At 61.7% G+C, this 69263-nt stretch overlaps 1 protein-coding gene and 2 long non-coding RNA genes across 3 annotated transcripts; all 3 read right to left on the reverse strand.

The window, feature by feature from the left end:
- Window positions 1-13260: 13260 nt before the first annotated feature.
- FAM174B (family with sequence similarity 174 member B) lies at window positions 13261-35672 on the reverse strand. The gene is made up of 3 exons (XM_070053480.1): window positions 35353-35672; window positions 21623-21754; window positions 13261-14513 (listed from the first exon to the last, which is right to left on the reverse strand). The coding sequence occupies exons 1-3, from the start codon at window positions 35625-35627 to the stop codon at window positions 14510-14512; spliced, it is 411 nt and encodes a 136-aa protein (XP_069909581.1). The 5' UTR covers window positions 35628-35672; the 3' UTR covers window positions 13261-14509.
- Window positions 35673-41547: 5875 nt separating this feature from the next.
- On the reverse strand, window positions 41548-54781 carry LOC127487966 (uncharacterized). The gene is made up of 4 exons (XR_011380524.1): window positions 45731-54781; window positions 45173-45476; window positions 42548-42656; window positions 41548-41763 (listed from the first exon to the last, which is right to left on the reverse strand). It is a non-coding gene; the product is annotated as an uncharacterized lncRNA (long non-coding RNA).
- A 628-nt stretch (window positions 54782-55409) lies between these two features.
- LOC138844515 (uncharacterized) lies at window positions 55410-57585 on the reverse strand. Its single transcript, XR_011380407.1, has 2 exons — window positions 56267-57585; window positions 55410-55639 (listed from the first exon to the last, which is right to left on the reverse strand). It is a non-coding gene; the product is annotated as an uncharacterized lncRNA (long non-coding RNA).
- Between the last annotated feature and the right edge of the window lie 11678 nt (window positions 57586-69263).

A 69263-nucleotide genomic window follows, 5' to 3' on the forward strand; every position in this document is an offset into this window, starting at 1 on the left:
GCCTGTCACCCTTGACAACCTGTCACCCCTGACAACCTGTCATCCTTGACGGCACGTCGCCCTTGACAACCCATCACCCTTGACGGCACGTCACCCTTGACGGCCGTCACCCTTGCCAGCCCGTCACCCCTGACAACCTGTCACCCCTGACAACCCGTCACCCTTGACGGCACGTCGCCCTTGACAACCCATCACCCTTGACGGCCCGTCACCCCTGACAACCCGTCGCCCTTGACAACCCATCACCCCGACAACCCATCGCCCTTGACAACCCATCACCCCTGACAACCCGTCGCCCTTGACAGCCTGTCGCCCTTGACAACCCGCCTTTGCTTGTGGCTGTTTGCCCCAGGGTCTCGGAGCAAGCGGCACCTGTCACTCTCAGACAAGGACGTGAGGTCACATGGTCCAAGCTGTCCTCCCTCCACAAACACTGGCCTCAGCCCCCCCACCAAGGGTCTCCCTGGGCCACTGTGGATTTGGACTCCCAGGAAGAGCGTCCCAAATCCTGGGACCTCTGACAGCTGCCTCGTCCCCCCCACCAAGCTGCGGCATCTCAGGAGCCCGTGAGGCCTTAGGGTCGGAGAAACCCCCCACGCCACCTTCCCGCCTGCTGAGCCCCCAAGGGCAGCCCCTGCTCCTGCCCCGCGGCAGGGCTCACGTGGCCTCTGAGCCGCCTGCGGAACTCCAGGCCGGCTCCGGATCAGCCCTGAGAAGTGCGCCTTCCGGGGGATCCCCCACTGCACTCACGGTGCGCCCACGGATGCCACGAGGGCCGGGCCCACCAACCAGCACTGACGCTGTCACACTGCTCAGCACCCACCTCCCCACGGCGGGGCAGCGGGCGCTCGGCAGGCGGGGAGACCCCGCCGGGCGCCCAGGCAGCCTCTCTTCAGAAAAACGATCAGAATTAAGACATGCTTGTGAGGGGGCGATGGCCCTCCTGTCCTCGGGCGCCGGCAGAGCTGCCAGGGGAGAGGGACAGAGCTGGAGCTACCAGGACGCACCGCTGGCTGCCAGGGCTCACGTTCCCAACGCACTTCCTCTACTTCAACGGCCTCGACCCACGCACGATTCCTGCCACGTTTTAGGTTGGCGGGGGGGAGGGGACCTCATGGCCTCTGGATGTGGGGGGGGGGCAATGGCCACAGGAGAGGCCCGGGAGGGGAGGGGCTTCCGAGGAGACTGTGTGAGCTGGGCAGGGGTTCTCCAGGCCCCTCCGCAGGTGGAGGTCAGCTCCACAGCAGAGCTGAGCTCTGAGCCTCTACCACGCACGCTGTCCTCATCTCATCTCCGTAGAAGACTTTTACCCCGAGGGACAACCAGAGACAGGCTTGCCACTCACCTCCTGAACGGCCACAGCCCACAGGCGGCCAGGCGTCCTCCTGGTCCGGCACACGGAGAGCAGCCCGAGCCCCCGACCCTCTGTCACTCCAGACACAAGACACAGCGGCCACCGCTCTCGAGCCCACCCTTCCCGGCTCAGGGTGCAGAGCCTTGTCCAAAGGGCGAGGGTGGGGTGGCGGCTCCCCCAGCTCCTTGGGAAGCTGCTGCCCCTACACAGGAGACTGGCACCCTAGCCCCGCCCAGGCAGCCCAGGAAGTTCCGGGGGGGGGGGCTTCCACTGGTGCCCATCACACAAGGAGCAGTGCAGCACCTCCCCAGTGCTCCCACGACCACCACTGTCCACAAATGTGGACAGAACGCATGGCGCCCCCTGCTGCAGCCTGAGCCAGCGGCACGGGACGGGCTGGAGGGGCAGCCGCCGTCACCTGCCGGCCTGGCCCACACAGGGGACAGGCAACAAGCCAAGGGAGGCGGGAAGTCCCAGGCAGCACTGGGAGTGGGCGTGGAGCTCACGGGCCAGGCGAGAACAGAGGAGTGCCAGTGACGCCCCCGCCCCGGGCCAGGACTGCTGGGCTGGTATAAGCTCTCAGGGGAGGTCTATGGCGGGGCGGGGGCAGCCAAGCCTTGGGGGGAGATAATCTCCAAGATCTCCCAGATCCTTCCCAGAGTGCGCCAGAGGCTGCAGTTACCAAGGACCCCGTGAGCCCGGCGGCCAGGCAGCTCGGTCCAGAAAACCCAGAGCGGCTCAGAGACCGGGTGTCCCCGAGCTCGGATCCTATCTTCTTCCTGTGCGTCATCATTCCCTGTCTGTTTCCCTCCCCTGACTGACGCCGGGCGGGAAGCCTGGTGCCGCTCTGGGCCATCGTGGCGTAGATGGCCAGAGCTCGCCCCACCCCGGATCCCCAAGTCTCGCTCCCAAGGCGGCCGGGCGCGCGGCTGCGCGGATCTTGTGACTTCTCAGCATTCTTTCTAATGTAAGCAGAGAGGCGCACGCCACGTCCGAGTGTCCTCGCAGCTCTGTCCGAGTCCCCAGAGCTCCGATGGTGACAACGGGACAGCTGTCAGAGCCGCTGGGAGCCAGGTCCCCGAGGAAGTGCACGGAGCTCCGATGGTGACAACGGGACAGCTGTCAGAGCCGCTGGGAGCCAGGTCCCCGAGGAAGTGCACGGAGCTCCGATGGTGACAACGGGACAGCTGTCAGAGCCACTGGGAGCCAGGTCCCCGAGGAAGTGCACGGAGCAGCGCCAGCAAGGTGCAGCACCGGTGCTGGACCACATGTGAGACGGGCACACGCGTGTGTGGTGAGCACTCCTGTGGGGGAGGCTGACTCTGGAGAGGCCTGGAGGGACGTCCTGAGCCTGCCTCGAATTTGAAAACCTGACTTTAAGTTTCAAATCCCTGGCGGTACACAACCCAGCCCCAGGGCGCTGTTGCCTAAGGATCACTGAGGTGGTACAGCAGGAGTGGCTAAAACCCTGTTGCATCACATCACCCCACCCCTTGCCCGCATCCGCTCTGTACCACAGCTATATAAACACCTCCCTTTTACGATAAAGTGAGGTCCTGCTTCGACTGGGCTCCCCAGCGTCTAGTGTCCCCCGGGGTTCGGGGAGGCTGAGTGGCGGGTGGCACACTTCCCCTCCTCGGCCAAGGCAAGCTGCGGGTAGCAATGACAAGGAAGAGTCACCGCACGCTCCGGGTCCATCTGTCCCAGCAGCTCGGCCTCCCATATGACCTCAGACACTAGCTTCCCTCGACTGCCAACTCAGTGGCCAGACGCTCGGAACTCCAGAGAAAGAGAGAATGGGGTGGAAACCTGGAAGATGGGCTACGCATCCAAAAACAGCCGGGGCGTCGGCCCTGCTGGGTACACCTCCCTTCGACCTTGAAGACTGATCTGGAAATAAAACATCCCCAGGAGGAACCCACTCTCATCCAGAGTCTCCCAGGAGACCAACAACCAGGACGGGAACTGGGCACCAACCCAAGGACGCACCCAGCCTCCCGTCCGGTCGGCTGTGGGCTCAGCACCAGCTCGGCGCCGGGCGCACCTCGTCCAGCTCTGACTGCCATCGGCAGCAGAGGCGGCCGCCCAAGCTGGTCCTCACGTGGGGCTCCCTGCTGGGCTCCAGGAAAGCAAATCCAAGACAGCAACCAAACCCACCCTGCCCCCGCCTGCCGCTGCCTCCAGGTTGATGCAGTGCCCCAGAGAGAGAGACAGGGGCCTCTGCGAGGAGCGGAGGCCCTGTCCTCCACCCAGAGAGAAAGTACCGAGGCCGGCACAGCACTGCGCACAGGAAGTGCAGGGGGCCTGGGAAAGACCTCGCCCCCACCAGCCTCGCCCAGGGGTCTCACACCCGCACCCAGCATGTGGCCCCTCCTCCGTTTCTGCTGAAACACCCCCCAAACAGACCCACCCCGAGAGACCCTCGCTTAGGCTCCACCTAAGGGAGGAGGGGAGAAAGCTGCTGGGGGCCCTGGTGACTTTTCTGAGGGCTCGCACAACGCAGACAGGAGAACCCAGGTTATGCAAGCGCACCAGGCACAGCCAGGTGAACAGTCAAGGGCCCAAGGGCACGGCTCCCAACACAGGGACACAGGCCCAAGCTGAGGAGCGGAGCTGCAGGTGACAGGGAAGCCCCCACCCATGACGGCCCCGTGTCCTGCTGGGCAGCCACGGCCCAGTCCCTCTGCAGCTTGAGATGTGTCCAATGGCAGACATGCAAATCGACCAGCCGTCCTATTTCTAATCCCTGGCAGATGCCTGCACCCTGCAGGTGCTGGGCTGGATCGGGTCCTTCCTCACTGGCCGAATCCTCCTGAGGTCAGACGCGTCAACCCCAGCAACACCTCGCCCACCCCGCCCCAACTCAGGCCCTGCCGTTCTGGGCAGGGGCCCTTGGAGCTGCCATCTGGGCTGCTGGTGCGTGGAAAAGCCCTGTGGTGCGTGGCAGCGAGCTCTGGGTTGCTGTGCAGTCTGCCCTGCCCCATGAGCACGGGCTTGAGCTTGGACAGCTGGTGACGGCAGCCAAGGAATGCCCACGCTCCCTGGGCTGTGGGCAAAGACAGGGCCGGGAGTCCTCCTCGCAGCAGGGAGAGCAGAGCCCTAGCCTGATGACCTGGCAGAGGGAGCCATTCCCAAACGCACCCCCGCAAAGGGGAAGGCCACTCGGGCAGAGCCCAGAACAGCACATAGTAGGTGCTCACTGAATACGTGTGAAAGGAGCGAGCAAGCAAATGGAGAGGCATTCTCAGAAACTGGGATGAAGGTGCAGCCCCCAGGACACCGCGGACTCACTTCCAAAGGGCCCCTTCTCCCCCAGGCCACAGAGGGCACAGCGCGGCCCCCACTCAGCCTTCGCAAACCCAGGAGTCTGGTTTTCCTGGGCCTAGAAAGGGACAGAGGTCAAGGTCGAGGTACTCATTAGAAAGAAGAGCAAGGCCTGGGTCCCAGCAAGCAGCGGGCTCCCCACCCGGCCCCAGGGACAGCAGCCTGCCCCCTGCCCTTTCCCCGAAGCTCTGCCGGCCCCCAGACTCGCGGCCCGCACACCCTGAGGCTGGTGAGAAGCCCCCTGCCAAGGCAGGCTGCAGAGACATAGCCAAGACTTCCGCTTCCAGAAGGCCCCCGGAATGAGCCGCCGAGGGTGGTTAGGAAAGACGGATTGAAATAAAATAGAACCTTCTCAGGAGCAGGAAAAACGGAACAAGACGGCAAGGAGTCACGGGGCAGAGGCGGCAGCCGTGGGTCCCGCAAACCTGCCCCAGAAATGAGCTGCGCTCGGGACAGGCCCCTGGGGAAAAGGCTCAGCCCTGCCACCAGGGCCAGACCCCCCCGCCCGCCCCACCTTCACAGGAAGCCTGACGCCTGGCACTCCGAACAAGGTGGCCAGAGGGAACCAGGCCCGCCCTCCACTCTGCCCTGGGCCTGGGCTCAGCCTCACGGCCTCGGGCCGTCCAGGAAACCTTCGGTGGAGAAGCTGGGCACCCTGCCTGGTGGTGCCAGCGGGCACGCATCAGAGCAAAGGTGACACTGTCCCAAGCCTCGAGTTGTGCCAACAAAGAGCCAGCCTAGACGCCCCTCCCCAGCAGGAGCCCCTGGCAGGTCACCCCCACCCCAGCCCCTGATCCCACAGATGTCCATCAGTCCCCACTGTCCACTTCCTGCATGGACTTGATCCAGCTGTGTGTTCTTGAAGCCAGTAATGTCCACTCCGCAGGCTTTCCTGGCTAAGTGAAAGAAATAAATAATCCAAACTTGCACTATCCAAACCCATCCCCCTCTTCCACATTCAAAGAATTGCTTATTTGAAAGGCAGAATGAAGAAACAGAGAGAATCTTCTACCCACTGGTTTACTCCCCAGATGGCTGCAACAGCCAGGTCTGGAACAGGCTGAAGCCACGAGCCGAGAACTCCATCCAGGTCTCCCACGTGCGTGCAGGGACCCAAGCGCCAGGCCATCTGCTGCTGCCTTCCCAGGCCCTTTGGCGGGCAGCTGATCAGGACCAGAACAGCTGGGACTGAAACCACTGCTCCAGCACGGAATGCAGGTGTCGCAGGCTAAAACTCGGCTAAGCCTGCTGTGCCACAACGCCCACCACTTCCAAGTAGACATGGCTCCCCGCCACCGAGCCTGTGGTCCACACCAGACAGGAGGTGACCCCTCCACCATCCGTCAGCACTCTGGGCACGACGACAGGGTTGTGACTTGCTCAACGTCTGTCTCTTGCTTAGCTGAGACCACACCCACACTGCCCACAGGGAGGCCCCAGTCCTAGCACAGCGCCTGGCGCACAGTGGGACTGGCGGGCTATCTCCGAGTGAATGAATGAAGTCACAGTTGTGGGGAAGCCGGGGCAGACTGCGGGCTCCGCTGGACCTCCACCTCCTGCAGGAAAACCAGGAGCCCGTCTCCTTCTCCCACTGGTCTCCCTCCTCCGTAGGAGACTTTTTGGGTGCCTGGAGCAGCTGGCAGTCTCCGAGGACTCTCCCAAAGTCACTGGGGGGGGGGGCAGGTCCCCCTACCACTGTCACTGTCACCATCCAAGGTGCTGCCTGCCCTGCCGCCCACACGAGACCTAACAACCTGCCCAGAGCTGAGCTGCCGCACCGACGGCCGGGCTGGTGGGGGGGGGGGGGGCAGCGACGTCACAGGCGTGCACCCCCCAGAGAATGCTATGTACCTGGAGAGGAGCCGCACGGCCTGGTCAGCGCTCACACAGAAGGGGCAGCCCCACGAGCCTGACGTGGTCAATCTGAGGCTGGGAGAAGGGGGTGAAGTGACGGCATACGTGCACACAGGAGGTCACGGTGTACACAGGGGGCGGGGCAGGAAGGAGCACAAAGTGGGATGCAGACTTAGGGCAAAGGGGCAGTCAGCAGGGGCAGGACGAACATCTAAAGCACGAGTGTTGGCGGTTCCACGTGTGCACATGTGTGCATGTGTGAATGTGTACGCACGTGCATTGCTGTGTGTGCCTGTGTGGGTGTGCATGTGTGTGCACTGCTGTGTGGGTGTGCACATGTGTGCATGTGTGTGAATATGTATGTATGTGCACTGCTGTGTGTGCCTGTGTGGGTGTGCATGTGTGTGCACTGCTGTGTGGGTGTGCATGTGTGTGTGAATATGTATGTGCATTGCTGTGTGTGCATTGCTGTGTGTGAATGTGTATGCATGTGCACTGCTGTGTGTGTGTGCGTGTACCTATGTGCGTGTCCATGTGAGCATGTGTGTGTACATGTGTGTACATCCATGTGCATGTGTGTGTGTCTGCCGTACACAAGGCCCGTTCTCCCAGCACCTGCCCACTTCTCCAGATACTGGCTGAGCCTCAGTTTTGACTGTATCTTACCCCCAGGATGCTGGGGTCAACACAGCAGGTGCACAGAGGCGGGGCAGGAGGCCACGGTGGCCTCCAAGGAGCGCCTGCCAAGGGGATGCAGCTGACCGGGGCCCTGCATCCCCCGAAGCCTGGCTCGTGGACAGGCCCGTGCAGGAGGGAAGGTGCGTGGCTCGCTCAGCTGCAAGTGAGCAGAGGGGCCTCCTGGGCTGAGTGAGAGTTTGGACTTTGAAACTGCTGCCCGCGGGGAGCCACCGGGGGCTCCCAGAAGAAAGGAGCTCCAGGCCCTGGGTGCTGTCTGGGAGGCTGGCTAGGAAGCCCTGCCAGAGGCCAGGCTCAGGACACCGGGCAGGAAGGGCCTGAGGGGCGGGAAGCACTGGGACCAGAGACGTGAGGAGAGCAGGTGGCAGGAAGGAGAGGACAGAGCCGCCCTGAGTCAGGACGATGGAGACGGCGCCGGTGCCTGGGAGGCAGTGGGGGGTGCAGAAGGGGGCAGGGAGCGCCGAGGGAAGCAGGCGGGCGGCGGGGGGGGGGGGGGGGCAGCCAGGAGGCAAGCCTGCTGGGAGCGCTCCCATGGGGGTGGGCGGCTCCACCCTCCACCCTGCTTTGAGCTAGGAGACAAACAGGGTGCCCCACAAGTCCCCACAGCCCCAGCTGCCTGCCCGGACCCGGGGGGCTAGGCCAGGAGGCCCCCACCTGACGTTGCTAGCATGTCCACACACGCCTGTCCACTCAATCTGGCTGCCTTTCTCCCGTACCATGCAGACCCCAAGCCCAGGGCCACGTGTGCAGGGCCCAGGGACACGTGTCTGACACTCCTCACAGCGCCGGAATCTGCCCCCTCCGCAGGTGTTCTCTACCCACTCCAGTTGTTCCCATGACCTTTCACCTCCTGCACCCAGCACATTCTAGACACTGCCCTAGGGGGACCCAGTCTGTCCCTTTCTCTCCCCTGCGTCCTCTTCTCCCTGGCCAGGCTGTGTCATCGTCCAGCGAGCCTCCAAGTTTTCTACACTCACACTTCCAGTGACAGCTGCCTCCCTGGGCCCCGTCTGGACATCACACCCTACCTGCGCCCCACAGCCCTTTCTGCTGGACGGTCCCCCTTGGCCCCGGCCCGTCCATGCTGCCCTGACCCACAGGCCCTGGTCACGGGACCCTGCCTGGCACAGCCTTCCTAGATAAGCCTTCCGTGCACTGGCCTTGCTCCAGGGCTCGGCCCTGAACCACAGATCTCTTCACTGTAGGCAGCTGCACACCATGAATCTTCTCTGCTCCCCCGAAAGGCCAACCAGGTACCTGTGCGGGTGTGCAGCCCCACCGCCCTCCTGGACACCCTGTGCATGCACGGGGCGGCTCCGTCACACACGCCCCTCCCAGGGGCCCGGCCTCAGGTACCTGGGGTGGTCTTTGGAGTCACATGTGTGACCCTCGGGCCAGAGGTCCAAGTCTGGTCCCCGTGACACTCACACAGCAGGTGCAGTGGTCCCTGAGGGTACTTTACTTACTGCAGCCGAGGGAGCCCAGGTGGTTCCAGGGTCAGCCTGAACCTGCAGGGCTGGAAGACCATCAGGGGTTCCCCAAAAGGCAACCTGGAATTCTCACCCTCGAGTGCGGTCCCTGGACCGGCAACACGGCACCCCTGGGAGCCTGTGGGAAATGCAAAAGCCCAACTGAACACGCGCTGACTGGCAGAGCAGGCTCCGAGGGCCAGTCCTCACACGCCTGCACCTGCCACGCGGCCTCGGCCTCACCACGGTCCCCCAGGGGCCTCCCCAGGCCTCTCACACTCACCCCTCACAGGACATCCAACGCTGGGCACGACCCCAGACAGAAACGTGCGAAGCCTCAGCTGGCCTGACTTGGGGCGGGGGGGCGGTCAGCACCCTCAAGAGAACTTCCTGTTTCCCCAGGGTGAAGCCCAAGGCTTTCAGACACGGGGACCCTAGGCCAGAGCTCACGGCACCCCCTTCAAAACACTGCGGAAAATCCAAGGCTTTTGCCTCGACAGGTACAGATCTACCCTCTGCCCACACGGCACACAGCAGCACCCCTCACAGCCTTGACGTGGTGACCCCCAATACCCCCTCCTCGGGCCGGTGAGCGCCGCCAGGCACAGGTGCAGAGGGGAACTGGAGGAAGAGGAAGCCACCGGCGTCCGGCTGAGCCAGCTCAGGGCCGCAGGGCCGCGCAGCCCAGGTGCACAGGGGACTCCCCACCGCGCGGACGACAGCAGAATCCGCACAAACTCCGAGTGCGGAAGGAAGACGCTGTCGCCGTGGCCTCCTCCAGTGGGAACCCCCTACCCAGCAGGCCTCAGACCCGGCTCTGAGTCCGGCCCACAGACAGCTGCTGGGACCTCAGAGAACAGAGGCGAAGCCTGCACGGCACAGTTCCGGCTAGAACGCCGTCTGGCCAGGCGGTGTCTCAGGGTAGCAGGACCGGGACACCTGGTTGGACGCTGGCAGCAAATGAGGCCCAAGGCTCACGGCAGGCAGCCTGGGCGCGGGGCTGGGAGACGCTGCTCCCCAGGTCACCAGGGCACTGAGCGCCACCACACACGCGGTGGGGAGCCCAGGAGTGGGACAGTCTCATCGGGTGATGGTGACGGAGCCAGCGCGGGCCAGCGAGGGAGCACAGGGGTTAGGGCCGCGTGCAGAGATGAGGACGGCTCCCAGCAGGCTGGGCTCGGCGCCCAGGCAGCCTTTGTGCCTGTTGGAGATTGCGGCAGAGATACTGACAGGTGCATGGACAGCAGTGGAAGGAGGGGAGGCCTCTGCCCACTCAGCTTCTGCCAGCGCGGCCAGGGACGTTCTCGGAAAGCTGCGCCAAGGGCTAAGGACGCAGGAGGCTCCCGGGCGGGCCAGGGCTGCCGCCGAGAGCGCCGGCGGGGCAGGGCACACACAGCAAGCCCCAGCACAGCCGGCCCCGCCCTGCCCTGGCGCTTCCCTCCCTGTCTCCCCGGCAGTGAGGGTCCGGTCCTCCCCCAGGTCCTCCTCCAGCCTCGCAGTCAGGACACACCAGGTCCAGGAGGATGTCCAGCGACCTGCGTGCAAACGAGGAGGAAACGGACGGCAGACAGGCCGGGAGCAGCAGCAGCAGCAGCCACGTTCCAGTTTCCCTTGGCGCCCCTCGGCCTGGACTGGCAGTGCTCTGAAGAGCTATAGGAGCCATGCCATCCATCAGGCAAGGGGAGGGCCCTTCAGCAGCCCCTCCCCACCTGCCTCCCCTCCCCCACTCTCCCAAGCCCCAAAGATCTGCCTGAGGGACCCCCCGAATCTCTCCATGAGCCCCTGGAGTCTCCCGGAACCCCTTGGCTGCCAAGGTCTAGACACCTGGCCCCTGCCTGACCTCGGACTTGTCCTGGCAACAGGTGGGAGGTACAGTGCTGGCAGCCCCCCCCCCCCCCGCTCCCAGGCTATAAATAAGGCAATGGCTGCGGGCGAGGGACTGGAGCCAAGGCAAGGACACAGCCTGTGACAACCCAGACACACCAGGCACTGCTGCCGTTAGCATGCACCCAACTCCACACCTGGAAGAGGCGCGCCCTGCCGTGATGCACACGAGGGAGAGGCCAGACGCTGAGCCACCCTGGGACCACAGAAGTGACCATGAGGACCAGGATTCATGTCCAGGGGATCTGGCTTGAGAGTCCAAACATTCTAGAACACGAGGCCTGGAACACACGGAAAGCTCGCTGAGTGGCAGCTGGGCTCTTAGTGGCTGGGCTCTGCGTGCAAACCTATGTCCTGCCCACTCTAGGAGCCCAGATCTGGTCACCACCATGCCAGTGTGTACCAAATGCCATCTCATTTAGGGAGCCCTCTGCCCTCGCCACGGGACAAGCTGGCACCTAGTACCTGGGTGAGAGGTACTTCCTGTCCACCAGCTCAGCACCTGCCAGGCTTTTGGGGGTCACTCAAAGGAAGAGGCCACTCCGTCTCAGCCATTCCTTTGCACACCGTGTCACTGCCTGTTCCAGTGTGTCTCCCACGCACGGCAACACCACCTCAGTGAGGAAGGAGCCCTGAAGAGAACCGGGAAGCGAGCAGGAGCCCAGGCCGGCTGGTGCGGCGGGGGGCGCCACCCCTCACTGGGAGGGACACTTGCAACCTCAGAACAGGGGCAGTCGTGCTGCGCCCTGGACACCACCGACCGACCGGGAGGAGCAGCAGCCGTGGGAAACCCCGAGGACCACGGCCGCCGCGGTGCCATCGCAGGCTCCAAGGTGGCCGGGTCACTGAGATCAGACCTAACCCGGAAGCCAGGGCGCAGCTTTCCCCAGAGCACACCCGAGTCAGGTCCCAGCCCCACCACGCTGCCCCCAGAACCTGCCGGGCAGGGCAGGGCTCCAGGCAGGCCCCGACCTCAGCCCCTTCTCCGGCTCTTGCACCCGCACCCCACTCCATCACGAAGGGCTGAGTGGGTGGACACACGAGGAGGGACGTGGTGCGGGCACTGGGAGCCAGCTCAGGGCACCCGAGTGAAAACCAGCAAGGGAAGGGCATGGCCCCCGGGGACACAGCCCTTGGCCCTTCACCCACTGGGAGGGCCACAGAGAGCCAGCGCACAGCTCATCCCACTGTAGCTCCACTGGCCCCACCCGCCTCTTCCCTCAGCGGGGAGCACGGGCAGGGCAGGGGGCTGGGGCCCCAGGACCTGCCCCTCCCACGCCACGTGACCCGGGACATCCAGGGACCTTCCTAGACCTGTGTCCCCTCTGGGTACAAAACGAAGACTACAGCCAGCCTCCCACGCGGCTGCTCCAGCTCGGGACACTGCCGCGCTCGGCACCAGGAAGCAGCTCTGCGGCATCAGACCGGGCTGTGGGATCGCTCACGGAACGCCCGCCTCCTCTCGAGAGAGAAGACAGCACCCACTTGAGGCCTGCGTGGGCGCCGGGCACGCAGGAGGGGAGCCCAGGAACCCGTGCCACGTTGCACCACACGTGTGCTGCCAGATTCCATGCTTTGCGATCACAGAAGCGAAGGCAGGAGGCTTACTCCCATATCCCAGATGGGAAAAGTGAGGCCCGGAGTGACACGCAGGTGTGTCTGTGTCCTGATTCCCTCCAGACACACACACGCTCCCTCACAACACTCACCTGCTGGCCACAGGACACCCGCTCACAGCTCCCCGGCCGGATCAGCCACTACATATGACTAGAAGCTGACGAGGGGGGACCCACGCTTTGCCAACTCACACGAGCTCCCTGTACCCCCCACACACCAGCTGGGCCCCCAGGGAGGAGGGAGCTTGCTGAGAAACCAAATGATCATCTCACCAAACCCCACAAGGAATGAGTGTCTGTGCCAGCACCACGCGGCAGTGGCTTAAGCCAATGGAAGGCCGGCACCCCATGTGAGCGCCAGTGAAGAGGCCCAGCTGTTCCACTTCTGGCCCAGCTAAACACTGCTGCGCCGGGAAAGCAGAAGAAGGCCCAAGCGCTTGGACCCCTGCACCCATCTGGGAGATCCGGAAGAAGCTCCTGGCTCCTGGATTCAGCCAGGCCCAGCCCCAACCACCGTGGCCATCTGGCCGATGATCCAGCGGATGGAAGATAACTCTGTGTGTGTGTCCCTCTTTGTAACTCTTCCAAGTACATCTCAGAAAAGCAGCAACAGCACACTTCCAGCACCTGTTGAGCTCTCTGCGCACCAAAGACAGGGCAGCAACGCAGGCTGCGGCTCCCGGAATGTTCCCGTCTATCTACCCCAGCTGCCTGCACACGCTGAGCCCCGTGCACTGAGCCCACGTCACGTTGTCTGCATTTCTCTGGTAAACAAAGCCACAAACTCTGGTGAGTGGGGCTGAAGTCGTGGCTGGCTCCCTCCTCGGGGGCGTGGGGCTCTGAGGAGTGAAGGGGAGGAAGTCGCCCGGCCTCGGGCCCCGGCTAGGGTGGCAACCGGCCCTGAGCACCAGCGCCGCCGGCCGGACCCCACTCTCGCCCTCCACGCCGGGCAGGAGGCAGGGATGGACGCGGCCAGGTCCGTGCTCTCTGGACACAGCCTGGGCCCACCTGCCAGGGCTCCGTGCTGCTCCCACGGGAGATCGCTCAAGCCACGCAGGCACGCTTCACGTGTAAAGCTCTTTATTGGTGAGCCCGCGCTGCTGAAGCTCCACCCAGGATCTGGAAGGCACTGGCGGCGGCCGCTCCCTCCAGGCACGGTGCCCGCCCGCTGGGCAGCTGGGGCCGCACCAAAGGCCAGGAACCCGGCGTTTCCGAAGGCCTTGGCTGCCGGCACACGGTGTGAGCCAGTCCCAGCCTGGAGGGGAGGGCGCGCGCTCCCAGCCACAGGGCTCAGTCTGTTTCCAGTTCACTCCTCTGCAGGACAGGGGAGAGGAAGAAAGAGCAGAGGAGGCAGGATGCCGCCAGGGCTTCCCGGGGCTCCCCCTCGGCACGCAGCACCCATGCCCGTGGGGGCCCCCACCACACTGGCAGCCCCTGCTCAGGAAACCCAGGGGCTTGAAAGTGGGGGGAATCAGGCAGGCCGGGGTCCCCTCCCACACAGCGGGAGACAGAGAGGGGTGACACCTTCTCAAAAGCCAAACCCCAGGGTGCACAGGCTCAGCTGCAGCCCAACCCCGGGGCGAGGCTGTGGGAGGGGCTTCCGCCAGGCGGGGGGGGGGGGGGGGGGGGCACCACCAGGCAGCGTTTTTATTCAGCCAAGCCACCACCACTTCACCCACGCGGTGCTTCTGTTCTGGGCAGCTTCTAAGACAAACAGCGGGCCGCCACAGGGCAGAGAGGCGCACGGACAGCACAAGATGCCCAGAACCAGACCCAAGGAGCGCTTTCCCACGGCAGTTACCTAAGCCGCATACACACGTGTACACACACACACGCGTGCACACATGTACACACGTCGTTCCCTGATACTCGAAACCGCCTGCGAACGCGCCGTGCCCATCGTGGGACCCTTTAGGAAGGGAGCGGAGCCGGGCCGTGTTCACCGCTGGCAGGTGGCCCCACTCGGCGGCCGCCCGGCGGGCAGGTCCAGGGGCAGCGCGGGGTGGAGACTCCTGGTCCTCAGGCCCCTGTGCATTCTCCACCTCCCCGCTGGGCCCCTGGGCAAGGCCGAGCCCCCCGGAGGGGAGAGGGTGGTGCCATTTTAAAGGGGCCACCGAGACACGATGGTGACTGCGGCGTGGAGCGCTGGAAACAGGCTTGCCGTGACCTTGAGCGATGGGTGTGCTGGAGTCTCCCAAGTTGTGCTTGCTTTGGTTTTAACCCCTCGGACGCCAGGCGGCTCCAGATCCTTCACAGCCCAGGCTGCAGCTGGCCAAGTTCCCACAGCACGACAGCAGGCTGGCAGACGGGCTCTACCTGAAAGCAAAGGACGCCCGGAGTCAGCGGCTCGGCCAGCGCGCAGCCCGTCCTGACCGCAGCAGCCTCCGGCGCTAGGTGGCGCTCTCCTCCCCGTCCCTGCACGCAGCCCGGCCTCAGGACCTGGCGCATGCGCGTGGAAGGCGCCCCTCCCGCCCGGGAAACGCCTTCCCTTCCCTCAGCCCCTGCACAGACCTCCAGCACACAGCACCTTGCTTTTTCCCCGAAAAGTATTTATTTGAAAGGCACAGTTACAGCAGGAGAGGGAGAGAGACAAAGAGGTCCTCCGTCTGCTGGCTCACTCCCCAGATGGCCGCAGTGGCCGGGGCTGGGCCCAGTTGAAGCCAGGACCCAGGAGCTTCCTCCAGCTCTCCCCAGGACTTAAGCCATTTTCCTCTGCTTTCTCAAGGGCCTTGGCAGGGAGCTGGGCCATACGTGGAGCAGCTGGGACTCGGAACAGCACTCAAATGTGATGCCAGCACTGCGGGCAGCAGCCTAACTCACTGCACCACACCACCAGCCCCACTCCTCACTCCTGCAGCGCCCCCTGGCCCCGCCCCATCCTGGCCCTTCTATGGCTGTCTATGCCAAGGGCGGTACACGGCAGAAGCCAACAGTACAACCTCTGTTGTGATGGAAAAGCAGCCAAGGGGGCGGCGCTATGGCGTAGCAGGTAAAGCCGCCACCTGCAGTGCCGGCCTCCCATATGGGTGCCAGTTTGAATCCCGGTTGCTCCACTTCCGATTCAGCTCTCTCCTATGGCCTGGGGAAGCAAAAGATGGCCCAAGTCCTTGAGCCCCTGCACCCACATGGGAGACCCAGAAGCAGCTCCTGGCTTTGGATCAACGCAGCTCCGGCCATTGGGACCAACTGGAGGTGAACCAGCGGATGGAAGACCTCTCTCTCTGTCTGTTTAACTCTTTCAAATAGGTAGATAAATCCCTCCACGAGAGGGGGAGCGACACCCGACCCTGCGCTGTTCTCCTTGCCCGGCCCTTCCCGGGTTTGCTGCCGTTCCCCCATTCGCGGAGGAACGACTCCGTCCCGGGTTAGCTGCCGGCCCCCGCCTCCGCGGAGGGGCGGCACCCCCGCCGCTTTCCCCGCTTCCGCAGAGGAGCAGCACACCGCCGACCGGCTCTCTCGGGGGCTGCTCAGATGTTCCTCAGGTGTTGCTCCTTTATAGTCCTCTTCCACCAATCCTTGCTCTGCTGCCCACACGCCGAGCACGCTGCTCTCCTCCAATCAGGAGCAGGATCAGCTCCTGCAGCTTATCAAACTGGTGAGGCAGCTGCGTAGAGGTTGTTTGCTGTCTCTCAGCGCCATATTGTGGAGAGCAGATGCATAGAATTGGTCTTAGTTCCAGTAACTTAGTCTAGTCTCAGTTGCTCCCCACAGAAGGGGAGGAGAGGGGAGGGGAGAGGAGGAGAGGGAAGAGAGGAAGGGAGGGAGGGAGGGAGGGAGGGAGGGAGGGAGGGAGGGAGGAAGGAAAGAAGGAAGGAAGGAAGGAAGGAAGGAAGGAAGGAAGGAAGGAAGGAAGGATGGAAGGAAAAGAAAAGCCGGCACAGAAAGCACAGGATGCCTGGAACAGCTGTGCTCCAGTAAAGCCCCGTGGACACTGAACAGGGAACTGTGATTTCTGTCGTTGTTGTTGTGAACTGTGCTGTCACAGGGCTCTGTTTCAACCACTGAAACGTAAACCCAGCCCTAGTGACTGTCCGGGAGCAGGCAGTGGGTCACACGTGGCCCCGGGCTCATGCAACTGTCAGATCAGTGCTGTGTCCTGCCAGGGCCAGGCACTTCCACAGGCAAGACCCCCGTCAGAGCCTGCTCACCTGGCAGCCCCTGGCCCAGGCACCGTCAGAACACAGAGGGGAACGTGTGCAATGAATGCCATCTGCAAACTGAACCTGTGCCCGGGCCCCAGCTCCAGGGACCTGGGAAGGACAGAGCCATCGCCTACCGGCGCCGACCACAGACACCACCTAACCACGCACTGGATAGACATAAAGCAATGAACTTAAAGTTATTTCTGGGGGCAGCATTCTGGAATAAGGGTAAACCACTGCCTGCAACGCTGGCATCCCATACAGGCGCTGATTCAAGTCCTGGCTGCTCCACTTCTGATCTGGCTCCCTGCCAATGCACCTGGGAAGGCAGCGGAGGATGGCCCAGGTGTTGGGTCCCTGAACCCATGCGGGAGACCCAGATGAAGCTCCTGGCTCCTGACTTCAGCCTGGGCCAGCCCTGGTCATTGCAGCCTTTGGGGAGTGAACCAGCGGGAGCAGGAGCTCTCATTCTGACCCCCCCCCCCCGCCCCGCTCTCTCTAATGCTGGCTCCTTGGAGTTCCTCCCAGTCCTCACAGCCTGCAGCCACCCACCTGCCAACACGCCCGGCAGTGCAGCGGCTCATCCTCACCGGAGCGTGGGAAGCCCAGGGTGGGCAGAGGGTCCACAGGGACTCAGAGCCACAGCAGGGAGTGAGCGCGTCCCCCCGTCGGTCTTGTCCCAGCGGAGTTCTGCTCCCCACGCAAGGCACCAGCACCGTGTGAGCGGCACGGTAGGAACCCCATCAGCCGCTCATTCCGCTCCTGCAGGAAGCTCCAGCCGAAGGCAGGGGAGGGGTGGACACAGGCGGGCACCCACGTGGGCCACGCACAGAACTGGGGCAGAGGCCCCTCCTTGTGGAGGCAGGGCTGGCAGGGCTCACACCCCCCACAGGAGGGACAGCGACATCTGCCTCTCCTGGCGGCAGAGCGGAACGAAGTCTCCTTGCTAACCCAGGATTCACAGAGACCCCAAAGGGCCCCACAGCTGCACCTGGGGCCAACCAGGATCAACACATACAGCCAAAACCCGAAGGCCTCCTCCTGGGATCTGGGCCCTCTGGAAGGCGGGGGCTCTGCGTACCCCACTGAGCCAGTGTTTCTGATTCTCTGGTTCAGCTAGACACCCCCCCACACGTGGCCCTGCACGCTGCGGCCTCTTCCCAGGGACTCCTCCAGCCCCAGCGGCACGCAGCGACTGCAAGGGCAGCCAGTCAAGTCCGCGGGCCTGCTCCCCCTCCTCCCTCTGCATTTCCTGCCTGGCCCTGGGCACGAGATGTTATCAGAGGGCTACATGCGTAGCCACAAGAGGCCTCACCCACCCTGCTGGCACCAAAAACACCACTTTCCTCTTCCACTCAATCGTAAAATAGCCCAGAGTCAGGTCTCCACGCACCCGACTTCAAGGCAGTCTGTGTCCTGGAAAGAACCCGCACACCCGGACGAGCTCTGTCCAAATAGGAAAAACCAGACCCTGCGCACAGGCAGCCCGCAGCTCTCCAGAAATGAACCAGACCCACAGGGAGCCTAGAAATCGCATTCTCAGTGCTCCTTGACCTGAAAAGCGGCTCACAAGGGCGAAAATGTCCCGAAACAGCACGTACAGCACAGTCCCATTCCTACACAAACGAACGCCCCAGAGATGTCCCCACGCACGCCAGGGGTTCACGGTGAGGTCCCCACGCAGGCCAAGGGTTCACGGTGAGGTCCCCACGCACGCCAGGGGTTCACGGTGAGGTCCCCTTGCACGCCAGGGGGTCACAGGGAGGCCGCAGGGGATCCAGTTCCCTGCTCTTCCTCTGCAGGTTCTACGATGCAGCTCCAGCTGTTGCGGCCATTTGGGGAGTGAACCTGCGGATGGAAGATTCTCTCTCTCCCTCCCTCCTTCTCTCTCTCTCTCTCTCTCTAACTTTGCTTTTCAAATAAATAATTAAATCTTTTTTTCTTTCTTTCTTTTTTTTTTGACAGGCAGAGTGGATAGTGAGAAAAAGAGACAGAGAGAAAGGTCTTCCTTTTGCCGTTGGTTCACCCTCCAATGGCCTCCACGGCTGGCGCGCTGCGGCCGGCACACCACGCTGATCCAAAGCAAGGAGCCAGGTGCTTCTCCTGGTCTCCCATGGGGTGCAGGGCCCAAGCACTTGGGCCATCCTCCACTGCACTCCCTGGCCACAGCAGAGAGCTGGCCTGGAAGAGGGGCAACCGGGACAGAATCTGGCGCCCCGACTGGGACTAGAACCCGGTGTGCCGGCGCCGCTAGGTGGAGGATTAGCCTATTGAGCCGCGGCGCCGGCCAATAATAAAATCTTTAAAAAGAATTTTTTACAAAAATGAAAAAAAGAATGAGAAGTGAGGGTGGGGCCACAGCTCAGATGCTACAAAGATTTAGACGGCGACGAGAAGCGAATGTGTTGACTTGCAGAGAATACGCTTGAAAACGGAGAAACGGATAAACCTGAGTCGGAGACCAGATGGCCCCACTGACCCCCACAGCCGCGTTCCACCCAACACAGGAAAGAAGCACTCCAGCCGGACACAGCCACCAAAGAGGGGACAAGGAAACACGGCCCAGGGCATTCTGGTTTTGTCTTTGTCTTTGAAAGGCAGACAGAGACAGAGACAGAGACAGACACACAGGCCTGCATCTGCTGGGCCACCCCCCAGCTGACCGCAGCAGCCAGTCCTGGCACAGCCCGAAGTCAGCAGCCCGGGACGCCACCCAGCTCTCCCAGGAGGCAGGGACCCCAGCACCTCAGCCACCACCGTGCTGCCTCCGCGGTGTGCATCGGCAGGAAGCAGGACTCGGGCCAAGCGCGGACTTGAACCCGAGGCTCTCGGACATGGGACGGGGGTCCTCCCCACCAGCCCAGGCTGGTAAAGCTTGTGAGAGCCTGAGGAGCCACCAGAGCCCAGGAGATGACACAGCGGAGCTCGGCCCCTCAGGGAGCCCCGGAGCCCGAGTAACCCTCCGCACACAGTCGGCAGCAACGCCGGGCCCGTGCAGCTCCGCCGGGCCCCGAGCAGCTCCACCAGGCCCCATGCAGCTCCACCGGGCTCCCTCCCCCGTGCAGCTCCCTCCCACGGGCGCTCAGTGACTTCCTCCCAGAGAACCACCACGCTGAAGATGACCTCCATAAAGCCTGGAAAAGCGTCCAATGAAAACCTGCAGCAGCCACCTAGGAACTGGGGGGGGGGGGTGCTGCGAGGGGCTGCGATGAGTCACGGAAACCCCACCAGCAGGGCCGGCGCTGTGGCGCAGCTGGGGAAGCCACCACCTGCCACACCGGCTCCCACACCGGCGTCCCCTTGTGTCTGGGCTGCCCGCTCCCTGCTGATGGGCTGATGGCCTGGAAACAGCTGTGGAGGACGGCCCGTGACCCGCATGGGATCCCCTGCACCCATGTGGGAGACCCAGACGAAGCTCCTGGCTCCTCCTGGTCCAGCCCTGGTCACTGCGGCCACTTGGGAAGTGAACCAGCGGACGAAAGATCAGTCTCTTCCTCTGTAACTCAAATAAATAAATACATGGAGAGAAGAAAAGAGGGAGTAGGGAGACAGGGAAAGCGAGGGAGGGAGAGAGGGAAAGGGGGGAGGGAGGGAGGGAGGAGAGGGAGGAGAGGGAGGGAGGGAGGGAGGCGAGGCCGTGCAGTGGGGCCGGGGTCTGTGGCCCCTCAGAGCAGGTAGGACGTCCTCCACAAGCAGGCCGCCGGCTGCGGCTGGAAAGCTGTCTCTCCACCCACCGGCATCTCCCCACTAACAGCTTCCCTGCTGCGTGTGTGACCTCACGGCCTTAAGCCACACCTCCAGGGTGGGCGCAATCTTCCACCCAGAGCTGGCAGAGGAGGGGCTGAGCCCCTGGGGAGAGTGGGACTGGCTCCAGGAGACCCTGGTTATCTTGTGTGGCCTTGGGGCTTTAAGCCACACCTCCAGGTGGCTGCCATCTCTGACCCAGAGCTGGCAGGGGAGGGGGCTGGGCCCTAAGGACACAGACACCTCCAGGAAATCCCCACGTCCACCCGCTACCTCCATGAGCCCCAAGCCAATCAACATGCGTGCGTGAGACCCCCGTCCAGTGGGCACCCCAGAATGACCCAGTGAGCAGACAGCACGCCTTAGACACCGGGACACCTCCTCGGGGCCAGCGGCCGCTCGGGCTCTCCTCCTGGGCTCCTCCCGGGCCAGACGCTCTCTCTGTCGCCTGCCAATCAAATAAAAGCTTCTTTCCTGTCAAATAAAAGTCTCTGCAAGCTGTTCCCCGGCTTTTTATTTCTATACCGGGCTGAGGAAAAGAACCCAGGAGACGGGCTCCTGCGACTGCCCCCCCAGACCGGTAATAGGCGGGAGGGAGGGTGGGAGGCATGCAGGGGCGGGCAGGGGTGGGGGCATGCAGGGGCGGGCAGGGGTGGGGGGCATGCAAGGGCGGGCAGGGGTGGGGGGCATGCAGGGGCGGGCAGGGGTGGGGGCATGCAGGGGCAGGCCTGCCTGCTAGCCAACACTCCCCTCATGGCCCAGCAACAGAAGCACCCCAGCCGCCATCAGGAGTTGGCCGGGGCCTGAACCCCACTGCCACCCAAGAACAACCCAGAGGCCAAGTACAAGAAGCCTCGACAGAGAGGCTCTCAGCGGCCTCACCGCCGTCCATGCACAGAGAACCCCGAGAGAGGGCGGCCTGCAGTGCCCGGCTCCAAGCCAGCGCCCTGCTGACGCCCACCCTGCAGACGGCGGCCGGCGGCCCAAGTACCGGGCCCCTCCAGCCACGGGGAGAGCCCGGAGCCCCAGGCTCCCGGCTCCGGACTGGCCCGGCCCGGCAGATGCAGGCATTTGGGGAGTGAACAAGAGGATGGAGGACCTCCCTCTCCCCTCCCCCGTCACTCCCCTCCCCCTCCCTCCTCCCCTCCCCTTCCCTCCCTGTCCCTTTCCTGGCAAGGTTGCTGCATAAAAGGAAACACGGTACCCGCCACCCTTGCCTCCCCTCCCCTCCCCCGTCACTCCCCTCCCCCTCCCTCCCTGTCCCTTTCAAATAAAATGAAAAAAAGAAAGCCCAAAGCAGCCACAGTTCTAGTCCTGGAATCAGCAAGAACTTGGCAAGGCTGCCGCCTAAGAGGAAAGGCCACACCCCCCTCGCCTCCCGTCCCCTCGCCTCCCGTCCCCTCCCCTCCCCTCCCCTCCCCTCCCCTCCCCTCCCCTCCCGTCCCCGCCCCTCCCCTCCCCTCCCCTCCCCTCGCCTCCCCTCGCCTCCCCTCCCCTCCCCTCGCCTCCCCTCCCCTCCCCTCCCCGCCCGGACCGCACCTGTACTTGATGTCGAACACTGTGGCGTCCTCGTCGTCGTCGTCCTCCTCGTTCAGCGGCGCCATCTCCACGCGCTCGGCCGGCGTGGTGATGACGTCATACTTGCGTGTCTTCTTGAGCCGCCGGCCAGACCTGCGGGGAGAGGGCGGGCCTCAGGGGCGGCTGAGCGCGGGGCCGCCCGGTGGCCGGAGCCTGGCCTTGCCCAGCCCCCAGGCTGCAGCCCACGCGCCCCGTGTGGACGGAGCCGAGCGGCAGGGCCAGGCTGGGGGCGCAGCCCGGGGCGCCCGGTGTGGACGGAGCCGAGCGGCAGGGCCAGGCTGGGGACGCAGCCCACGCGCCCAGTGTGGACGGAGCCGAGCGGCAGGGCCAGGCTGGGGGCGCAGCCCGGGGCGCCCGGTGTGGACGGAGCCGAGCGGCAGGGCCAGGCTGGGGGCAGCCCACGCGCCCAGTGTGGACGGAGCCGAGCGGCAGGGCCAGGCTGGGGGCAGCCCACGGCGCCCGGTGTGGACGGAGCCGAGCGGCAGGGCCAGGCTGGGGGCAGCCCACGCGCCCAGTGTGGACGGAGCCGAGCGGCAGGGCCAGGCTGGGGGCAGCCCACGGCGCCCGGTGTGGACGGAGCCGAGCGGCAGGGCCAGGCTGGGGGCAGCCCACGGCGCCCGGTATGGACGGAGCCGAGCGGCGTGGCTGGACTGGGGGCAGCCGGGGGCGCCCACCGTTTCCCTCAGAGTCGGGGTGGGAGATGCCTGCAGGCGCCGTTCTCTCCCCCTCCATCGCGGGCAGCGCCCTGGCCCTGTCCTGGTGGCTGTTTCTCCCGTGGGGCGGCCCCACTCGGGAACGTGTGTCTCGTCCTCACCGTGGGCTGACTCCTGCACCTGTCTGCCCACGCCCACATCAGGAGCAGCCCTGGAAGACACGAAGCCGCCTCCGGCAGAGCCGCTCCAAGTCCCCGACAGACGCTGGGCAGGGACGCCTGCTCAGGCTGGGCAGCCCCGGAATCCACTAGGGGACAGGGCGGATCTCCAAGGCGGGAGGCAAGGCCGCCCACCGCTCACTCGGCACAACCAGAGGACCAGACCTGAACGCAGACGGCAAAACCTATGAGACAACAGGACACTCCAGAGCCACGAAGAGAAAAAGATGACAAACTCATCCACGCAGAAACGCTACAAGTCAAGTCCAAGTCGAAGCGGCGTGAGTGGTGACAACTCAGCTCCTTGGTGCGTTCCGAGTCCTACTCGTCGATAAAAAACCAGTAACCTGAGTGACAGGCCCAGGACACGGCACAGGCAGCTCTCTCTCACACACACACACACACACCCCTGGCCCAGGACACTCACACCAGTTCCCACAGGCACACACCTGGCCAGCGGCCTTGCGTTTTAGTGAGAAGCGCCCAGTCTCACACTCAGTGCGGAAGTGAAAATCCAGTCCTCAAAGAGAACCATTTTCCACCTCTAAGTGGAGCGAACATCAGATGCCTGTTGGTAAGGATGCATGAAACTCTCACTACTGCCCACGGGCGTGCAAACCGTCACAGCACGGCCAGGAGCCGGCTGCCACCGAGGCACAGGCCGTGGCCAGCAGTCCCCTTTCTAGGAACTTGTGCTGGGGACCCGCCCTGCCCACGTGCAACAGCTCCTCCTGGGCCACCAACGGGGACGGCGGGGACAGACGCTGACCCTGCAGGATGCATGAACTCCGAGCAGCCAACACGCAGAGGCGGCCTCTCGGAGGTGGTAGGTGATTTTAAACCTGGATATGCCCTAAGGTGGAACAACTCCTTTTTTTTCCGATTTATTTATTTATTTGCAGGCACGGGGCCAGTGCTGTGGTGGAGCAGGTAAAGCCGCTGCCTGCAGTGCCAGCATCCCATATGGGCGCCAGTTCAAGTCCCAGCTGCTCCACTTCCCTTCCAGCTCTCTGCTGTGGCCTGGGAAAGCAGCAGAGATGACCCAAGTCCTTGGGCCCCTGCACCCACGTGGGAGACACAGAAGAAGTTCCTGGCTCCTGGCTTCAGATCAGCACAGCTCCGACCGTTGTGGCCAACTGGGGAGTAAACCAATGGATGGAAGACTTCTCTCTCTCTCTCTCTCTCTCTCTCTCTCTCTCTCTCTCTGCCTTTCCTTCTCTGTGTAACTCTGGCATTCAAATAAATAGATAAAATCTTTTAAAAAATTTTTTGACAGGCAGAGTGATAGGATGGAGAAGAGTGAGGTCTGTTTTTATTTTATATTTATTTATTTATTTATTTGAAAGGCAGAGTTACAGAGAGGCAGAAAGAGAGAGAGAGGTCTTCCATCCACTGGTTCACTCCCCAAATGGCCACAACAGCAGAAAGTCAGGAGCCAGGAGCCAGGAGCTTCCTCCGAGTCTCCCATGCAGGTGTAGGAGCCCAAGGACTCGGGCCATATCCCACCGCTTTCCCAGGCCACAGCAGAGAGCTGGATGGGAAGTGGAGCAGCTGGGACTTGAACCAGCGCCCATATGGGATGCAGGCACTGCAGGCAGCACCTTTGCCTGCTACGCTACAGCCCTGGCCCCGAGCATGCCGTCTTCCATCTGCTGGTTCACTCCCCAAATGACCACCAGTGGCCATGGCTGGGCCGGGCCAAAGCCAGGAGCCTGGAACTCCAGCCGAGTCTCCCACATGAGGGGCGGGGACCCAAGTACCGGGGCCCTCTCCAGCCGTCTTCCCAGCAGCCTTACCAGGAACGTTGGAGAGGAAGCAGGTGGACCCAAACCAGCGCTCCGGTACGGGTGCCGGCACAGCGAGCAGTGGCTGACCCTGCTGTGCCACGACACCTGTCCCAAGAGGCTTTTAAAAAGCAACAGGGCCAGAGCTGTGTCATAGTAGGCTAAGCCTCCACCATCCCATATGGGCTGTGGTTGGTGTCCCAGCTGCTCCTCTCCCTATCCAGCTCTCCGCTCGGCCTGGGAAAGCAGTAGAGAATGACCCAAGTATTTGCGCCCCTGCACCCAGTGGGAGAGCAGGAGGAAGCTCCTGGCTTCAGATCAGCCCAGCTCCAGCCATTGCAGCCATCTGGGGACTGAACCAGTAGACAGAAGAACTCTCTCTCTCTCTCTCTCTCTCTCTCTCTCTCTCTCTCTGTCTTTAATTCTCCCTCTCCAATGAATAAATAATAACACAACCTTTATTTTTAAAAAAAGCAACATGACACAGCATATGTGTAAAAGATAGGCGGGGGCCAGCGCTGTTGCTTAACAGGTAAAACCGCCACCTGCAGTGCCAACATCCCATATGGCCCCCGTTCAAGTCCCGGCTGCTCCACTTCCCATCCAGCTCTCCGCTACGGTCTGGGAAAGCAGAGATGGTCAAGCCCTGCATCCGTGTGGGGGCCCAGAGGAAGCTCCTGGCTCCTGGCTCCAGATCAGCACAGCTCCGGCCACTGTGGCCATCTGGGGAGTGACCCAGCGGATGGAAGACCTCCCTCTCTCTGTCTCTGCCTCTCTGTAACTCTGTCTTTCGTACAAATAAATAAATCTTTTTAGAACAATAATAGAATAAAAGATATGCAGGGCATCTACACACGACAGTACCAAGTCTGACCCCCATTGCACCACATAAAAGAATTAACTCCACCATTCACACAAAATCCCTCAAAATGGAATTTCTATGTAAGTGTATACACACGTAAGACTTCTATGCAGGAGCTACAACTAGAACGCTGCAACCAGAATGCTTTAGTCTCACCCACTAAAGATCAATGGACCACGTCACACCTGCTAAAAACCACATGGACCACATCACATCCACTAAAAACCACAAATACCACGTCGCACCTGCCAAAAACCACGATGCCACACCCACCCACAGCACAGTCACCGCCTGGGAGAGGACGCGGTTGCGGAACCTGCAACCCTCACATTGCAGTGAGATGTGGAATCACACAGCATTCTGGGAAACAGCCGGGCAGCTGAGCTCCCCGGCAGGTGCCTCCGAGCCAGGCGAACGCCTGTCCACATAAACCTGCACACGGGGGTCCAAGCAGTAGCCAGAGGGCAGGGCACCTCCAAGACCCACCCAGGGACCGCCCTGGTGAAAGGCAGCCCTGCCCCTCGGCGGAGCACGGTCTGGCAGGAAAGAGGAACTCGCCCGTGCAGAACGCCAATGAGTGCTGGAGGACACCAAAAAGCAAGCCACTCCCCAGCCCACACGCCGTGCAGCCCCGCTCCCACGTGAAGCCAGCACACGGAAATCCACGGACTCAGTGAAGCGGGGTTGCCTGGAGCCGGGGGCGGGCACGGGCAGGGCACAGGGCGTGCCGGCCAGGGATGCAGGGTTTTGGTGTGGAGAGACGACGCAGTTCTAAAGCTGACGTCACTGAGGGACACACACGCTGAGCACACAGATGACCACTTTATGAACACTAGGGGACACAGATGTGTGTGTGCGTGGTAAACTACAGGATCTCTTCTGCATTTGTAAAATCACTCTGGGAAAACTCCTAAGAAAGTGACAGCTGTCGGTGAGGTAAGCTGGGTGGCTGGGGGGGGTGGGGGGGGTAAGATTTTCCACCATAGACTTTTCTGTTCCTTGTCAACTTTGAGCCACATGAACATATGACCTATTTTTAAAATAAGTAAATAAATAAAATTCAAAACAAGTGTCTTAGTCCATTTTCAGTAGCTGTCACAGAACGCTTGAGGACAGTTTCTTAAATACTTTATTTATTTATTTATTTATTTATTTATTTAAAATTAGAGTTAGAAAGAGAGAAGGAGAGACACAGAGAGAGGTCTTCCACCCGCTGGTTCACTCCCCAGATGGTGGCAATGGCCAGGGCTGAGCCAGGCCTAAGCCAGGAGCCAGGAGCTTCCTCCAGGTCTCCCATGTGGGTGCAGGGGCCCAAGCACTTGGACCATCTGCTGCTGCTTTTCCCAGGCCACCAGCAGGGAGCTGGATGGGAAGTGGAGCAGCCAAGACACACACCGGCAGCCATATAGGATGCTGGCACCGCAGGTGGTGGCTTTACCTGCTGTGGCACGATGCTGGACCTTTTTAAATTCATTTACTTGTGAGACAGTGCAACTGAGACAGAGACAGAGAGCTCCTATCCTCTGGTTCACTCCCCAGATACCTGCAACAGCCAGGGCTGGGAACTCCGTCCAGGTCTCCCATGTGGGCGGCAGGAGCCCACGTAGCTCAGCCATTCCCCTGCTGCCTCCAGGGGCGCACTGGCAGAAGGTGGAGTCAGGAGTCAGACTGGGGAGGGGCCCAGGTTCTCCTACACGGGACGTGGGGTCTCCCCCAACAGGTGACTGCCTGCCCTGGTGGTTTTCTGTGCTGTTTCAGAGGGGTTTGTTCTAGAGGCTGAAGCCCAGGACCAGCGGCTGCACCTGCTCAGGCTCTGGCAAAAGCTGTGCTGCCCTGTGGATGGCAAAGCGCATGAAGGGCGAGGGGCGGAGAGGGGACCGGACACCCTACAGCATCCACTGACCGGATAACTAACCCACTCTCAAGAGAGCCACGTTAATCCCTCCAGGAGGGCAGAGCGCCGGCCTCTCTGTTACACAGCAACTGACCAGCCTGGTCCAGTGCAAATCGGTAACTGCTAAGCTGGTCCAGGCTGCCCCTCCGGCGGGAGGCCCTTCGCAAGGCCACCTGGAGACCACCCACCAGCCCAGCTCCTCTGCGGGCTCTGCCCTGCTCTCCTGGCACCGGGAAGCAGGTGAAACGTGAGAAACCGGGAAGGAAACCCGAGACTCAGGACTGAAGAAGGAAGCCCTGCAGGACAGTGGAAGAGTTTGTTTACCAGGGCAACTTCCACGTGGATTCCAGAGCCGAGATGAGCCCAAATGCCGCAGCCGGCGCCGCACGGGCGCAGATGTCACTCACGGACAAGTCAGCAGGGAGCAGAGGCAGAAGTGACTTCCCTGTACCGTGCTGCCGAGCTGGCCTCCGGTGTCTCCATCCTTACCAGAAAGACAGGGCTGGTGCTGTGGCACAGTGGGTTAGGCTGCCGCCTGCGTTGCCGGCATCTCGTATGAGCAATGGTTTGAGTCCCGGCTGCTCCACTTCTGATCCAGCTCCCTGCCAGTGTGCCTGGGAAGGCAGCCCAAGTCCTTGGAGCCCTGACCCGGACGGATGGAGTTCCAGGCTCCTGGCTTCGACCTGGCCAAGTCCCAGCTGTTGCAGCCACTTGGGGAATAAACCAGCAGATGGCAGATTGTGTGCGTGTGTGTGTGTGTGTGTGCGTGCAGCGAGGGCTTGCAGAGTGGACGCAGCCGGGCGCGTGGGCTCAGCCCCACCCCTGGCCTGGGGCTGCCCCTCCCTGCACACTGCAGCTCCTGTGTCCCAACACCCAGCCAAGCGCAGTGACTGGAGTTCCAGGTCAGTAACCCCATTGTCCCAGGAAACCACGACACAGGAACCAGCGCAGCCGGCCTGTGTGACGTAAACACGGCGCACACGTGATGACACAGTGTCCGTGCTCATCCGGAGCCAGGGATACAGAGCAGCGCCATGCCCAGCCCAGGTGGGGACGCCTCCCCAGCCCCTGACCGTCCGACCCGTGGACAGGGGCCTGGCACCTCCAGCTGTCCCATCTGCCCGGGGGAGCAGGAGAGGAGACTCACGTGAAGACCCCAGATTTTAGGTGTTCTCAACCACCTCAGCTGCTAAAAACAGCACGCAGTTCAGACACCACAACACGCGTGGGGGCCAGACACCACATCACGTGTGGGGGGCAGACATCACATCACGCGTGGGGGCAGACACCACATCATGCGTGGGGCCAGACACCACATCACGCGTGGGGGCCAGGCACCACATCACGCATGGGGGCCAGGCACCACATCATGTGTGAGGACCAGACACCACATCACTTGTGGGGGCAGACACCACATCACGCGTGGGGACCAGACACCACATCATGTGTGAGGACCAGACACCACATCACGCGTGGGGGCCAGACACCACATCATGTGTGAGGACCAGACACCACATCACGCGTGGGGGCCAGGCACCACATCATGTGTGAGGACCAGACACCACATCACTCATGGGGGCAGACACCACATCACACATGGGGGCAGACACCACATCACGCATGGGGGCAGACACCACATCACGCGTGGGGGCAGATACCACATCACGCGTGGGGGCCAGACACCACATCATGTGTGAGGACCAGACACCACATCACATGTAGGGGCCAGGCACCACATCACTCGTGGGGGCCAGACACCACATCACTCGTGGGGGCCAGGCTTGGGCAGCCTCTGCCCTTGCTCCTGGCCGTGCTGACCTGGTCCTGGCTGCACAGCACAGGCGATGGACCGGTGCACGCGCTGGCCCCAGCATGCACCACGGCTCAGGGGTCCCGGCTGCTGCTTGTGTACCCCAGCTGCTTCCTCTTGCGCCCCCTCAGGACTGACCAAGCAGCACCACGGTGACCCCAACGCTGGCCGCCGGCACGTGGCTCAGCCTGCCCTGCAGGATCCTGCCACGGAGCCCGGGCACGGGTGACTCCGTGGGTTTCACCTGCTCTGTGCCCGGCCCCTGGGGGGCAGGCCCAGCCCTCACTGTCCGCACCAGAATCAGCCCACCCCCACCCGTGTGACCTGTGCCCAGCCACAGCAGTGCCCAGGGCCTGGTGCTGCCGCGTTTGCAAAGGGCTGGGTCTGCTTTACTTTGCAGGCGGTGCCAGGTGGGGGGTGGGGCTCACGCGGGGAGCCAGCAGCACGGGGACAGGAGGGGCTTTCCGGGGCCTGACCACTGCCGGGAGGCCCCAGCGCTCCTCCTGGCGGCCACCTGTCCCTGCCACGTGGGGGGAGGCCTGGCAGGTCAGCCCTCTGCACCCCTACTCCAGAGGCCACTCCTCCTGGCAAACGCTCCCAACCCCTCCACTCTGAGCCCAGGCGCCCTGCTGCAGGGCCGGCCTTTGTGTGATGGAGCTTCACCTGTGCCCGGCTGCAGCCACGCATCACCACGGGCTCACTCGGCAGACGCAACGCTGATCGCAACGCTGACCTCGCAACGCTGACCTCGCAACGCTGACCTCGCCACGCTGACCTCGTCCCGGCCGCTCCCGCATGCACCTGCTCCACTCGCTCCCCCCTCCTACTATAGATCCCAGTCCTCCAGCGGGCGCTGCTGTCTCCCTAAACCCACCGTGACGGCCAGTCAGCCAGACCACCCTCAGGGCCTTGGTCTGCCCACCCAGCTGCACCTCTGGTTGGAGGAAATGTGAAATCCTCAGCACACAGCCCGGCACACAGGAAGGGATCAATAATTATAATTAAATATAATAATAATAATTAACAACGACTGGTCACCGTGGTTCTGATCAACATCCTGATTTCCAAGTGACTGCAAAACCCACCCACAGCAAAACCTGCTCCTGCGCCTGGCCCGGGGGGACCCCACTTCCCTTCCCCCACCCCGGCCTGGCCCGGGAGGACCCCACTTCCCTTCCCCCGACCCTGGCCTGGCCCAGGAGGACCCCACTTCCCTCCCCCACCCCAGCCTGGCCCGGGAGGACCCCTCTTACCCCCATGCTGGCTAGCCCGCTCCTCTGTCCCCAGGGCCAGCCTTCCTCACCTGACCAAGCGGCTCCCCTTGGAACTGGGGCTCCTGACCCACCGGGCAGAAACCGTCAGGGCTCTGCCCTCCCTGCCAGAGGTAAGCAATGTCCCTGGGCCTCCAGCGAGCGCCCGGCCACCTCAGCACCCTCTGTTCCCCAGGCGCTCGTCAGACACCCCAGGAGAATGCTCTGTCCGTTCAGCCGTGTCTTCCGGTGCTGGACAGACCCAGCCGGACACAGAACCCCCACAGGGGGCGTCCGTCCTGCCCTTCCCACAAACTCACCGGGTGCCCCCCGCAGCCCTCCACTCTGCCCTGGGGTGGAGGAAGGGAGGTGAGAGGGGCTCCGAATGCAGAGACCCCCACAGCGCAGCCTCCGGGTCGGGAAGGGCCCCGCCCACGCTCCTGCCCGACACCAGGGGAGTCACCCGCAACGCAGACTCCCGGCAGGGCGCCTTGGAACTGCACAGATGTCTCCAAGTGGAATCCTAACAGCATGATCCTAAATCCACGGTCCCAGCCAGGCCCGAAACATCAGCCATAAACATGGTCCCCGAGAGGACACGAGACACCCAGCCTCCCTGTGGAACTCCCGAGTGGGGGTCCTCCCCGCCCCCACCCAGCCCTCCACGTGCCTGCTGTCCTGGAGTGCGCCAGAGGGCGGGAGCCTGGGTTAAAGAGGATTTCGCTCCAGAAGGAACCGGGGCTCACGGCCTGGGAACGGGGCCAGTCACAGGGCACCCCTGTCACAGGGCACGTGAACGGTAAACCCACGACTTCCTCTGTAGGGGCTCTGCGGCAGATGAACCTGTCACTGCACACCTGTCCAGGTGTGCTGGCCGCCGTCTGGGCAGAAGCAGGAGCAGCAGGCCGGGTGTGAAACACACCTGTCTGCGGAGTGTTTTAAAAACAAGAGGACACACAGGCTGGCGCCGCGGCTCACTAGGCTAATCCTCCGCCTGCGGCGCCGGCACACCGGGTTCTAGTCCCGGTCGGGGCGCCAGATTCTGTCCCGGTTGCCCCTCTTCCAGGCCATCCCTCTGCTGTGGCCCGGGAGTGCAGTGGAGGATGGCCCAAGTGCTTGGGCCCTGCACCCCATGGGAGACCAGGAGAAGCACCTGGCTCCTGCCTTCGGATCAGCACAGCACACCAGCCACAGTGGCCATTGGGGGGGTGAACCAACGGAAAAGGAAGACCTTTCTTTCTGTCTTTCTCTCTCACTGTCCACTCTGCCTGTCAAAAAATAAATAAATAAATACAAGAGGACACTCAGGGCATAAAGCCAAGCCAGGACCTGGGCTCATACAATCTCCCTCTGCGCAGCACTAATTAACAATGGGAAACAGACGCCGGTTAACCTGCTCACGTCGGAGCCCCAGCCGCCCCAGGGCACCCGCTGAAGGGGGCTGTCCCGAGCACTTGGGTGCTGAGCAGCCTTGGGGGCCCTGCTCACGAGAGGCCAGCAGCAAGGTCCCCGGCCCCACCCGAAGCTCTCCGGACACAACCGACGACTCTGCCCCGGTGAAGACCACCCAGGGGCCGGCTCCTGTCCTCATGGAGACAGGCATCAAACCCAACTCAGAGAGGGAAAAACCTGACCCTCTGCTGTGTCCAATGTGTCCAACACTTCCCCGTTCTCACACAAACTGAGTGTGGGAGGTGAGTATTCGTCACTTCTACAGCTGCCCTCAGGTCTCAGCGTGAGCGAAAGGATGGCTGTCCTGCTGGGTGCCAGGGCGACACCCCCGAAACACGGAAGGAGCAGAGGGCACCCGCGGGACGTCACGCACACGCGTAGATGGGCCAACAATGACTCCAAAACACAGCACGGAGCAGAGGGCACCTGCGGGATGTCATGCACACGCGTGGCTGGGCCAGGAGATGCCCCCAAAATATAGCACAGAGCAGAAGGCACCCGCAGGACATCACGCACACGCGTGGCTGGGCCAGGAGATGCCCCCAGAATACAGCACAGAGCAGAAGGCACCCGCGGGACGTCACGCACACGCGTGGCTGGGCATAAAGCATTCAGGCAGCAGGGAAACGGGTCATGAATAACAGACTACAAAGACAGTCACCCTCCCACACGCACACACGATCTCTGCACACCCACTAGTTATAATTTAGGGTTACTTTCAGTGACTTCGAAGAACACACGCTGCTTTGTAGCAGGAGAAGGGGCTGCGTGGAAAATGGAGTGGAAAGACACGTGTGTTTCCATACAAGAGCACTTCGAACCTGTGCACACGAGTGTCCTTCAGAAAGTTCACGGATCACGCCTATCATGAAAAGCACGCGTGGACTTAACGGCAGTTTCGCACCCAAAGCGACCTCACCTTCAACTCCGTTTCCCCACAGCTCTTAAAGGCCCCTTGTTCCACCCGGCGTCAGCACCGTTCTCCACGGGTTTCCTTCTAATCCCCGACTGTTTCACCAACGCCCAACTGCTGGGTGTTTGAGCCAAGGCCCGACTGTGGGCACTGGGCCGTGTGGGTCATTCAACCTTTTTCACAACAGAGCGGTTTCTCCAAGAACCAACGCGCAGGCACCGGCCTTTCTCTGATCCACTCCGGAGGCACTGCCGTGAAACACACACGCCGGGGATCGGGACCGCTGTGCGAGGGGACACGCGTGCAGTTAACAGAATCCGTACCCTGCTTCTGATTTCAAGTGTCCTGAGACCCACGACCTCCCACAGTCTGGCTAGGTTTCCGGGCAAACAGACAGGAAGGCCACCAAGGGGCTAGGATGCACGCGACACTGTCCCCCTGTCTACACGCGTGCAAAGGAGAGCCCCCCACCAAGCATAACCCAGCCCCACGGGGTCCGGCCAGAGCCGCGCGCCCCGTCACAGAGAGAGAGAGAGCAAACGCTTGGGAGAGCAGCATTCTTTGGCTAAAAATATCCACAAAACACCGCTGTGCCAGGAGCCACACTGGGTGTCAGAGATGCCCGGGGCAAGGCCCAGCCCTGCTCCAGAGCCGCCAGCCTGGAGAGACGGGGACGCGCCCTGAGCCACAGCAGGGGAGAGGGTCAGAGCAGGACGAGGCAGCCCCACCACGCAGCGCCCCTGCAGAAGCCCTGGAGGTCCAGCGGGCAGAGGGCCGTGGAGAGCCAGCCCTGCCCCTGCACCGGGGCTGGACGGGAGGTGAGGGGGTGGGCGGGAGACCAGCACCCCAGAGAGGCCGGACCCCAGAAGGACGGGTGCCACTGTGAGGCTCAGGGCGGGCAGGCAGCAGCGGCAGGAGCTTCCCTGGGGGAAGGCGGTGTGGGCAGGGGTGAGACCGGCCCGGGGGATGCGGAGGGGACAGCGGGACTCGGTGCCTGCGTACAAAGGCGGTGGAGAGCAGATGGCTAAGAGGACCCCAGCCAACAGCGCAGGCATCTGGCAAGCCTGATGGAGGGACCCGCAGAGGCTGTAGTGGGGGGAGCGACCACGGAGCAGCAGCCGGAGGTGCCAGCCCTGCGGGGGCCACACCAACTTGCAGAGTGTGCTGGCATCTCCACTTCCTCTGCTCTCTGGGATTCAACTCTCTCACCTGCAGAGGAGGGAGCGGGTCTGTGCAGGCCCCGGGTCCTTCCTGCTGTCCAACCCTGCAGGAGCCAGGGAGCAGCAGGGGGACCCGCCGGGCAAGAGCGCCTTCCGGGAAGAGGAGGCGGGTCCTGCCCCGCGCTGGCATCCCCCCTGCCATCGCCCAGGCCTGAGTGCCGCTCCCTCGCTCAGACACAGGCCGGGCCGCACATCTGGCCGCCTGCTGCCTCCTCTCCACCCCCACCCACTCCTGGGTGATAACAGGGGACAGGAAAAGTAGTTCAAACACTTCTTAAAGAGAACTCAGCCTCGAGGGCGCTGCCTGTTTTGAGCTGAATGTTTCCAACCTGCAGGCTCGGAGCTGCTCTGGGCTCGCGGTCAGCCCAAGGCAATCAGGACCGGTTAATGAAAACAGTGGCGTCTCCACTGAGTGCCAGGCCCGCCTCCAGCCGGATACCCCTGCCCTAAGGGGGCACTGTGCCCCGTGTAGGAGCTGAGCCCAACAGAGCGCAGGAGGGCTGGCAGCCGGCTGCAGTAGGCTGGGCCCAGCTGGGGCCCCACAGGCGCCCCTGAAGTTGGGGGGGAGAGGGGTGAGGCCGCGGGAAACACCCAGCCTCCAAGTGGCTGAGCCCAGGGCAGACCTCAGCAGGCAGCCCCTCCCCCTGCCTCCACGGGGCCTGGCTCCTGCCCCTGCATGGAAAACACTGCCCGCCTGCTGGGGAGGGGAGGGTGAGCTGGGCCCCAGCCTGCGACAGCTGATCAAACACTGGAGCACCCCTGCACCTGCAAGTGGCGGGGTTGGCCCTGCAGCGACCCCCCCACACACACACACACCCAGAGCTCCGGGCCAAGGCACGCGGGGCTCATTTCCTGCAAAAACAGGATTTCCCAGGCACTCAGAGGGCCGTCGGCCTGCATTCTCTGGGTCCCAGCCACCTGGCCGCTCCAGGGACCCGGGTCATCGGGCCCAAGTCCCCGGACACTTTCTCTGCAAACTTGAGCAACCTCCAAGGGCACCCCAGGTTGTTCCTGGGGCAGCCTGGTCAGGCAGGGGAACCATTAGCCCTCTCCCCTCAACACCAGCCCCACACCCACCCACCTTGCAACAGAAAGCCACGGGGGCCACCGAGGACCACCAGGCAACCGGCTCCAACCCCAGGCTCAAAGCGCCCCCCAACGGGCTCTTGGGGACCTACCCCGGCCCTTGCATTAGAAACTGTAGGGAAAGAAATGCGGCAGGTGGGGAGGGGGAGGGGCAGCCGATGCAAGAACGGAACAGGGAGCGCAGGACCAGGTCAGACCGACCTGGTGCAGACTGGGATAAGCCCTCGTGCCTCTGGGAAATGGGTGCAAGGCTAAACCTCGCGGCCAGCGTCGGCGCGGCGTTCACAGATGGAACCCAGGACTTGCGCTCCGCGTGGTTAAAGAAAAGCGAAGAGACGCCCGACGACGCGCCCGGGAGACCCAGGCAGCCCCGGAGGCGTCCACCCGGAGACCCTGCCAGCCCCGGAGGCGTCCACAGGGAGACCCTGCCAGCCCCGGAGGCGTCCACCGGGAGACCCTGCCAGCCCCGGAGGCGTCCACCGGGAGACCCTGCCAGCCCCGGGACCCGGCGGGGCGGCGCGCGACGGGAGGGGAGCGCGCGAGACCCACCTGAGGACGCGCAGGAGCAGGCAGGCGACGAGCAGCGCCGAGAGGGCGCACGCCACGATCACGGCCGCCTTCAGGGCGGGCAGGTCGCGGAGCAGCGTGGACACGCGGGTCATCAGGGCGTCGCCGGTGCCGTTGAAGCCGCCGGCGCGGGTGTCGTTGCCCGGCCGCGGGGCGGGCGGCGGCGCAGACTCGGCCGTGCGGGCGCCGGCGGCGGGCGCGGCCAGCAGCGCGAGCAGCAGCAGCGGCAGCAGCGGCAGCAGCGGCGCGGGGCGCATGGTGCGGGCGAGCGCGCGTGCGGCGGCTGAGCCGTGCGCGCCGGCGCCGAGGCTGCGCGATGCTGGGCAGGAAGCGGCGGCTCCCGGAAGAGCCCGCGCCGTCGCCGCCGCCACCGACACGTCGCGCGGAGCCATTCGGCCGGCGGCGGCCCCGGGGGGCGGGGAGAGCCCGACGCGGCTCGCGGCCCCTCTGTGCCCGCTCATCCTCCGGGACAGGTGCCCCCCTGCCCTCGTCCGCGGCGCGGCGGGAGCGCCCAGCAGGATGCAGGTGCCCGCGGCTTCCCTGGTGCCCGCTTGCTCTCGGGGTCTCCCACCCGGGACCTCAGTTTTCCACGCGTGCTGCGCCCCGCTGGGGGCCGGGCTGGGGGGTTGACGCCCCCTCCCAGGCCGAATTTCAGACGCGGGGCATCACTGCTGTGGGAGTGGCGAGGGCACCTCCGGGGCCAGGACTGCCCTACGCCAGAGCCTGGCGCTGGTGGGAGCCAGCCATTGCTGCAGGAATTACCCGGAAACATGGTAGCTGCAGACGGCACGCGCGGGGCTCTGCCCGGGGCTGTCCAAGGCTGCGGTCAAGTGTCCCGCACGCTGAATGCGGGAAGGGTCTGCTTCAGGCTCACCACACACCTGCTGGCCAGGTCCGGCCTCTTGCAGACCCGAGCCTCGGTCCCTGGGCGCTGTTGGCCACAGGCCACGCTCAGTCCCTCACCACGTGGGCCGTCTCACAGAGCAGCTCGCCCCACCCTGGTGCGCAGGCCACGTGGGCAGTAGCGAGAGTCGGCCCAGCGCCAGGAGAGCCCCTGTCCTGGAGACCCGAGCGTGCCCTGAGGAGGAAGTCCCAGGCCCGGTCCTGCCGTAGATTCCTGCTGATGTACACGTCCGCCGGCAGCAGGTGACGCCTGAGCCGGTGGGTCCCGGTCACCTCCGGGGGAGGCCTGGGTTGAGCTCCTCTCCCCAGCGCCAGCTGTTGTCGGCGTTTGGGTAGAGAACCAACAGAGAGGAGCTCCCTGCGTTTCTACCACAGCGCCACCCACACACACACATCAGCGTCCCAAATAAAACACAACTAAAAGGTCGCATTCGCAGGGTCAGAGATGACAGACGGGAGAGAATTCCCTGGAGAGCCGCTCTCCATGTCAGCACTTCGGGCACCGCAGCCTCCTGCCTTCCTGAGCTGGGATCCACGCAGTCTGGATAAGAGGTCTGCCCACGGAGTGACCTAACCGCTGAATGCCAGTTTGAACACGTAATCTAGGGCGCCAGGGCCGGCACAGCGGGCCAAGCCGCCACCTCAGACACTGGAATCCCATATGGGTGCCACTTCCAGTCCCGGCTGCTCCACCTCCAAGCCAGCTCCGTGCTAATGCACCTGGGAAAGCTGCAAAAGATGACGCAATCCTGGGGCCCTACCACTCGTGTTAGAGACCCAGATAAAACTCCTGGCTTCAGGCTTTGGCCGGGCCCGGCTGCAGCCGTTGTGGCCGTTTGGGGTGGGAACCAACAGGTGGAAGATCTCTCTTCCCCCCTCTATGTAACTCCGCCCTTCAAATAAATAAATAAATCTAAAAAATAAATAAGGACAATGTCAGCCACCTCGGCAAGGTCGTGGGTTTGATCGCTTAACACCGTCTGCACACCAGGCTGTGGGAGGCGTTGGTCCTCCTGACCATCGCTTGCTTAGCGCTTGCCCTACACCTCAGTGCCTTCAGCATTCTGACTCACATAACCATGAACGACGGCACTGGTAGCCTGGAACACTGGTCACGGGCGGCAAAAGCCCACTGTGGTTGCTTTCAGGAGGAGGAAGTCCCGGAGTCAACCTGTGCCGGCCTGCGGCACAATGAACTGGGTCTTCCTGAAACAGAGAGTGGGAATGCGGGGACAAGGACGCAAAGAATGGAGCCAAGACAAGTCCTGATCAAGGCTCTTTTATTGAATAAATCCAGTAGTATTTAAACATGACCAGTTGTTTACAAGAAGGAGCACAAAAGATTTACATATCAAAACGGCTCTTAAGGTTACAATAAAAACACTTAGGTGATAAATGAAGGTTACAGGTGTGACTGATTATTTGTATCATCTCTTGTGAAAGGTTTAGGTTCCTCCTGCCTCTTCCCGGAATCTCCCCTAGCCTAATTGTCTGTGCCGGGAAGTCTCCATTCATATGTTTAAGTGTAAACAAAGGGAGTGACTACCTGTGGCTGCCCACATCAACCAGAAGCCACAGCCGGCGTTGGTCACGTGTGGCCTGGGCACCCCTGGGGTCCCTGGGACCCCAGGGCATCTTTGGAGCAAGCGCCAGCCCCGTAATGATCCCAAGACACGGCTCACCCCGACCACCACGTGGACATCCACACTCGTGGTGCCGATGCACAGAGAAAATCCGAAGGTGCCTGAGCTGGGACCCAGGCAGAGCCCAGTCCCGGTGATGGACGTCTTCACACCTGAGCGCTGCTTATAAAGAAGCAAAAGGGCCTGGCGCTGTGGCGTAGCAGGTGAGGCCGCCGCCTGCAGTGCCAGCATCCCATGTGGGTGCCGGTTCGGTCCTGGCTGCTCCACTTCCAATCCAGCTCTCTGCTAGGGCCTGGGAAAGCAGTAAAAGATGGCCCAGGTGCTTGGGCCCCTGAACCCACGTGGAAGACCCTGGGGAAGCTCCTGGCTTTGGATTGGCACAGCTCCGACCATTGTGGCCATTTAGGGAGTGAGCCAGCGGGTGGAAGACTTTCTCTCTCTCTCAACTCTGCCTTTCAAATAATAAATAAATCTTTTAAAAAGCAGAAGAGCCAGTTCTACTTTAGACTGCACTTGACTGAGGAAAACACGAAATGATTAAATCTCACTAAAGCGCCCTGAGCCTGAGGACCGGCTCTAGGGGAGCCCACGTGCAGCTCCGAGAGTGGCCAGCTGAGCAGCCACTTCCTCCTGGAGCACTTTTAACCCCAAGAGTGGCGCTTGGCATCAGGAGCGGCTGAGGCTTCAAGGATCCCAACCGGCAGCGTTGGAGCCAGAGATGAAATGCGAGCCTTCGAGCAAAAATCGAAGTTTTTAGAAAACGTGGCCGTTCAGGTGCTTTCTGCCCTGAGTTTGACAGCTGCCAATCTTCAGAACTGTTCTGATGCCTGGGGGTGAGTTTAGTGTTTTTTACACACTGTAACAAGACACACTAAGATGGGTAGGATCTGGCTAAGTCTGCCAGCAAGTGTCTCCAAGCGCACAGTGCGCAGTTGCAGAGAGCATCCCAGGGACTGGCCGGGAAGTAACAAAGCACAAGACGTTGTGCTACAGTTGCGTGTTTCACAATGAGGCTAGTCAGGGGCAGGCGTTGTGACACAGCAGGTTCAAACGGCCGCTGGGAACAACTGCGTCCCATATCTGAGAGCCTGTTTGAGTCCTAGCTCCTCCATTTCTGATCCAGCTTCCACTAACGTGCACCCTGAGAGGCAGCAGGTGACCGCTCAAGGACTCAGGTCCCTGGAGACCCAGATGGAGTTGCTGGCTCCCGGCCCTGGCTTGGCTAAGGCACTGAAGTCTTGAAGCAGTGGATGGAAGATCTCTGTCTGTCCCTCCATCCCTTTCAATAGGTAAGTTAAATTTTAAATTTTTGAAGAACTCTTCATTGCACGTCTTGGTGTAGCATCAGAGGAGTGCCCACCCCCTACAGCACTTACTGGGGCAAGGCTGGATTTGCTTCCTTCTTCAACCAAAGCAACCACGTGCGACAGACGGACTGCAAAGGCAGGTCCAAGAATCCGCCTCTTATCCAGTAAGCCAGTATTAAAGACATTTGAAAAAAAAAAAAAAAAAAAACTGGAACAAAGCCATAATTCTCTCTGATGTTTTTGTTTTGGAAATTATTTTTCATAAAGATGTCATTCATGCTAATGGGTTTGTTTTGCATGAATTAATATTCTGAGGACTTCTCCATCTTAATTTCTCACACGGTGAATATCACCTGACAAAACCTCTCTGGGGTCCTCGGTGTTTCCTAAGAGTGGAAAGGAGTCCTGATCCAGAAAGTTGTTTGAGAAATGCTGAGCTCAGAGAGCCAAGCTTCGGGGAAACCAATTAGGAGTGGTCCTGCTGTAGAGACAGAACACTCACCCTGAGCTGACTTAAAGGCATCTGTTCTGTTGTGCAAAGAGGTGCCTGGCTGGGCAGCTCCGGGGCTGGCTGGCTCTGCACTCGGTAGCTGCCTAGGGGAGCGCTCAGGGCTGGCTGGCTCAGCAGGTCATGGGGAGCACTCAGCAGGTCACGGGGAGCACTCAGCAGGTGCACAGGTAAGCACTCAGCAGGTCACGGGGAGCACTTAGCAGGTGCACAGGTGAGCACTCAGCAGGTGCAGGGGGAGCACTCAGCAGGTCACAGGGAGCACTCAGCAGGTCACAGGGAGCACTCAGCAGGTCACGGGGAGCACTCAGCAGGTGCACAGGTAAGCACTCAGCAGGTCACGGGGAGCACTTAGCAGGTGCACAGGTGAGCACTCAGCAGGTGCAGGGGGAGCACTCAGCAGGTCACAGGGAGCACTCAGCAGGTCACAGGGAGCACTCAGCAGGTCACGGGGAGCACTCAGCAGGTGCACAGGTGAGCACTCAGCAGGTCACGGGGAGCACTCAGCAGGTGCACAGGTGAGCACTCAGCAGGTGCAGGGGGAGCACTCAGCAGGTCACAGGGAGCACTCAGCAGGTCACGGGGAGCACTCAGCAGGTCACGGGGAGCACTCAGCAGGTCACGGGGAGCACTTAGCAGGTGCACAGGTGAGCACTCAGCAGGTCACGGGGAGCACTCAGCAGGTGCACAGGTGAGCACTCAGCAGGTCACGGGGAGCACTCAGCAGGTGCACAGGTGAGCACTCAGCAGGTCACAGGGAGCACTCAGCAGGTCACGGGGAGCACTCAGCAGGTGCACAGGTGAGCACCCAGCAGGTCACGGGGAGCACTCAGCAGGTGCACAGGTGAGCACTCAGCAGGTCGCGGGGAGCACTCAGCAGGTGCACAGGTGAGCACTCAGCAGGTCACGGGGAGCACTCAGCAGGTGCACAGGTGAGCACTCAGCAGGTGCAGGGGGAGCACTCAGCAGGTCACAGGGAGCACTCAGCAGGTCACGGGGAGCACTCAGCAGGTGCATGGAGTGAACACCCTGGGTCTTCCCATCACTCTGCTCTGCTGCCCACAGCATTGGCGTCAACCTTAGAAGGGCGGCCTCTTGGCCACCAGGGTGGCTTGACTTCTGCTCATACCTGAGGGGTCTTACGAAAGCTCACGGGAACCGTGTGTGCTGGAAAGCTCTGCGTGGATCCCCACGTTGTTTTTGCATCAAGATAAGCACATTCCATCCATTTTGTTCCATTTTGGCACAAACTCTGTGACGTGCCCTTGTAGAGGTGCTGAGAGAGGAAAGTGCTCTCCGCGTGTGGAATCCACACGGTGGTGAGTCTCCTCTCTGCAGGTTGGTCCCCCGAGTGATGCCGTGCCCTGCCTTGGCCTTGGAGCTGGGGCCAGAGGAGAGTGAGGAGGAGGAGGGCATGGGTGCAGCACGGGCTACGGCTGCCTTCCGACAGGCAGGGGACAGGGAGCTGGGGCTGGCGGGCCAGAGCCACAATCAGGCCTCAGGAAGAATCCGGTCAAGACACAGCACTGCCCCAGGGGTTCCGGCCTCCACCACCCTCTGCCTCCTCTGCCACTGGACTGGGGGTGCTGCCCCCACCACCGTCCAGTGACTTGGAACCGCCTCGCTCCACGGTGGGCTGACCTAAGCCCCGTGTCATCGACCTGCCTGTGCCAGGAGGGCGGTGGGCCGATCCCACCCTCTTGGTCTCCACGTGGGAGACAGGGTCCTCCTGCACCAAGGCTACACCATTGCAAGGACCCTCAGAATGAGAAGGGCACAGGGCTGTGGGGGCAGTAAACGGCAGACGGAGATTCTGTTTTTGGTTTTTTGTTTTTTTTTTTTAGTTAATATTTATTTATTTGAGAGGCAGAGAGAGAGAGAGAGAGAGCGAGGTCGTCCATCTGCTGGTTCACTCCCCAAATGGCTGCAGTGGCCAGAGTTGTGCCGATCCAAAGCCAGGAGCCAGGAGCTTCTTCTGGGTCTCCCACGCGGGTGCAGGGACCTAAGCACTTGGGATATCTTCCACCATCTCCTAGGCCATAGCAGAGAGCTGGATCAGAATTGGAGCAGCCTGGACTCGAACCGATGCCCATATGGGATGCCGGCACTGCAGGCGGCGGCTTTACCTGCTATGCTACAGGGCCGGCCCCAGATGGAGAGTCTTCAGAAATTATCCAGATCAATCCAAGACAGGTAGGAAGATAGACATAGATGGATGATAGAGGAATAGAGGATAGAATTAGACATAGGACAGATAGGACAGATGACAGAAATGGTGGAGACAGAGAGATGATAGGGTAATGGAGATATAATTAGAGATACGTAGGACAGACGGAATTAATAAATAGAAGATACAGGTGGATGACAGATATGATGGCAGAGACGTGAGATAAATGAGAGAAGCAGAGACGGCTAGGTGATGGGGAGAGAGAAATACACTCATTGACACACATTTTACACACGCGTGCACGGACTACACAAGCACGGGAAATACAAGTGATGCAACCAGTAGACCATTCACTAACTGTGTGACCCCCACACCTAAATTTCCTCAAAAGTAAAATCAGAGGTCCCAGCAGGCGAGAGTCTCTCAGGGACGCAAGGAGTTTAATTCTTGCAGCACGCTCAGTGCAGTATCTAAGAAACGGTTACCAGTTCGGCAAATGTTAATTATTAATCCGATGTTAGCACGGTGGAGCCGGAGCGCCGAGGTGGCAGGAATTAGCTGCCTGTACCCAGGGAGCAGCGTCCTGCCTGGGACACTTGTGGGAGGTGAGAGCTGACCTGGTTGTCCCAGGTCACGTGGTCTGGCTCACCTTCCAGCTCGGAGCAGGTGCAGCCACGGGACGCCTGGTTCCACATCCGTCAGCGCGAGCACGGGCCTCAGGCAGGAAGACGCTCTACATTCTTTGGGACTAAAGTTGGCTTACAGTGAAGGACCCCAGAGAAAAAAGATGGAAAGGAAATACAGCGACGCGTTAACAGCGGTTGCCCCAGCTGTGCTTCCCAGGGTGCTGGTGTTTTCCTCAACAGAATTTTCTAGTCTCCATAATAAATACATATTAATTTTGCAATTTTTACAGGCATGATATTTTTTAACATTATTTTGTTGCTTAAAACTAACAGTGGCCAGCGCCGCGGCTTACTAGGCTAATCCTCCACCTAGCGGCGCCGGCACACCGGGTTCTAGTCCCGGTCGGGATGCCGGATTCTGTCCCGGTTGCCCTTCTTCCAGGCCAGCTCTCTGCTGTGGCCCAGGAGTGCAGTAGAGGATGGCCCAAGTGCTTGGGCCCTGCACCCCATGGGAGACCAGGAGAAGTACCTGGCTCCTGGCTTCGGATTGGCGCAACTCAGGCCATGGTGGCCATTGGAGGGTGAAGCAACGGCAAAGGAAGACCTTTCTCTCTGTCTCTCTCACTGTCCACTCTGCCTGTCAAAAAAAAAAAAAAAAAAAAAAAAACTAATAGTGACAGACTCACCTTTTTTCTAAGGTTTTTGTGAGGCAGAGTTACAGAGAGAGAGAAACAAAGAGAAAGGTCTTCCATCCACTGGTTCACTCCCAGATGGCCACAACCACCATGGCCGGAGCTGGGTCAATCTGAAGCCAGGAGCTTCTTCCTGGTCTCCCACGTGGGTGCAGGGGCCCAAGGACTTGGGCCAACTTCCACTGTTTCCCAGGCCATAGCAGAGAGCTGCCTTTCATATCGGGGTGCCTGGGGTCAAGTCCTGCCTCTGCTTCTGATCCCGCTCCCTGCTAATGGGAGGCAGAGGCGAGGGCTCAAGTCCTCGGGTCCCTGCCACCCACATGGGAGACTCAGATGGAGTTCCTGGCTCCGGGCTTCAGATCGGCCCAGCTCCGGCCATGGTGGTTGTGGCAGTCTGGATACTGCAGGCTCTCTTCTCCCTCCCACCCTCCCTCTCTGCCCCCACCCAACTCTGCCTTTCAAAGGAATAAGAACTGGGGGGAGAGGGGCAGCCTGAGCCCATCAGCAGTTCTCAGGTGGGCACCTGTGCTTGGCTGTGGGGGAAAGGTGTGGCCCGGTGCAGGCTCCCCTGGGGGACTTGGGGAGTGGCCAACAGCCCAGAACCACAAGGTAGGAAGCGTGGCGTGGGGAGCGCAGAGCGGGCCTGGGCAGGGGTGGGGGCTTCCTCCCCTGGGCAGCAGGTGCTTCCCATGCTGGGCGCCACAGGAAGGGAACAGACGGGTGACTTGTGGCCTCTGGCCTCGAGGGAGGCCACTGCGATTTGCAGCCCACACGGTCCAAAAGGCATCCAGCCCGAGAGGCAGGATCCAGACGCCAGGCTCCATCCCTGGGCGGTGACCCCCGCCCACGTGTGTGCCACCCAGCAGGAGTCCTCAGCTGCCGGGGCCCCAGGCAGGCAGGAAGTACCCTCGGGCTGCGGCCCCCTGGGAGGAGAGGAAGAGGGGCCCAGGCGAGCCGAGCCTCTGAGGATGCAGGACTGTCTGTGTTCAAACCAGCCAGGAAGAGCCGGGGGACAGCCGGGGACAGCCCTCAGGTGCCAGTGGTCCCAGCCCCCCACGGGCACACGGAGTGACAGCTGCCACTCACACACCACCTGGGGCCGGACCTCTGACACGGGGCCAAGGGGGAAGTGGTGGCCCCTGCTGCAGACTCTGAGCCTGAAAGAGGGTGAAGCATCTCCAGACCGCACGTGAAGTGTGCACAGGGAAGGAAAGGAGGGGGAGAAGAGGGCTGAGTGACAGGCGGGGGGGGCGGCTTCCTGCCCCCCCAAGTCTGGGAGAACCTGCTGCCTCTCAGAGATCAGCCCCTGCCCAGGATGCACAGCTGCAAGGGGGAGGGGCACTTTGGAAGGTGAGGAGGAGGGGGGGGGGCTGGGGCAGGAGAGTGAGGGTGGGGTGGGGTGGGGGTGAGGGGAAGGGCCAGCCCCTCCCCCGGCCCACCAGCTGTAGCCCGTTTTGCCTCCTCTGAAATGAGAGCATTATCATATGATATTCATGCCTGTCTTCATAAATAATTCATCTTTTCTGCACAAAAGTAAAATAGCCTGAAGCTAGAATATTTGAAAGAAGCGTCAATGCCTCATTCATAAAATAATAATGTACCGCCTCGCAGAGAGCTGGAGAACCACGTCCCCAAGCTGAAACGTATCATCCAGCCTGGAAAAGGCAGGTCCGCTTCCCCCCGCGGGCTCCCCCTCAGCAGCACCTGCACCTGCGCGTGCAAGTAACGGGAGACCCTTGGGAAATCCAAGCCCCCAGGGCACAGATGCCTGCTGTTACCAACCCAGAGATAAACAAAAGCACATGGAGCCGTGGCCGCTACAGCAGAGGGCAGCCAGACACTGAGTGGAGCGATCACTGACCGTGGGAACTGGAAACCACAGCTGGAGGGGGCCCGCAGTATCTCCCCAACACGCAGCCCTGGTTCTCTCTCACGGGGAAGGAAGACCTCTGTTACCTGTGATGAGTCTTTGAAATGCTGAGATGTTTCTGGAAACATCTTCAGAAAGAAGCTCACAGTGCTGTTGGACTGAGGAGGCCCCAGGCCAAGACTCCCACGGCTACATCAGAACCTTCTGGGCAAACCAGGAGCAGCGGTCACAGGCCTTGGGGGCCTGGGGAAGGGCTGGGAGCAAAGGGAGCCGTGGGGCCGGTGCCGTGGTGCAGCAGGCTAAGCTGCCGTCCGCAGCGCCAGCATGCCATATGGGTGCCGGTTCAAGTCCTGGTTGCTCCACTTCTGATCCAGCTCCCTGCTGATGTGCCTGGGAAAGCAGCAGAAGATGGCCAAGTGCTTGGGCCCCTGCACCCATGTGGGAGACCCAGATGGCTTCAGCCTGGCCCAGCCCAGGCCGTGTGGCCATTTTGGGAGTGAACCAGCATACGGAAGTTCTCTCTCTCTCTTTCTCCCTCCTTCCCTCCCTCCCTCCCTCCCTTCCTCCTTCCCTCCCTCCCTCCCTCCTTCTGTCCCTCCCTCCCTACCTCCCCCTGTTAGGCAGGAAGTTAGGTATGAGCTTACGTGTGTGTGACAGGCCTAAAGAGAAGACATCTACGGTCCAGCATCTGCATCTGCATCTCAAAGTCATCCTGACAATGTTTCAGGGGCAGCCCTGTATTCGATCCTGCCCTGCCCCTTCTACCTGATAACCTGCCAGGTGGGGGTCCCGCCCCTTCTGCCTGACAAATCTTCCACAATCTCCCAGGTGCAGCCCAGTATCTGCATTTCAAACACCCTGCTCTGGATCCCCATTCTCCAGGGGGTCCTGCTCACCCTTCCTCTGAACCAGGATGGCACCAGCGAGACTTCCTCCTGTCTGATACCTTCAAGGAAAAACTCAGATAGGAGCTTCTTAGTATTTGCAGCCATAAAATCCTTTGTTTCAGGAGGAGATGTGTGAAGACAGAGACCCATCTCCTTAACTCCCCCGCTCAACCAGGCGGCGCTCAGCCCTCTGCCTCTCTGCTGAGCCACTGCCCGCTCAGCCCTCTGCCTCTCTGCTGAGCCGCCCGCCTGGTCTGGCCAGGTGTACTCTCTGCACTCTCTCTCAGGTCCTGTCTGGAGAAGTGCCCATCCGTTCTTGCAGATGTCCCTGCCCTAATAAACTTTGCTACTTCTGCTTTCCACTACTCTGTCTCACGCCTGAATTCTTTCTTGTGCGAAGACAAGAACCCTGCTGTTTCTCCGGTAACACCCTGCTGTTTCTCCGGTAACACCTCCTCCTCCTCCTCTTCCTCCTCCTCCTCTCTTTCAAATAAATATACAAATATTTTTTTAAAAACATGGAGCCACGCCCTGCATGCCTCAGGCATACTGGTCCAGCGAGTATGTCACCCCCCCCCCAGAAAACAGGTCTTAATGTCCTGCCAACAGCAGGTGGAGGAAGAGGAGCGACTTCAGAAAGCTCACGCAAAACGGAATTAAACGATGATTTCAGCGCAAGAAAACGGAAATCCAGGCAGAGCTGTTTCACATTCCACATTTTCTGTGACATTCTTAAAGACCCTCACGCACTGGGGACTCAGCAGGGTGCGCCATCCCGAGGGGCGCGGTGGGGCAGCCCGGGAGCCAAGGGCGCCCACCTGAGTGGCTCCTGTTGCCCGCTGTGCCCCTCAGGCCTCTTCCCGGGAGGCGGCAGAGCAGAGCCGAGGGCGGGGAGGGCCATTCACCAGCCCCGGGCTGCCTGGACAGTCAGAACTGACCGTGGGGCCGGACCCGGCCTGAGACACGCACCAGCTGTCGTCCCGGCTCAGGAATGTCCCTCCAGCCGTCCCTGCTGGCTGCTGCCACAGGCGGCAAAGGCCAGGCTCCGGCCTCACCGGAGCAAGGATGTGTGCTTTCACTCCCAGGCAGGGCTCGGGCCTTGGAGGGGAGCGGACGGGAAAGACCAGCTTTGAGACGACCCCAGGAGGAGCCGTGCTTGTCCCATTCCCCACAGCGCGGTCCCAAGTCTCCCGGCTCTGTCCCTGCGTCCTGGGCCCACTCCCAGCCTTCCTGTCTGTCCCACAAGCGACTTTGTCTTCCACCTCCCCGGAGTGCCGCTCCACCTCCGGCCCCTCCCTCCGTGAGCCCCCCACTCTCAGCCCAGCCCCTGCTGCTGGGTGCTACCCCCCACTCTCAGCCCAGCCCCTGCTGCTGGGTGCTATGAAGCGCTGGGTCGCGGCTCCGATCCTGGCCCTCACCCTGAGCCTGGGCGCGTTAGCGCTTGGGTTGATGCATCCGCTTGCTCGTGGCTGGATGCTGCAGGCACTGTCTGGGGTCGCTGAGCCGCTTCCTCTCTGTGAAGCGAGATAACAAGACCCATTTCCTAGGGATGCTGTGAAGCCTGAATGTGTGGAACGTGGCCCACAGGACGCCAGGAATGCAACAGGTTCCCAATACACGCGCACTGGGTTTCTGTTCATTACAGTCAGCATACAGTTCCTTACGGTCAGCTCCCTTCCCCCAGCTAATGATTAACACAGGCACCAAGGAGGCTTCCCCAGGGCAGTGGGGAAGCCTGCGTTACACACTCAGACCCCAGGGGGACTTGTTCAAACACCTGCAGCCAGCCCCTGGCCCCTGAATCCACATCTCCCTGGCCAGGCCACCCATCAGCCCCAATCCAAGCCGGCTGGGCTGGGACCTCGGCCTGCAGGGCGGGGCTGGCTGCTCCCGCCTCCTCACTGCAGGCGGTTATCTGGGCCAGCTGCACCTGCTTCCTTCCCTCTGTGCCCTTCAGGACAAGAACTGGAGAACTCCCAGCTGGCCTGAGGGAGCAGGTGGCCTCCATGCAGCCACTCCTGGCCTGGCCCCAAGGCCCTCCCAGCCTTCAGACCAGCCCCTGGCTGCTCCCGGTGGGGTCTTCACAGCTGGAGTTCTCAGAGGATTTTGGAAAAATGAGAGGGAGGCCACTTGGCCCGTGTCTTCCTTCAGGGGACAGATGCGCTCCCTCCCACCAGTGCCGTGAACCCCGCCTGGGGCAGTGTTTGGTGCCGGCAGTTTCAATTCACCGTGAATCTGAAACACGCTAGGGCGATCGCAGGCCTGCCGGAGGATCACGGCCATGACTCGTGGGGGCTTGGACGCAGGTGTAGGGGGCCTAGAAGGACCCCGGGGGAAGTGAGCGCTCCGCTGGCACGAGGCAGTAGAAGCAAAAGAGACTCCGAGGTGCAGCAGGTGCACCGTGGTCCCATATGGATGAAAGGTCCTCAGACGAGCCCACCGCCAGCTGGCTTCACTCCCACGCCGAGGGCACGGCCGCCCCGCTCAGCCCAGACCTCCCTGCAGGGCTGTGGACCTGGCACCCCCCGCCCTCCCTCCGAGGCATCGCTGGGCTGGCCCCGAGCTTCGCCTGCTCAGTGTGCACAGGTCGGCACTTATGACCTCACGGCCCTAAGCTGCCTCCACCTCCGCTTCCAGCACTGCCGTGGTCTCAACAGGCCTGGCGCAGACTGGAGCGGCAGCTGATGGACTGCGTGAATGCCAACGGTGACGGCACATGGACGGGGCCCTGTGAGTGGCCAGGGCGTGTCCTCGCAGAGAGAGCACTTCCTGTCTCCCTGCTTCTGCACACGGCCCTGCAGACGAAAGGGGACACTGATCTTGGACCGCGAGCCTCGGCAGCTGTAACGGAAATCAACCGCTTCCCTACAAGTAGCTCCTCTTGGGATTTTAGTTAAAGTAGCCGAAGGCTAAGCAGTGCCCCCAGCACCGCCACGGCCCCCACTTGGAGAACGGCGCCATCCCAGGTTGACCTGGGACCCCCCCTCCCTGCGTCCTCTCTTCCACACTCAGCCCGCAGGGGGTGCTGGCGTCTTTGCTCCCCGAGACCCCCCCGGTTGGCCCCTGCCTCTGCCCCCCAAGCTGCCCTCTCTCTCCCTGGATTGCAGCCACGGCCTCCACACCGGCCAGTTCAGGTCTGCTCTGTTCTCGCCAACAAACGTGGTTGTGTCACCACCACTGGAAATGCCTCCCTCTCGGCCCCGTTTAAAGCCAGCACTGTGGCGTAGCAGGTAAATCCACCACCTGCAGTGCCAGCATCTCATAGGAGCACCAGTTCAAGTCCCAGCTGCTCCACTTCTGATCCAGCGCTCTGCTGTGGCCTGGGAAAACAGAAGATGGCCCAAGTGCTTGGGCCCCTGCACCCACACGGGAGACCAGAAGAAGCACCTGGCAGCTGGCCCCTGGCTTTGGATGGGCCCAGCTCTGGCCATTGCAGTCATTGGGGGGTGACCAGTGGATGGAAGACCTCTCTCTCTCCCTCTCTCTCTTTTTCCCTCTCCCTCTCCCGCCCATCTCTGTCTCTGCCTCTCTGTAACTGCCTTTCAAATAAATAAATAAACCTTAAAATAAGTAATCAAGCCCTCCCAGGACTTCTCCTTCCTCTCAGGACAGAAACAAACCTACAGCAACCCCAGCAAGCCCGGGGTGGGGCTCGGCCGCGCTCTGCAGTGTTGGCTCCACTGCTCCACGTCCTGTGCTTGGGCCACGAGGCTGCTTCCCAGCCACGGCGTGGCCCTGGGCGTGGGCCTCTGGCACAGAGCAAGGAGCCCTGGCACAGGGGAACCGAGGCGGTGGGGCAGAGGAGTCACCCCCACGACAGTTCCGGTTGAAGCAGGTGCAGACTGAGAGCCGCCTACCACAGCGCCTGGTGGACGTGCAAAGGAAACCTCCGCGTGGAGACAGCACACACAGCCCAGGCTCTGAGGAGGCCCCGCGGCTCCGGAGCACGGGCCCATGGGGAGAGAGGGGCAGCGGCACTGGGGGGCACTGGTGCTGCCCCCCCTGCAGACCCAGGCCCAGGACCACGGGGCACGGGCAGCCTGCACTCCACTGCACGCAAACCGTGCCTGTCCCAGCTGTGGAAAGCAAACGAATCCGTCGGCTTTCTTCCCGACAGCTCCCGGCGCACCGCACGCCCTTACCAGGCGTTCACTTCCCTCCGTCCCTTCCACTGGGCCCCTTCTCCCGGCCCCGCTGGAGGACAAGGGAGGGCTGCCGAGTGAGTTCCCTGTCGGGCCCGCTGGCTCTGAGCGAGGACGGCCCCACCAAGGCTTGGTCTCCCGTGTGCTGGCGTTGAAAGGTGGTGGACCTGGGAGAGGCGGGGCGGGGCTGGGCTGGGCGCTGAGGCGCAGTGGGGGTTAAGCCGCCTGGGGGTCCACATCCCCTGTCGGCGTCCTGCCTCTGCTGGCCATGCAGCTTCCTGACGAAGCACACCCTGGAAGGCAGCACGCGATGGCCCAAGTACTGGGGCTCTGCCACCTCTGTGGGAGACCCAGAGGGCGTTCCCGGCTCCTGGCTTCTGCCTGACTCAGCCCCAGCTATTGTGAGCATTTGGGGAGTGAACCAGAGGGTGGGAGATACATGATGGAGATAGATAAATATATGCACACACACACACACACACACACACACACACCTCCCCCTCTCTCATCACTCGAATAAGTAGATAAGCAGATCTTTGCAGCAGAAAGAGGCGGGGCCCAGTGGGGTGCTGGGGCTGTGACAGAGGGTGGGAGATACATGATGGAGATAGATAAATATATGCACACACACTATACACACACACACACACACACGCACACCTCCCCCTCTCTCATCACTCGAATAAGTAGATAAGCAAATCTTTGCAGCAGAAAGAGGCGGGGCCCAGTGGGGTGCTGGGGCTGTGACAGAGGGTGGGAGATACATGATGGAGATAGATAAATAAATGTACACACACACTATACACACACACACACACCTCCCCCTCCCTCATCACTCGAATAAGTAGATAAGCAAATCTTTGCAGAAGAAAGAGGCAGGGCCCAGTGGGGTGCTGGGGCTGTGACTGCCCGGGTCTCATGGAGGGGCCAGGCCCCACGAGAACGGGCACTGCAGAAGAAGGAGCCGCCCCCTTCTCTCGGGCGTCCGCGCTCCCTCCCCGTGTTCCCTCCGCACACACATCTCCCACCACATGGGACGCACCTGGGGCTCCTCGCCAGCCGCCAGCCTCGCGCTCGGACCTTCCAGCCCCAGGACCGGGAGCTGGGTAAGCCTCCCCTCTGCATCAGGGATCTTCCAGCCACCGAGAACGGACTGAGTCAGGTACCGAGCACCCACGGCAAGCCCGCCCCGCCCCCGTCTCCCCGGCAGAGGCTCCAGGAGGCAGAACTTCAGGAACAGCCTCTGACACGCAGAACCCCGGCACCCCTCACCCGCGGAAATTCCCGTCTCCCTGGAGCCACGGCCTGAGCCCACAGCCCGCGGTGTCTGTTACAAGGGTAGCTTCTGGGTAGGGGGGGCTTAGATCTGCCGCCAGCCCGTTGCTCTGCAGGGTGGCACTTGGGCCTGTGTCTGCCTCTCCCCTTCTCAATCTAACATTTCAACCCCGCCAAGGGCACCAGCCGCTGGCTCCACCCACCAGGCACAACAGGAGCCCGCGTTGCAGCCGGATCGGCGAGGAGCATCACGGGTCTCCAGTAAGCGGAAGGCTGCCAGCTCACGAGCCCCGCCCCACGCCGAGCTCCCCTGCCTCTTCCCCCATGACCTCCTGCCAAGCGACATGTGAACTTCTGGTTCGACAAGCACACTTCAGGGGACTGGCCAGCGGCCGGAATCATTCATGGCTGCCCACGGCTCACCCAATAATTCTGGGGCCAGCAGCTGGCTGGAAGCCAGTGGCAGCTGGCAGCTGTTCTGTGCCAAAGAGGAAACACAGCAGCTTCCGTGGGGCGTGGCGATGGGCTCCTGGTCCCTGGAGCGAAAAGCTGTCAATGAGCAGCGTGGCCGGCTGCCCCGGGGCCCAGCAGCTCCGAGGAAGACCGGCTGCAAGCAATGGCAAGGACCTTGCACCTGTGCGTCACGGCCGGTCAACCACGGCACACGTCTGTAGGTGGCACGTCCTGCATGCCCCCCGCCATGCGGAGGACGCCCAGAGAGCTATCCCAGCCGCCCTGCTCCCAAAACGTGAATGCGCAGCAGTGCAAGGGCTGCAGCTAAGCCATGGTGTCTGCCACATGTCCACCTTTCTGGGCAGGCGTGGACTGGACACGTGCCCTCCGAGGTGGCGGCCTGGGCCCCCCACACTCACCGGCACCTCCTGCCCTCACACTCCAGGAGAGGACGCGGCCCTCCATGCAGCCCCTCCCCCCGTAGATGACTTCCAAGGTCACCCACACTGGGCAAGAGCATATTGAATTCCGGGTTCTCTGCGGCGGACGCTCCTGTGTGCGTGATCCAAGTGACCAGGAGCAGCGACCAACAGGGTCCCCTGGGAACACAGGCAGGAAGCTCCTCCTTGTGTCCCAGACGCAGACGACACTCAGAGTCAGGTGCTGGATCCCGCGGCCCCTGTATCGTTGGGAACGAGGTCAGAACCGCGTGGCTGAGGCCTCACGCGTGTCACCATCTGTCCCTGAACTCCCTCCTCTCTGCCCTCACCCCGAGCCGTGAGGACTGCGTCCTCTCACTGAGCAGAGCCGGGGTGGCTAGAAGCAAGCACAGGAAAAGATGAAAACTTGAACCGCACAGAGGCCATGGCCGATCCGTCTGCGAAAGCCATGGGCAGGTGTCACGAGAACCGACCTCAGAGTTTGTCATGCATCAGGTGCTCCGTGCTGGCTCAGGGCTTAGCACGCTGTCTGGGGCGCTGCCTGCATACATGGGGACCCCGCCGGAATCGGGGCCACCTGAGCAGGTGCAGACGCAGACCACGGCACGGCATCTGCATGGCACAATAAAAGACAACAATTCCACGATGACGTCTTCACTTAGGACCACGGCATCATCGGGGTGTGCAGGCCAAGCACCCACACCTGCCTCTCCGGAGCAGGTGGGGAACCTGCAGGCAACAGGGCTCACGGGACGGACGTGGACCTGCGTGTCAGCCCGACAAAGTCGGGACCAGGGTACCTGCAGGGGCCTCGCTCCTCACGCCCCATCCGTGGCCCCTGGCACTGCCCCCCATCACCTCCTGCACTCTGAGTCCGGCTCAGCATCTGCTTCTGAGGATTGCTGTTGCCACGTTCAAGGTGAGAGAGGCGTTGTTCTGTGCCGTGGAATGTGTGTGAAAGACTGGGCAGACAGGTGCAGCGGAAGAGAGGAACGGGCGAGGCAGGACGCCATCCTGGCCTCATTCCAGCCAGCATCCCGGACGCGGGGGTCCCGGACGTTCAGCTGGGGCAGATGGGAGACACCTCACTCCCCTGAGCCACCCGCCCTGCACGGGCAGAACCACTGCTTCTCCCCGCCCCCCGTGGCAAAATGCACAGATTCAGCGCCTGGCGCCGTGGCTCTCTTGGCTAATCCTCCGCCTGCTGCGCCAGCATCCCATATGGGCACCGGGTTCTAGTGCCCCTCTTCCAGGCCAGCTCTCTGCTGTGGCCCTGGAGGGCAGTGGAGGATGGCCCAAGTGCTTGGGCCCCTGCACCCTATGGGAGACCAGGAGGAAGCACCTGGCTCCTGGCTTCGGACCAGCACAGCGCTGGCCGTGGCGGCCATTTTGGGGGTGAACCAACGGAAGGAAGACCTTTCTGTCTGTCTCTCTCTCTCTGTAACTCTACCTGTCAAATAAATAAATAAATAATCTTTTTTAAAAAATGCACAGATTCAGTGGTATTAAGTCCCTCCACCATGTGGCCCCAGCCATCCATCTCCAACTGTCCCCAGGCCCCTCCCCCAGCCGCAGGCCAGTGCCGTGTGCAGTCTCTGAGCCTGGCAGCCCGGGGACAGCGCCAGGCAGATGTTCGTGTCTGTGACCAGCCTGGCTCCCCCAGCTTAAAGTCTCCGGGGTTCACCCACCCTGTGGCGTGAGGCAGTGCCCCTCCCTTCTCCAGGGGGACCAACGTTCTCCCGTGTGCGCCTGCGACCCGCCTCATTTATGGAAACATCACGTCACTTGTCCTTGCAGCCCTCGATGGCACTCGGGTGGCTTCTGCCGCTGAGCCACCGTGACTCCCACTGCCATGAGCTCCAGGTAGCAGGACCAGAGCTTCTCCCCTCTCCAAACACAAGTCCACCAAGCACTGCCGGCAGCAAGCCCCGGAGTGCTCTTTAGAAAGTTCCGTCGCTGGCTTAGGACACAGCACGGCCGGCTGTGTGTCCTGACCTCCCCTGCCCCCAGTGGGGGGACCCAGGGGACTCCAGGAGATAAATGAAGGCTGGTCCCCACTTGCAGCCTGCCGGGCACAGGGCATCTAGTTCCCACAAGTGCCACAGCCCAGTGTGGTGCCCCAGGCAAACCCGGAGAAAACACAGACCTTGGGGCAGAGTCTGTGTTGAGCGCTGCCGGCCAGAATGGGGACGAAAGCGCGTGCACAGTCTTCAACCCCACGGAAGAAAGGAGACGAGTCGCAGGGAGGGAGGGGCCATCCGATGCCTCAGCCACTGCCCGGCCCGGCCCCAGGGCCCGAGCTCTGCTCGCTGCCACTGCCCGGCCACCTCTCTTGGCGTGGGGCGCGCTCCCAGCTGCAGACACACAGAGATCCACACCCCCAGCTCCCAACTCCACACGGACAAGTCAGGGTACAGACACCTCCCATCTGAGATGATTCGCCACAGAAGCAGCTCCAGTGGCCACGGCAGGAGCCGGCCTCACACCTCCTGCCTGGCCACCTGCTCCCCACCCCATTCCCATTGCCCCCATTCCCATTGCCCCCATTCTCACTGCCCCCATTCCCACTGCCCCCATTCCCACTGCCCCCATTCCCACTGCCCCCATTCTCATTGCCCCCAGCCCCCTCCAGCAGGTCTCGGCACCAGTATGGGGAGGGGAGAAACAGGTGCAATCTGGCACCTGTGGATCTGCCCAGGAATTTATCAGTACCCCAGCCCTCGCAGTGCAGGCAGGGGAAAACCCTGCTCCCCACAGTGGGTGCCGCATCCCTGCTAACCCCTGGCCAGCACAGGAGGGTGCCAGAAACCTCACCCCCCCACCCCACCCCCAGCAGCCCTGGTAACTGCTGCTGCCCTCCCAGCAGGGACACTGGCTGCTTTGTGGCTTCCAGGGAACAAAAGCCCCGCTTGCTAATGAGGTCTCCTATTTAGGGCAGAGGGAAGCTCTGGGTTATTATTAGGCCAGCTAACCTGCCCTGCTTCATAGGAGTAACCTCCAATTTGCAAATTAAAGAGAAATTTGCAAGTGTGAGCAGCCCCTGGGGACCCCCCAGCCTGGTGGCCAACTGGTAAACCCGCGGCCTTACCAGGAGCCCAGAGGTTTTGTCCGGCGCTGACCATCGGATTTGTTTGTTTGTTTAAGATTTATTTATTTATTTGAGAGGCAGAGTTACAGAGAGAGAGAGGTAGAAACAGAGAGAGATCTTCCATCTGCTGGTTAACTCCCCAAATGGCCACAATGGCCAAAGCCAGGCCGATCTGAAGCCAGGAGCTTCTTCCAGGTATCCCGTGCAGGTGCAGGGGCCCAAGCATGTGGGCCATCTTCCAATGCTTTCCCAGACCATTAGCAGGGAGCTGGATCGGAAGAGGAACAGCCAGGACTTGAACCGGCGCCCATATGGGATGGCAGCACCACAGGCAGAGGCCTAATCTGCTATACCACAGCGCCAGCTCTAACCATCGGGGGTTTTTTGTTTGTTGGCCACCCAAGCAGAGGTCCCTTAAGGATACAAGTTGAGGATCTCGCATCCAAAACGCATGGGACTCCAAGTGGTTCCAGCGTGAGATTTTCTGGATTCTGGAGTGCACACAATAGGTAACAGGAAACCCACCCATGTTTCCTGTCCGCACAGGTGCAGCCCGAGGGCAGCTTCAGCCTGCAGGGTGACGTCACCCCAGGTCTGGTGCGCGTTCCCAGAAGCTCAGATGGCAGAGCTCGGCGACTCTGAGACTTCCAGACCCACGCCCCGATCCTGTCCTCGTGAACCTGGAGCCCCCAGCACCACCACCTCAGGCTCCTCCTGCCCACTGGGGACCCGGGCAGCAGCGCAGTCTGTCCTTGGAGGAGGCAGAGCAGCCTTCCCTGTGCAGCCACACGGCACGGTCGGAGGCCGCCTTCCGGCTGAGCTCACCACGCACATCCCCAAGGAGCAAGTGCCCGGCCCCGGACCCACGCTCCTAACCGAGGACAGGCACACTCACCCCTGCGCGAGGGCTCTTCCGGGAGGGGTGGCAGAGCCTGCAGGAGTGTGGGGGTCAGCAGCTCCCTGCGTGGGACCCGGAGGTGCGGCCCAGCCCAGGCTGAACACAGAGCGGGGCTGGTTGTGTTTGGTTTGCAGCCAGTTCTGCAGCCCGGGTGCTGGCTCGTCCTGCTGTCGTGTTTGCTCTGGGCAGGGTGGGACTGGGTCACGGCCAGGCTGGGCCTCGGGTGCTGCAGTGGGGGGGGGGTCACCACAGAGGCCCACGGGTGCCCTCTGTGGCTCTTTTTGTCGCCCTCACTCTTCTTGCTACTTGATTTCAACCCCAAGCTACCTGGCACTGCCCACCCCTATGCTTGCTGCTTGAGCCCAGGCCCTGGGGGCACTGGCAGAGGCCACTGCGGGCCCAGCTGGGAACCAGGCACTGCGAGGGACTCCCTGCTCTCAGGGGCTCTGGGGCAGCCCTCGGCACCCACTCTGTCTTCCCTGTATCTTCCAAGCCAGGACAGAACCCTGGAAATCAGCTTCGACGTCACCCAGCCTCCAGTCCTGAGGCTCTGCGTCCATCATCTTTTGTGTGCTCCATGAGGCCTGGGGGGTGGTGAGGATGGGCAGTGTGTGACTCTGGGGGTCCTGCGGGCCCATGGCCCACAAGAGCGCCCCCTAGAGCCGTGCCACGGAGAACAGCACGTCCTACCCCCGTCTCCGCTCTCTCCTCCACCACGGCCCTGGACAGCCTTCCTGGTTTGCAGAAAGCCAATCCCGGCACCACCTCCAATCCTGCCCCAACCATCCAGGCCCCACAGTCAAAAAGCCGCGCCAGGCTGGGCCTGCGGTGCGGAGGGAAGTCACTCCCCGGGACGCCCGCGGCCCATCTCAGACGGCCTGCGTCCAGCGCCGGCCCTGCTTCCAATCCCAGCTTCCTGAGAAGGAACTGGTGTTGGCCCAAGTACTTGGGCCCCTGCCACCCACGCGGGAGACCTAGGCGGGTGGATCCCGGCTTTGGCCTGGCCCAGCCCCAGCTGTTGCAAGCATGTGGGGTGTGAACCAACAGATGGAAGAGTGCTCTCTCTCTCTCTCTCTGCCTTTCAAATGGAATTAAATTCTCTTAAGTCATTGCCTACGACGTCCACCCAGTGCTCTAAACCCGCCCACCCGAAACAAAGCTCAGACTTCCCAGCAAAGTGTACAAGACATCAAGGCCCAGCACCAGCCCTGCATCCCTCTGCAGCTCAGCCCCCCGCAGCCCCGTCCTGCGGCTGCACACACGCGGAGACTCCGACTCTCCCTCCCCACTGCTCCCCTGTGGGCCTGTGCCTGCCTCCCCCCACCCAGCTCTGCCCCTGGATTCAAGGCCCAGCTAAGTAAGTCCCATGAGCCCCTAGAATGCCACGCCCGCACCACCTCCTCCGGGCTGTACTCCGTCACCAACCAGGCCGGCTGCTGCAGCACCGGACACACGCGGACAAGGAGCAGGTGTGGTTCACGGGCTCAGGAGCCAGCAGCCGCACCCCACGCCTCGGCCCCTGCATGGCTGAGGCAGCTCTGCTGAGACTCTCTGCCCCCAGGAAGAGTGCCTGGGCGGCACCCCGTGCCCGGGACCTCCCGCCGGCTCAGCCCTGGCACCACCTCCTCCCGGGCAGCCTTTCCCTCCGCCCACCAGCCTGGCCCTCCCCAGCCCCGGCCTCCAGGGCGGGACCGCTCCAGCTGCTCTCCAAGCCCGCCGTGTGACCCCATCGCCTGGCAGAGACCCAGACCGGCTCATCCCACAAAGCTGCCCGCAGCTGCTGGTGTGCAGGCCGGCCTCCCTCCCTCCTCCCACGCTCCCTGGCTCCTCGGTGAACTTACTGCACCCATTTCAAAAATACTTCTTGCTCTGTTGAAATCGCCATGAGCAAACACGCGTGATGAAGTCAGAGACGGCCCCTTCCCGACCAGCGTCCTGCATGTGCCCAGCCCTACAAAGCCAGCCTCTCTGAGGTCCACTGGCCCCCGCTCCTGGAGTCCACCGACCCCTCGTGCCTGGGGCGGGGCCTCGCAGAGGGGGCTGCCTTTGGGGTGGGAGCCCTGGCAGAGGAGTTTCCCCTTGCAGCAGGGAATGCACTCCTAGGCTCCGACTGAGGCTGGGTGACCCTGACAGGTGCCCAGGACATGCAGTGGGTCCTGGACTTCTGGGTCCTGAGAGGGACCCATGAAAACCCTTAGCACAGGGCTCAGGCTAAAGGCGCCTCCTGCGGGGTCAGGGTGTTGGTGGGGGCGGGGATGTTGAGGAAGCGGGAGAAGGCCTCTCAGCCGAAGCACCCCCCTGGCTGAGTGTTGTAGCGCTGCCCTTGTCTGCACGGTCACCAGGCTTGAGTACCAACTGTGTGCCCAGAACCGGACGGAGAGCTCTGCCCGGAGTCTCACGCCTTCCCCCCCCAGCCCAACGGAGAGGGTTACTGGGACCCCACAGAGACGTGGGGCCCAAGGCGGCTGGCTCCCCAGTGCCTGCCTGTCACACACACGCCCCAGCTCCGAGCCACCAGGCCAAGCTGCACAGCTCTTATCTACAGAGAGAGTGAATGTGGGGGGGCGGGGGTGACCACCCAAACCAGCACAAGATACCACTTCACATCCTCGGGCTGCTGTTAGCAAACAAATTAAAAATAACAGGGGCTGGCGCTGTGGCGCAGCCAGTTAAGCAGCCGTCTGCAGCACCCGCATCCCATGTGGGCGCCAGTTCTAGTCCCAGGTGCTCCACTTCCAATCCAGCTCCCTGCTAATGCACCTGGGAAAGCAGCAGAGGATGGACCAAGTGCTTGGGCCCTGCACCCGCGTGGGAGACCTGGAGGAAGCTCCTGGCTCCTGTTGCAGCCAGTGGGGAGTGAACCAGCGGATGGAAGACATCTCTCTCTTGCTCCCTCCCTCCCTCCCTCTCTGTAATTCTGACTTTCAAGCAAGTAAACACATAAATTTTTTTTTAATAAAAATGTAAACTGGAAAATGACAAGCATTGGGCACGGTTTGGAAAACTGCACGGAGCTTCCTCAGAACAGAACAGAATCACCGGCCGGCACTGCAGCTCACTAGGCTAATCCTCCGCCTTGCAGCACCGGCACACCGGGTTCTAGTCCCGGTCAGAGCACCGGATTCTGTCCCGGTTGCCCCTCTTCCAGGCCAGCTCTCTGCTGTGGCCAGGGAGTGCAGTGGAGGATGGCCCAAGTGCTTGGGCCCTGCACCCCATGGGAGACCAGGAGAAGCACCTGGCTCCTGCCATCAGATCAGCGCAGTGCGCCGGCCGTGGCGGCCATTGGAGGGTGAACCAACGGAAAAGGAAGACCTTTCTCTCTGTCTCTCTCCCTGTCCACTCTGCCTGTCAAAAAAAAAAAAAAAAAGAAAAGAAAGAGAAAAAAACCAGAATCACCGCACAATCTGGGGGCTCCACTGAGCGCCCCAAGGCGCTGAAAGCTGGGCGCCCAGGCTCACAGCAGCCAGAGTGGAGGGGCCCCACTGCCTCGGGGACGAGCGGCCGGGGACCCCGGCGGCGCCGGAGGAGGAAGGAGCCCTGACCCGGGTACTGAGGCCCGGGGGGGGGGGGGGGGGGGACCGACGCTCGCCACCAGGCCACACAGGGACATATGCGGTCTGATGTCACCTGGGGGTTCCGGAGCCCCCAGAGCCATAGAGACGGAGGGAGGAGGTGAGGATTAGTGCTCCAAGGTGGCCTGGGGGCGTCCTCGCCGAGGGCGGAGGCCAGGAGCCCACTCGGTGGGAACGTGCTCGCCGCTCAGCCCCGGGGGCACAGGGGCGCCTCCTCCCCTGCTCGGCCGAGCCCCGGGCCGCGGCCACGCGGGCCTTCGGAGAGAGGGCACCGCCCGACCGCACCGCGCGGCCCGGGCGCTCCTCGGCTCTCTGGCGCCCTCGTGCGTCCCTGTCCACCCGCGCGGGCTGTGCCTTTGGGCGCTCGTGTCCAGCAGCCGCACCCACGCCCAGGCGCGCGTTCCTGCGTCGCCGGTAGCACCTCTAACGGTCGGAAGAGTTTCCAATGCTTTGTTGCAGGAGGTGTTCTCTTCCCTACAAGCAAATGAAGTAGGCCCGGTGTTCTAGGACCGACGGGGCCAGGCTGCCTGACCACCCAGGACGGCTGCCAAGGTGCCCTCGCCTGAGAGACAAGCAGAAACGCAGGTGGCGGCGTTGACGAGGTCCTCGGGGCCACACAGGCAGCAGGACAGCTGCATGACTGTCAGCCCTGTCCACACACAGTGACACACCTGGAACCGTCACGAGTGGAACAGCCCCGCCAGTACAAAGGCAAGGCGCCCCGTGACCGAACCCTGCACCTGCAAGCGACGCACCAACGGTTCTGCTGTGAAGCCGTAACTGGCACCGCGGGGCGGGGGGGCCGGTGATCCGGTGACTGCGACCGGTGAAGCCAGTGAGTCCGAGACCCCGAATCCAGAGCTGAAGCTTCTCGGGTTCTGGACGGGCAGGCAGAGGACACACCTGGTGCTCCCGGCAAGTCAGAGAGGAAGGGGAAAGAGCCGCTTCAGCGCCACAATCCCGCCTCGGGCTGCGGGTGCCCCTCCAAGGACAGGCCTGACCCTGGGGCCTGGGAGCCCCACGTCCGCCACGCCTCCCCCTCGGGGGCTGGCCAGGAGCTGCAGCTGCAGGGGAGAAGCACCCACGCCTCCCCAGTGGGCGGGAACGCCGACGAGGCCTCCGTGCTGGCGTGTGCCCACCTGCGCGCGGACTCCACACGGACGCCCGCGGCACCTGCCTCAGAACCTGGGAAAACACACTGAGGTCTCCAGACAGAGCGAGACCCTGCAGTTAAGCCTCATGAGTGGAGAGGTCAACAAGGACTCATGGAGACTCAGGGAAGGAGGGTCACCCCAGACTCGCGTCCGTGCGCTGCCAACTCTGGGAGCACTAGAAGGCTGGCGCAGGTTAGGGATCCTGACAGAGCCAAAGGCACCAGGTTTTCGTCGGGCTGGCCATGCTGAAATAACCCAGACACCAGATTCACCAGCGGTCCGTCACATCCACAGCACTGGGGCCAGGAGGCCAGCACGGTGAAGGAGGAGACCTGGGGAGGAAGAGAAGTCGCCGAGATAAATCCACCAGCTTCCGGTGTGGCTGGGAACCGCCCCGCAGGACCAGGGTGCAGCTGAGCCAAAGAGAGAGCCCGTGACTCCCTTGGCATCGGCCTGTCCCGCGGTGGGTGTGCACCCGGGGGACGTCACTGCCTGGGACCCCAGCATCCCATGCCCAAGGTTCCACTTCCAATCCGGATCCCCGCTAATGCACACTTGGGAGACAGCAGATGGCAGCCCCAACCATTACAGCCACTTGGGGAGTGAAACAGCCAATGGAAGGTCTCCTCCTCTGCCTCTCCCTCTCAGTCACTCTGCCTTTCAAATAAATACAACTTAAAAGTAAAGGCATCTGGGCCGGCGCCGCGGCTCACTAGGCTAATCCTCCGCCTAGCGGCGCCGGCACACCGGGTTCTAGTCCCGGTCGGGGCGCCGGATTCTGTCCCGGTTGCCCCTCTTCCAGGCCAGCTTTCTGCTGTGGCCCGGGAGTGCAGTGGAGGATGGCCCAGGTGCTTGGGCCCTGCACCCCATGGGAGACCAGGAAAAGCACCCGGCTCCTGGCTCCTGCCATCGGATCAGCGCGGTGCGCCGGCCGCAGCGCGCCAGCCGCGGCGGCCATTGGAGGGTGAACCAACGGCAAAAAGGAAGACCTTTCTCTCTGTCTCTCTCTCTCACTGTCCACTCTGACTGCCAAAAATAAAAAAAAATAAATAAATAAAAAATAAAAAAAATAAAAAAAAAAGTAAAGGCATCTGTTGACATCTACGCTTTTAGAGGGAGAGAAGAGAAAGCCGAAATACGGCTTTGTTCACACGTGGAAGTAGCTATGGCAACAACTTCTTATCTGGAAGTGCTCGGTACCCGGCTGAGCCCCTCGGTGTGCGTCCAGGGATGCTGGGAGCGTTCTGGCCCCACCCGGCTCTGTGCACATCCAGGGACCGCACAGCCGCACCTTCCAGAAAAGTCTCAGAGGAAAGGCAGCACTCAGAAACGAGCATTTGGCAACTCCTAATAAAATAGTTGACTTTGGAACCGTCATGCTTCCGTGGCTAAGGAAAAGGCGGCTGGGCAACGCTACACGAGGAGCGGCAGGAAGCCGAGATTCTCGCCTCACCGAGAGCGTGGGGCCCGGTGCTGGGAGTCCCAGGGGATGCAGTGGAAGCATCTCCGTTCAAAAGTCGACCCTCAGTCTACCCAGGTTCTCAGCCCAACACCTGAAATCCAGGAACTGCCGGGGGAGGCGAAGCCAATGAGACAACTCCCAGAAGGCGGAACTTCAGCACCGTCAGCTGGAATTCATCCACGGGTCCCCGGCACAGGAAACACGGGCAGGGAGCCTCCCGGGACTCAAGAAATGCTGGGGGCCGGCGCCTCAGCTCAATAAGCTAATCCTCCGCCTGCGGCGCCGGCACTCCGGGTTCTAGTCCCAGTCGGGGCGCCGGATTCTGTCCTGCCACTCCTCTTCCAGGCCAGCTCTCTGCTGTGGCCCAGGAGTGCAGTGGAGGATGGCCCAAGTGCTTGGGCTCTGCACCCCATGGGAGACCAGGAGAAGCACCTGGCTCCTGGCTTCGGATCAGCACAGTGCGCCAGCCACAGTGCACTGGCTGCAGCGGCCATTGGAGGGTGAACCAACGGAAAAAGGAAGACCTTCCTCTCTGTCTCTCCCTCTCACTGTCCACTCTGCCTGTCAAAAAAATAAATAAATAAAAATAAACTAATTTAAAAAATGCTGGGGCCGACGCCTACAGGTGCTGGGTCAAGTCCTAGCTGCTCTACTTCCCATCCAGCTCCCTGCTAATGCACCTGGGAAAGCAGTGGAAGATGGCCCAAGTCCTTGGGTCCCTGCACCCGTGTGGGAGACCCAGAAGAAGCTCCTAGCTCCTGGCTTCAGATCAGCTCAGCTCTGGGCATTGTGGCCATTTGGGGAGTGAACCAGTGGATGGAAGACCTCTCTCTCTCTCTCTCTCTCTCTCTCTCTGTAACTCTGTCAAATAAATAAATCTTTAAAAAAAAAAAGAAAAACAGAGAAATTCATAATGAAACCGAGTGGGCTGTGGATTAAACTTGTGTTGGTGCGAGCTGGCCCCCGGGCGACATGTCTGCTCTCCTTGCGCTGCTTGGCCCGTGTTCTCCAATGCACTTGCAAGTTCCTGCAGCCTCGTCTCAAAGCAAACAGGCTGCTGCTCCGTGGGCTGCTCCGCCAGAGCTCTCCTCCCATTAAAGTCGTCGTCATCTGTGGGGCGCACGCACAGCCTCTCGGCGACAGCAGCAAGCCCAGCGCCGGAACAAACCCAGCACGTCCCCCCCAGCCTCTGCCCCGGAACCGCCGTTGCCTCCAGATCTCAGACGGGGAGACGGAGGCGGGGGATGTGCACCTCGGCCAGGCTGTGGGGGGCAGGGCTTCGAGCCCAGGCCGCTGACCCCAGGAGGTGCACACTTGACCGCCCCCTCTCATTGGCTGTCAAAGGCGATGATTTGGTCATCAGAAAAAGGTGTTGCTGTAGAAACTCGTGCCCCGCCCCTAAGTTTCCTGCAGGTGGAACGTCGTCGGAGCAGACCGTCGTTGGATGACAGCAGAGGCAGAGCGGGCGCCATCGCTCGGCACGCTCCGGGCAGCTGAAAACAGACGTCGGTGCCTGGCAGTCGGCCTGCGGCGGGCCTTGTTAATATGAAAATCCCATTTGCAGAGGCTTCGCCTGGCCGCCGCATCAGCCCGGCGAGGTGATCTTGTTAGAGACAGAGCTGGCTGGAGGGCCCGGAGGGGCTGGCCTCCCACCCACGGCTGGCGAGCGCCCCCTTAGGGGCAGGTTTCTGTGTCAGCTGAGCAGGTCAGGACTCGCCTCTCCCTTAACCCGCCTCAGCCACCCAGAGAGGAAGAACGAGGAGACGAGCAAGCCGGAACCCCAGCTCCACCTGCCAGCCGAGGGGCGCAGAGGCCCAGCCTGGAAATTCTCCCTCCGTGAGTCTCTGATGTTTGCCTGTTCCTGGCGCTTCAGAGGCCTGCGTCCAGGAGGTTTTCTCGCCTCTTACATTGTAATCCTCTGGGGCCCACATCTTTCTACACTGTGTGTCCACCACAGTGCTTTATGCTAAGAGTTTTGCATAAACGTTGGTTGCATAAGTGAGTGTGCTAAAGTGCACTTTGCTTTAAGAGCATTTTGGGGGCTGGTGCTGTGGTGTAGTGGGTAAAGCCTGCAGTGCCGGCATCCCATAAGGGTGCTGGTTTGAATCCCGGCTGCTCCACCTCCAATCCAGCTCCCTGCTGTGGCCTGGGAAAGCAGTAGAAGATGGCCAAGTCCTTGGGCCCCTGCACCCGTGTGGGAGACCCGGAAGAAGCTCCTGGCTTCTGGCTTCAGATGAGCTCAGCTCCAGCCACTGCGGCCATTTGGGGAGTGAGCCAGCGGATGGAAGACCTCTCTCTCTCTGCTTCTATCTCTCTGTAGTTCTGCCTTTCAAATAAATAAATCTTTAAAAAAAAATGAAGAAGGCCCAGTTTATGAAATGGTGCTAGTGATACCAACTCAGTCACTAAGTCCTTGATGTCAAAAATCTAGAATTTTCTGCTTTTCTGGCTTGTCTTTAGAATCGGGTGGTTTTGTGACACTTTTGGGTAACATGATGTAACTTCATCAGAGCACAGCTGGTAAAACCAGAACGCTGGTAAGAGATGGGTGAGATGACCACGCTTACCCTGGGCGTGGCGGGTTAAGCTGCTGCCTGTGACGCCGGCATCCCAGGTGGGCGCAGCTTGACTCACCCGTGGGGGTGGCAGGAACTCAAGCACTTGAGCTGTAACCGCTGTTCCCCAGGTGCATCGGCAGTGAGCTGGACGAGAAGCAGAGGCCAGAGGCAAGAAACGCTCCAGCCAGGGCCAGTGAGCCCAGCGCCACCCCTGCCCGGGGTCTCCCTCCATTTCCTGATCTGACCCGCCCCCTCCCTGCTTCTGTGTTTCCTTTGGTTCCTTCCGGCTTTCTCCTGACACACCCCTCATCTACAGATGTGATGGGCAGGCGTGGCTTTGAAAATGGGGGGACATGGACTTTATTAGGAAAGGGGTGAGGATGTGGAAATGCAGAGGTGGGGGCCACTGAGCGTCTGGCCAGTGAGGGTGAGCGAGACTGTGCTGAGGACGAGGCCCGCAGGGCTTAGCTTAGCTTAGATGGGGCCCCGGCAGCACGTGGGGCCAGTCCTGTGCTTGACCTGCATGGAACAACCCAGACGTCTCAGCCGTAGGCGTGGACTGTCCATCTCTGACACGATACCCCAGGTCTCAGCCGTAGGCGTGGACTGTCCATCTCCGGCACGACACCCCAGGTCCCACAGCTCGGGGGCTGAGTCAGGGGTTCAGGGAGGACTCCGGCAGCTGCTCTGCCCATGGAGCCATAGCTGGGGTCATTTCCAGCAGCATTCGGGCCATGCCTGGAGTGGGACTCCCAGGAAGCGTCGCTGGCATCTGTGTGGCTCTCCCAGCCACCTCTCCTCACCAGCTAGCTTGGGCTTCCTTACAGCATGGCGGTCTCACTTCCGAAGGGCAGCTCACTTCCGAAGGGAAGGTGCAAGGAGACCAGTCTCTCACGGCCTCACCTCAGAAGTCACACAGTATCACCTCCATCGCACTCCCGAGGACAAAACATGTCCCGGGGCTGTGCTATGTGGCAAAGCCACTGCCTGGGACACTGGCATTCCATACGGGTGCTGGTTTGAGTCCTGGCTGCTCCACTTCTGATCCAGCTCCCTGCTAATGTAGTGGAAGATGGCCCAAGTGCTTGGCCCCTGCACCCGTATGAGAGACCTGGAAGAAGCTGCTGGCTCCTGGCTGTGGTCTGGCCCAGCCCTGGCCATCGCTACCATTTGGGTAGTGAACCTGAACATGAAAGACCTCTCTCTGTGTCTCTGTCTCCCTCTGTGTGTGTGTACTCTGCCTTTCAAATAAATAAATATTTTGTTAAGAAGTGTCCCAAGTCTAGCATGGACCAGAAAGGAGGGGAAACAGACTCCACCCCCTGCTGGCAGCTGCTCTGTTGCTTAGCAACCCCGTCCACTTCGCTGCTCAGACCACTAGGGTACCCGCTAACCTCTGCCGTGGACTGGAGAGTTCTCCCGAGCTGAGACGGTGGACACTTTTCTAAAACACACACCTGCGCACGTCGTCCCCTCTGCGTGAGGCCTTCAGGGCCCCCATTGCCTGTGCAAGGAACTCAGGCCCCCCAGTTTGCTGTTCCGGACCTTTCACGGCGACAGTGTTGTTCCTCCGCAGCCTGACCGCGGTCCCTGGGCACGTGCCAGCACGTGCCGGGTGTACACTCACACAAGCACACACACACGGGCTGTGGCTGCCGGCTGCACAGGACCCCCAGCTCAACCAGAGCCTCAGACACAGCCCCCTGCAGAGACGGCAGCTCCCCCGGCCCAACCCAGAGGGCGGCTCTGAAGAGGGTGGCCCCGGGCAGGCACCTGCTGGGTTTACGGAGGGTCTTTCGTCCGGGATCTGGTTGGGACCCGGCACAGCCCACAGGGCCTTGGTGCAGGCCTGGGGGCCTCGGGCCATCCTGGTCAGTGCACGGCTGCCTGGCAGCCCGACTCCTCCCCAGGTGAGCAGCCAATTGCTCCCAGGGTGGGATTCTGTGCCCGTGAGCAGTGCCTCGCTTGAACAGACTGGTTTTTAGGAATTTCCAAAGCAAACAGCGAAGCAACTAACGGTTTTACAGCCTTATCTCCCTGGGCAAGAGTTTTCTGGAACAAACAGTAACTGCATTGCCACGGGCGGCCGCAGCCATCGGTCCTGACAGCTAAGCCCTGCGGGCCTCGTCCTCAGCACAATCTCGCTCTCCCTCGCCGGCCAGACACTCAGTGGCCCCCACCTCTGCATTTCCACAACCTCACCCCTTTCCTGATAAAGTCCATGTCCCCCCATTTTCAAAGCCACACCTGCCTTTCCAGGACAGGTGGCATCTAAAGTCACACGGCAAGAGAGAGCAGCCTGGGCGGCGCTGTGGCCTAGTGGGTTAAGCATCCACCTGCAGCACTGGCATCCCATAGGGGCTCTCATTCAAGTCCCGGCTGCTCCACTTCTGATCCAGCTCCCTGCTGTGGCCTGGGAAGGCAGTGGAAGAAGGGCCCAGCACCTACCCAGAAGAAGCTTCTGGCTCCTGGGTTCAGATCGGCACAGCTCTGACCTTCGTAGCCATTTGGAGAGTGAAACAGCAGGTGGAAGACCTCTCTCTCTCTCTGTCTCTCCTCCTCCCTCTCTGTAATTCTGCCTCTCAAGTAAAGAAGGAAGGAAGGAAGGAGAGAAAGAAAGAGAGAAAGAAAAAGAAAGAGCAACCTAACCCGGTTATTTTGGCCAAGGAAGAAAAATAAAGGTTGGGGCCAGCGCTGTGCCATAGTGGGTAAAGCCGCTGCCTGCAGTGCCGGCATCCCACATGGACTCTCATTCAAGTCCCGGCTGCTCCACTTCTGATCCAGCTCTCTGCTGTGGCCTTGGAAAGCAGTAGAAGATGGGCCAAGTCCTTGGGCCCCTGCACCCACGTGGGAGACCCAGAAGAAGCTCCTGGCTCCTGGCTTCAGCCTGGCCAAGTCCCAACCATTACAGCCATTTAGGGAGTGAACGAGCAGATGGAAAACCTCTCTCTCTCTCTCTCTCTCTCTCTCTCTCTCTGCCTCTCAAGTAAGTCAATAAATCTAAAAGAAAGAGAGAGAGAGAGAGAAAGAGAGAGAGAGAGAGAGAGAGAGAGAAGGATGCTGGTGAGCTGTCCTGCACGAGGTCCCTCCCTTTGTCTACCTGCTGTGTTCTCAGTGTAGCCCAGGTTCAAGGCTGGCGAGGAGGCCCACAGAGCCGACATGCCCGCCGACACGCCCTCCTGTTGCCCACATCAGGTGTAAGACGTCAACACAGCGCATCACAGGAGGTGTCGGCTGTGGCCTGGGGGGTGAGGTGGCCAGCCGGCTTTCCCTGCTGTAAAGGGGCTGGTTTCCCATTCTCGCTTGTTTGGAAGTGGGTCACTCAGTCCAGCTCATGCACTACACCTCAGCACCGGCCCCCATCCTGCATTTCTGTTTGCTAAAGCTGACAACCCAAGCCCGAGAGCTTGGCCAGCAGGTGCACCAAACCCTGAGCGTCACAGCGCCCTCTGCCTCTGCTCAACGGTGCTTACCTGCCCTAGAAAGGTCTACAAGCAGCGCCGAGTCAATACACCAGGGACAGCTAGTTACCCCCAGGAGGCAGCCCAGCTCCTCCCCAGGGCGGGCTCTGGGCAGCCCAGAGCCAGGCGTGGTCCGCAGTGAGGTTCCCATGAGGACTCCAGCTGTGCCGCCTTCATGGCCACAGCGCCCCCTGCAGCCCCAGGTGGAGTCTGCAGTGGCTCCACAAATGGTTGTCCAGTGAGCAAGTGGACAGAAGAATGACTGTTCCCATTTCAGAGATGGAACAGCCAAGGCTTGGAGGAATTCAACCCCACACGTCCCCTGCTTGTCTTTCCAGGCCGACCGTGGATAAGGAAAATCAAAGACAGCGGAGACCCTGGTGCATCCTAATGGAGAGGTGCTGTCAGGAAGGTGCCCCTCCCCCACCCAGCTGCTGCCCTCCCGGGTGGTGAACCGGTCTTGACTGGTTCCCACCACGACTCTGTGACCTTGGGCGAGTCCCTCCTCTATAAACCGCCAGGGCTGACCCAAACTCAGACATCTCTAAACCTCCCCAACGTGATTCTGCCCGCAGATCAGCCAACAGAACAAACAAGACGTTGTCGTTGACCGTGGGAACTCACGGCCGGCTGCAGGGATGGAGAAGCCACGGCTATGGGACCAGAGCGAGGCTGGTGCTGTGCTAACGGAGCAGCGGCCCCCTCTGTCTGCCACACTCACCATGCTGGCCGCAGCCCCGCTGCTGCCCCAAGCCGGAGAATCCAAACGTAGGAAGGGAACCGCCTT

The sequence above is a fragment of the Oryctolagus cuniculus genome, chromosome 12 (genome assembly GCF_964237555.1).
Source record: "Oryctolagus cuniculus chromosome 12, mOryCun1.1, whole genome shotgun sequence".
In the NCBI taxonomy this organism is placed as follows: Eukaryota; Metazoa; Chordata; class Mammalia; order Lagomorpha; family Leporidae; genus Oryctolagus; species Oryctolagus cuniculus.

Coding starts and splice junctions, on each gene's coding strand:
- FAM174B (XM_070053480.1), bottom strand. CDS start 35,627: ATGCGCCCCGCGCCGCTGCTGCCGCTGCTGCCGCTGCTGCTGCTCGCG. Junction 21,755..35,352: donor CTGCTCCTGCGCGTCCTCAG/GTGGGTCTCGCG, acceptor CTCTCCCCGCAG/GTCTGGCCGGCGGCTCAAGA.